The sequence below is a fragment of the Agelaius tricolor genome, unplaced genomic scaffold, assembly GCF_023055355.1.
Source record: "Agelaius tricolor isolate 1412-34295 unplaced genomic scaffold, bAgeTri1.0.p SCAF_27, whole genome shotgun sequence".
NCBI lineage: Eukaryota > Metazoa > Chordata > Aves > Passeriformes > Icteridae > Agelaius > Agelaius tricolor.
Genome location: NW_027269287.1, coordinates 5358023 through 5430111, shown reverse-complemented (window position 1 = coordinate 5430111; position 72089 = coordinate 5358023). Strand labels below are relative to the sequence as shown.

Genomic DNA, 72089 nt, shown 5'->3' with positions numbered 1-72089 from the left:
CTGTCCTGTATTACCTTAACATGCAGAGGCAGAGGCTGAGCCAAACACAGCCTCTTGCAATGACTTCTTCTCTATTTATAGCCCTTGAATATTAATTGAACAATTCTGTTTATCAAATTGTTCAGCTGTTGCAGAAAAACAGACTTTGTCCCAAGGTAGAAGACAGAAGGAGAGCTGGACAAATGACAAGCACACAAGAAAATAGCTTGCAAAAATCATTTCAGTGCCCTCTTTTTGAAATCTGTTTGGAATTTCAGCTGTCCTAAATTTGAATGATCAAGAAGAGAAGTTACTTTAAAATAGCGGTAAAATTAATCCTGATTGAATTTTTCATGTTGTTGTAGGTGTCCCTCACAAGTGTAAATATCAATTGGTTGGGAGTTTGCAGAACTGCAGATCAGCCTGCAGATAAACCATTGGCAGTTACCAGAGCAATGACTTCTAACCCTTTTAAAAGGTTAAAGTACCTTGAACAGAGGAAAAACAGTGGTCTAAGGTTTTCAGGTTTTCAGAACAAAAATGACTGATCGGCAAACTTATGAATGTAGCAAATTGCACACCCTACCTCCTGAAAACACAGTTAATTTCTCCAATCAAGTGTTTGGCGCTGATTCACTCTATATCTTCAGGAAAAAATGTGGATATACTTCAAGTGTAATATGATTTGGTACAATTTGCAGGTCTTTTCTTCTTTCAACATGCAACAGATACCTACCAATCACCTCCTGATATTTTCGTTAGAAATTTCTTTCTACTGCTGGGCTTTCTGAGCCTCACATCTATTAAATACCAGATGCACATTGCAATTCCTGAGTCAATGTATTAAACATCTAATATTTCCTCTCTTTAATTCTTTTTCTTTTAAAAATTTTTCAGGACACTGAAAAATACAGACATAACCCATCTTGTGTCAGTATGGCTCAGAGAAAATAAAATTATTTCTGATACATAAATGTGTGAGACAGACAGTAGCTTTTGAAACAACTGAGCTGTTGTTTTAGGGAAAAGTAATTACAGGAAAGCCATAGAAAAATAGGTGCTCCAGTAAGTGGTATGGTCAGTGAAGGCAATGCCATAACAAACATTCAGCTGTCCCTCTCTCCGTTTTTCTGATGGGAGAAAAGAAAAGAAATCTCTTCCTTCTCCCATCCCCATTTTGCTGTACTGTAGATATGCCTTGGCAGGAATCATTTAGGCTGGAAAAGCCCTCTAAGGTCATAAAATCCAACCCCTACCCCAGTATTGCCAAGTCCATGTCCCTAGGTGCCACATCCACACATATTTTAAAACCCTCCAGGGGTGGTGACTCCACTGCTGCCTGGAGCAGCAGTTAGAGACTGAAATAGTTCATTTCTCAAACACTGATAATAAAGTTTTGCTCATTATAACAAAAACTGTATAAAGAAGCTACAACCAAAGGAGACTCCCTGAAGATACCTGACTGGGACTTTGTGTTATGTCAGCTTGCGGGGGGGAGGGGGTTGGAGATAAAGATATCGCTCACCTCAATGTCCATGAGCAACAGAGAAAACTTATTCTCAACTTATTCTCCTTCCTTTTAAAGGGCATTTGAAAAACCCAGTATGGATATTTTCATTTGTCTGATCTCTATGCCCCTTCAGATTCTGTCCAGTGAAATGCCTGCAGCCTTAGGAGAGATGTGTGAAGCCCCTGTCAGTCAACCCAGGGGCTGGTTAATTCACACAGTACAAGCCAGCTTGTACTGTGATATGTGGCAACATTTTTACAATTTTAGACTGAAAGCTGCTGAGATTAGATAAAGGGAAAACCCATTTTTCAATCACTTGAAACGTGTAGGACATTCACGTGAGGGGCAGCTGAGGGGATGCCTTAATCCATCAAAGGTCCCCCTAAGTGCCCCCCAGAGTCATTCCAGAGGCTTGTACCATAGGACTGCATGTGATACAGCAAACGTGGAGACTGTTGTAAGAGACAATGGCAAACTCCCCCCACCCTGCAAGGAGGTGCCTGGATTTTCCTACCTGGCCAGAGCATACAATACATTACCATCCGATCCTGTGCTTTTCAGGAGGAACCTTCACCACCAAGGACAGGATCAATGGAACACTGTTGGCATCTACACAGTGGTGATATTTTCCTTATTTTGTCTCTGTCAACCCCTTTCTGTCCTATTTTCTATTTCTCTCTCTCCCCCCCCTCCCCTCCCCCCCCCCCTCCCCCCCATTATTTACTATCAAATAAAACCCATACTATTGACATTGGCATATGGTCTTGTTTGCACCTTAATTCAGGCAAGGGCATTCTTAAGAACCTTAGTATCCAGATCTTGACAGCAGCCTCTTCCAGGTCTTGACAATCCTTTTGGTGAGAAAAATTTTCCTAATATCCAATCAAAACCTCATCTGGCACAACTTGAGGCCATTTCCTCTTTTCCTATCACTGGTTTTCTGGGAGAAGAGACCAATACCCACCTGCTCCTTTAAGGCATGTGTAGAGTGGCAAGGTTACATCTGAGCCTCCTTTTCTCCAGGCTAAGTCCTCTGCACTCCCTCAGCTGCTTCTCATCAGACTTGTGTTCCAGACCCTTCCTCAATTTCATGGACCTTCTCTGGTCTCACTACAGCACCTCAATGTCTTTTGGCTCATGAGATGCCCAAAAGTGAATGCAGCACTCAAGATGTGGCCTTACCAGTGCCCAGTAGAGGGGAGCAATCTCTGTTCTGGTTTTGCTGGCCACACTCTTGCGGGCCCAAGCCAGGATCCCATTGGCTTTCTTGGCCACCTAGGCCCATGCTGGCTCATGTTCAGCCACTGTCAACCAGCAGCTCCAGGTCCTTTCCCACCATGAAAAGAGAAATCTCACCAGTTTCACCAAAGTGAAAGCTTTCCAGTCACTCTTTCCCCAGCCTATAGCACTGCAGGGGGTTATTGTGACCTGGCACTGAGCCTTGACTCTGAAACACATGGTTTTTATACTGGACCTCAGGAGTTCCTTACTGCCTTCTAACATGTTTTAAGATGGAGGACAGAAAAGATACAAGATTTAATGTAATAGCATTTTTGTCTGAATTTAATTTTTTAGAATATTTCCTCATGCAAAGTGATATCCCAAATTTCTTGTCATTTGTCTTTTTTTTTTTCATATACCAGATATACAAGATTCCAGTTTGCTCCTTTCTAATTTTTCCTGGTAATATTTTGTGACCATGGTCACAAGGGTTTTCAGGATGAAGAAGAGACGAGAATGTTGACTCCATGATCAGAAGGCTTGATTTATTATTTTATGATATATGTTACATTAAGACTATACTAAAAAGAAATAGAAAGGAAAAGGTTTCTTGAGAAGCTAGCTAAGCTAAGAATAGAAAAGAATGAATAACAAAGATCTGTGTCTCAGACAGAGAGCAAGAGCCAGCTCTGCCATGAGTGGTCAGGAAATCTAAACATCCAGGAGACCAATCACGGGTCTACCTGTTGCATTCCACAGCAGCAGATAACCATTTTTTAATTTTGGTTGCTGAAATTGCAGCTTCTCACAAGGAAAAATCCTAAGAAAGGATTTTTCATGAAAGATGTCTGTGACAATATTTCTATGTAACTTATCGGAGTTTAGGGAAGAATGCTTTTATCAAGAGAATTAGCCACATGTTTCTATAGAGAGATATAATTTTTAATGGAAAATTTTTGCTGAGAATTCATGGTCAGTCTACATGTGGCTGTTTGGTTATTGTAATATATGGTAGGGATAATTCATGCTATTAATGTATGGTATAAAATATTGTGAAATCTAAAAACTATGTCTCTGACCATCCAGGCCGGGAGCAGCTGTCTATTCAGATTCAACAAGTTCCCAGACACAAGTTAAGATAACGATCGATGCTTTAACATAAGAATAGAAGTTTCCAGGGCATGATCACTGGTATCCCAATTGCATCAATCAAGATAGCCCGCCAAACTTATACATCTGAATACACAGCTTCTCCAGAGCCGATTGACACTGACTACACACCTGGACCCAGCTTTTGTCCAGCTCTGCACATGGAAGGAAACAGCGATGAATGTGAAGAGTTACAAAGGAAATTTAGTCATCTTTGCCTCAGGCACAATAAACTGTATAAAACCTCACCACAAGAAGTGGCATTCGTGAACGTGAACGGGGAGACTCTGACACTCAAGGGGTCAGGTCCAGGTTCACCCAGCACCGATCCCGGGCTCAGTGCTGTCTCTTTGGCTGTGGTAGTCTCAGAGAAATTCAGTCTTGCAGACAAATTAATAAATCTTTGTTAAATTTTTGATAATTTTGGCTCATGATTTGATAATTTATAACAGTTATGTTGTTTGGATACGCTGTTTGAATATGTTGTTGTCTACTCCCAGGGTGAATAACATCTGAATGAAAGTATTGAAGGAAGAAAAATGGAAATTATAATCAACTGCTTACAATTCCAAGGCTTCTCAAGGGTTTTTTTCTAAATTATGAAGAAATTTTCCTTAGATAATTACTTTGACTGGGTTCTTCCTCTGCTACTGAATCACATACCCCAGAGGTTATACACCTTATGCAGCACTGAGATATTATCTGCTTGCAGGTTACTGTATGCTTTGTCTGAAGGACTGTGAAAAAACAACAGTTTGCTTTACCATGTCTCTTACTATTTTAGTGTGGTGGTTTTGCATGGGAGGCATTCACAGAAGTTATGCAAAGCTGCCAGCCAATGGAAAGCTGTACACACCTCTATGAAAAACACATGTTAAGACAAAAGAAACCAGGAAACTTCCTCTTTCTTTTCCGGCCGGCAAAGAGATAACAGGGATCCAGCCAGGCGGCCCCTGCCGCGGGCCCAGGCTCCCCTTCCTGGGGTGCCCCCTCTCGCCATCAGCGTATGGGCGGGGAGAGGGGAGGCCGCAGGGCTGAGGTGGGGCCAGGCCGGCTCAGCCAAGATCCTACCTACCACCACTGAGATTTTTCCACAGCCACCGGGCAGGCGGAGGAGAAGCTATCGGCCCCCCCAGCCCCAGCTCCGGCAGCAAGCTGCTGAGCGTGGCCAGAGCCAGGTGACCCCCTGCAGGCCGTGGGCGAGATATAAACTCTGTCAGTGATTCAATCCTCCCACGAGTGAGAGAAAAGAACAAAATGCAGGCAATGTAAAGGAACAACATGAAGACACCAAGGTCAGTGACGAAGAAGTCAAGTCCCATATGGGAGGGATGAGGAGATGCCTTTTGTTTTAGGCTGAAATCCTCTTAAGAAGATATAGAGAAGGACTTTTTTTCCCCTATAATGCATAAAGGTATGGGGAGATGAAAGTGTTCAAATTGTAGATATCGCGTCCATACTACAGTAAGCAGATGTTAAAGTAGCTGTGGTCCTATGAGAAGTTTGAACTGAGAAAGAGAAAAGAGTGATGAAGATTCTATGCCCCCAGGAAGAAGATGATTTCAGAAATAAATGATGATAACTTTTGCCTTTGAACATCTCATCTTTAAAACAGTATCCCATAAGCTGACATAGCCCATAAACACAGCTGTGGGAAAAGCTTGTGGAAAATGGGAGGGGTTTCACGATTGCAGATTTCCCCAGGCAGCTGCTATTTGTGGAGAGAGCCACAAGAGAACTGTTTTCTTGTAGAAAAGTCTCCATAACATTACAAGAAGGACTTCTCTCCCTAAGTGAACTGAAGAAAGACTATTTTGGAGGTGGTAAACTGACTAAAATTTTAAGTTTTGTTTATTTACATTGTCAGTGAGAAAGAAAAGGTTGTAGGGGGAGAAGTGTCCTGATTCTTACTACTCTTTCCTTAGTTACTGTTAATAAATTTTTCTTTATACCCTTTTAAAGTTCTGAGCCTGAACTTCTTAAAGTTTTTGCCTTTCTCCTAATCTTATGTCACAGCAGAAATTCTAGTGAGTGCACTAGTAATTAGCCAGCACTGAAACCACCACACTCATTAGTGCATTAGCTCAGAAATCTCAAATTAGCAAATAAAAACCACTACAGTCAAAGTCCTCTGGAAAAACAGGGAAACAGAGCCTCTCTGGGAGAAAAAGAGCAGAGTTTCTGGAGTCTAAGCAGGGGTGGGGTACTGATCATGTATCCACAAGAAATCACCCACTCAGAAAATACTAAAAAGAAGGAGGGAAGGAAAATTTCCTAAGAGACTGAGGGGAATTGTGTGAAGATTGTACAGTGTACATTGCTACTGGAATGGATCACAAGACCAGTAATGAAGATCACAATATTAGAAAGTACAGAAGGAAGAGGGAGTTCACCTATTCTCATTTAGTATCTCTTCCTGATATCTTGTGTTTTAAAATTGTCTTGTATTTAGAAATTAACTTTTGAAGAAAATCTTGCTTGAGTGATAGCACTAATAAGAATGTTCACAGTAAGACAAATTCAAACAGTGCTACCTGAAAGCTCAGCTAAGCCAAGGCTCTCATCATACACCTGTTTGAGGATATCAAGACTTAGCTTCTGGCTTACTGTGGCTATAACTTACTGTGAAAAATGCGTATTTTATGATTGGCTTTTTGCAAATATTTATATTATATGTGTTATGTTAGAAAATTATGCTATATTAATTCTCTTAAGTAGTGTGCTAAATATAGTTTCAAGTTATAACAAAATGTTAAAATAGAAACTATGCTATGTAAGATACTTTTTTAAAGAAGGGACTCACAGTGAGATAGCAGCCACAGGACACCGAAATCTTTCAGAGAAAAAGAATTTATTCCTTTCTTATCAGAGGAAACAAACTTCTTCCCACCTTGCTCAGGCTTGAAGGCACCATTCGGATTATGAGGAAGAAGCTGACAATGACCAGACAGAATCCTGTGTTTCAATGGAATTTATGCATCGTGTATAAAGTGTATGAATATGCAACAGGCTATTGTTTTTAAGGGCTAATCCTTTGTTAGCGGGTGTCCTTTTTAGGGCTCGTGCTGCCCAAGAAAAGATACCTGGAGTCCAAAACTCCTTTGTTTCTATTGTCTCATATTGTCCCAATTCAAATTGTCCAAATTATTATTACTCTAATTGTATTACTATTTTTATAACCATTTTATTACTATTAAACTTCTAAAATTTTAAAAACAAGTGATTGGCATTTTTCACACTTACTAACTGAAAAATTACTTTCCCCTAGTCAGAAGCTGGAAGAAAGAACACAATAAAATGAATAAAATGTATTTAGTCTATGAAGAGGCAGTTTACATCATATTTGTTCTGTTTGCCAAACATGGAAAGATAAGGCTATATAAAAGATAGTTTAGTATTTTAAGACTTAATCTAGGGGTAATTAGTTAACATACCTTAATCCAAGAGTAATTTTTCTGTAGGCACTATAACCCTTCAGATAATTTTCATCCATTATGGTCTCCTATTCTGAAAATTTTTATATCTGTGAGAGTCTTAGCTGCCCACTTGCCCTTATTTCTTCTAACAAAGCCAAACAGACCATCTGCTATTTCTGAGAAACCTGTATAGCCATGCTGGCAGGTAGTGAGGCTATGTAGCTGATCTTGGATAGTTCTTCAGCTAATGTTAACATCAGTCTTCCTTTAGATATTCACATCAATAGCTGTGGAAGAGACAGGCATCATCAAGACTTTTTCTCTTCCCACTTTCTGAAAGGCAACAGATTTCTCCAACCTACTGGATTACAAAGTGTTATACTAGATTATAGTTTTGCTAGCAAGGAGAAGTATCTGTCTCTCCTATCCAGTTCTCTATCCTGTCTTTTGGAGGATATTAGGCTTCAGGAATACCCTTCCTTTCCAACTCCCAGGCATTTGGATTTCCTCTGATCTTGCTCTTTGACAGTCAGTGATCCCAGACTGTTCTGCTTTTTTTTTTTTCCAATTAAAGAAAATAAGCCTCTTCTTATTGGATTACATCCAGTTACTTTAAAGGAACCTCATACTTCACCACTACCTCCCTGGAGTTCCTGATCTTTGGAAAACCATGCTCTCGATCAGTAAGTGGTCCCACTCTTTCGCTCACTATACTGGGTTTAGTCAATAAATGCAAATAGTCAGCCAGAGATGGACACACAGCCCTTGCACAGAAGCACCTTGACTCAGCCTCAGTCTTGGGTGACTTAATTTCCCTGAAGTTAATGCTATTTTATACCAGAGTACAGTTTCAGCAGGACTGAGTTTAATTTACAGTACAAAACTCTTTTCTGTGGCTAAAATATATGGAAAAATCTCATGCTGTCCTCACATTGCCCAAAGAAGAAAAAGCAACTTGCTTTGCTCTGTCGGGTACTCAGGTGATGGAGGCACAGGTAGCATTCTGATAATTCCAAAGTAACTCTTTATGAATACTAGGAAACTAAAATTATAGTTTTGATTGCGAAGTTAGTGAATAGACAAACAAGACAGAAATGGTTTTAAAAGTCGTTGTCAAAAGACTGTGAGTCTTCAAAGTCATGCCAGGCCACAGCTCATAGGTGTCACGCTGAAGTGAACGTTGCCCTGATACACCTAATCTCGCCTCTGTTGTGTAACATGTCTGATTTGGGCCTGTCCCTCTTCTGGGCATGTTGCAAAATATATCTATTAATTAAAATTTCTCTGGAGAGCAATGGGAAGATTCTTTCTGAAGTGATGTAGGACAGCAACAAATCTTTTGTAACTGAGAGTAAGATATTTTCAGATCAGAGGATTTGATATAATTATTAGTTGTATGTTAGATACCTAGAAACTTTTCTAGGCAATCTTTCCACCTTAATTACCTTTAAATTTAAAGGAGTACAAATTCTATAAATCTTGACAGGCAAGCAGTTCTTTCTTCATCTCAGTTTTCTTCTCAAAGATACTTCTAATCAATTCAAGGCCTTTTCAATGGCAAATGTGTAAGTAAACAAGGACAAATGGGGACATACAGACTATCTTCTTGGTGAGGGAGGAGGACAGGCTTGCATGGCTTGCATGCTGAAATAGAAAAACCTGTCTGTTGGTGGAATTTGTTCCATATCTGTGAAGAAGCACAGAAATTGATGACCTGACAGCACTTGTGTAGCTAACAATCCAGCTGTGTAGACAAAGAAAGGTGAAATTAAAGCCTAATCAAAGCATTTCATCAAGACACAGCACAGCTGTGTGCACAGCTTTATAACCAGTTTGATTGAACTGACTGGGCAGTGCATGTTTCGAGATGAACCCCATGGAAGGTGTTAGAAGGGCTCCATTTGTCTTCAGTGGGCTTTGGAGTAGGACCTTTATGTTCAAAGGTGCTTCCTTAAGGTATATCAATGACATCAGGAGCTGCCTGACCACTGCTGTGTGCAGAAAAAAATGTGCTTTGCCTAGCAGCACCTTAAGCATCTCCCTTATGCATCTGCCAGTTTTGTTTCACAGATCCTGTTAGTCCAAACTGTGCCCTGAATGCACAATCTGTCCTTTTGTATGTTAATCCCTGCTCCTGGTTCGTGGGTTTCACAAATTAAAAAAATGGCAAAGCAGTTAAAGAGTGATTTTTGACTCCTCCTCCTCCTGGGGGGAACTTAAACTTGCATCCCTCCTTAGTGCTCCCATTCCCAGCTCCCAGGTGAACAGCAGGAGCTCCTTCTACAGGATCAGGTACTTAACAAAGTTGGGAAGACAGGAACAAGTCTTATGACACAAATCCATTGCTTGTGTGATCAATCAAGCACTCTCTTCTCTGTGTGTGGTTGTGTTAGTAACTGTTTTGATAGACACGTGGCAGCAGCTCCCATCAGATAGAGTAGCTATAGAAATTCTAAGTGTTGCTTTGCTGGTCTCTGCTCACAAGGTTTTGGTAAAAATGCAGCTCACATTATCTTCCTTCTGCATCTTGGAAACAGACATTTGACTGTGTCATACAAATGGTTCTTTGTGACCTCAAATATCTGAATGCAGGGATGGAAAGTTTTGTTTTGATTTTTTTTATGAGTTGACATTATCTTCTCTCTTCAAAGTCTGTGGTGTATTTGAAGAAACTCTGAAGATCACTGATATTTATATGTGGGTTTGCAGTTAAACACTACACGGTCAATATTTTCCATAATTTACTAAGACTAAGTAAGGCAAATTAAGTGTGTAGTTTTGCTTAAGTACATAATTGTATTATAGTTAAGTGTATCATTTATGATACACAATAATGGAACTTTAATATAAACCTGTAGAACATTTTACTTGCCTAATAAAAAACCCATCTTTTGTGCAAAGTCAGTAGCATGTGACAGTTTATCATCACTGTCTGTTCTTTTACCTCCTCAGTGTTTGTGAGGGCATGTGTTTAAGATAAGTCACCAGACAATCCATATCAAAAAAAGCTGGCTACAGGGAAAAATGTGTTCAGAGATGTTCAGGATTTTCACCTGATTGAATTACTTTGAGTCATGAAATAGAATAATCAGCTAACAACCTGAATTACCATCTCTGTAAGCCAAACCTGAGAGCATATTGCTGCCTGCATTTCCTCAGGGCAAAGCTAAGATACAGCACAGAACTATTTTGAAGGCACTGCAGTGGTTTTTATCCCCTGTCCTTTGATATGCAGGGAGAGGTGACATGAAAAGTTTCTATACAAAAGAAATAGAGGTGACACTAAAAAATATGCCCAAGTTGGGAAGGCCATGTCATCAGAGAGATGTCAGTAAAAACAAAGAAAAGAGAGTGAAAGTCTAAAAGAAGATGACAAGACTCTCCTTTTCAAATATGTCCAATTTCAGAAAGCAGTAGCTTATATTGACAAGAAATCTTGAGAGAGGAGGTCTAGTGGAAATCCAAAGAGGTAACTCCTTTCTACTACCACCATCTTTTAACATCTTCAGGTAGAGTGGGATAGAAGCTGGTGTTCCCAGCTCACTTATTTACCATGTGGCTTATCAAGTGTAGCCATGGATAGTACTTCCACCAGGTCCTGCTGCTGGCATTGGAGGGGTCATCAGGCCACCCAAGGCCTGTTGAGAGCTCAATCCCAAACTGTAGACTGCCTGTAACATGGAAACACAGTAATGTATCCACATGTTGATTTTCTTTGCTGTATAGAGATGCACATGGTTTGGAAGCTGGAATTTTTGCTTCTTCAGAAACAGAGTTTTACTTGGTTTTTCATGCAGAGCAGTTGGATTCTTACTGTGCTACCAGCTTTTGTCCCCCTTTGTCTCCCTTTGCAGCAGAAAACCACTTCTCCCAAACAACACATACACATGAAACTGAATCTTCACAGCCTAGCTGTCTGACACCCATCTCAGAAATTGATGTTGTGGAGCTGGCATCAAACAATCAAGTATGCCACTTATCATGACACCTATTCCAGAGCAAAGTTGTCTTTCAGTTACATTGTCTTGCTTTGTTTCTGTGCAGACACTGCATCTGAAATGCCACCTGCTCCTGGTCCATCCTCTTCTGGGAGACTGCTTCCTGGGATACTTGGTACAGCACTTTTCAGATATTCTGTCCCACTCCCTGCCTGCATAAGCACTTTGAGGTGCTTCCAGCTGCCGAGCAGCAATGTACACACATCAGTACTGAGTCACTTCTGCCTTACTATCAGTATCAGGAAACAGTTCTCTTTCTGGACATGCTGTACAGCTGTAACAGAAAATACTCCTTCTGAAAACAGTTCTTAAATGTTCTCAGAGTGAACTTTGTCTCACTCCAATGATTATTGAGTACCTACAGGGAATAGCCTCCTAATTTTTTTAAAGAAAGATGGTTTAGGTGATCCACTTCAGATTAGAAAAACAGACCTAATCTGAGATCATCTCAACTGACTTTTTGGGTCTTGTGGGAAGTAGATTTTCAGATAACGCTGCACTGCCCTCACTCTTGTGCTAAAATACACCTTTGAGGCAGGATGACAAGGTTTAAGCACTTCAGTTCTCTTGTACTTGTGACATCCTCTATCCGTTAAAGATTTGTGCCTACTATTGAGAAATACAAGTACTTCCCTCAAGGAAGACCCCTTCAGTGCTCTGCAGCTGGTATTACGTAACAAAAGCTACTTTTGTCACATAGACAAGACTTCTTGTTGTTGTCGATGCTTTTTAATATACACTTGTATTAAAACCTGTATCTGCCTTAGGTTTTTGTTTTCCCTAGCATTCAAATAGCTTTTAGATGTGATCCACAATTTTTCTGCTTTTGTTTTTAAAAATGGATCTGAGAATATGTGAACATGAGGGAACATCTTCATGAGGGAATGTCCTCATTGTTGAAGATTGCGATGCAAGTTGTTTTCCATTACCATCTGTATGGCAGATTACCTTTGTCAAGTGGGCAGTTTGCTTTATCTCTCTCTTTGAGTGACCACATTCACACCTACCTCAGGAGGGGACATCTGCAGATAACAGGCTATTGAATGTCACTGCATGGCTGATAAGAACTATAACATCCCCTTGTGAGATGCTCCGCCCAGAGGGAGGAGCCAAGCATTACTACCCAGATATAATCCAGAAGTTTTTGACCCCAGCATGGCTTTCTCCATGGGATTCCCCAGAGAAACAGCAGCTGTCTTCTTCTTCCACTGGATCTTCAGAGGAGGAATACATCCTTCTCTACAGATCCCCCTTGCTCCAACAGAACCACACCTGATACTTAGGAGAACTGCAGCCACATTTTCAATCGGACTACCACCAACACCCTCACCCACAGGGTGTCAGGTTGGGTTCTGACTCTGCCAGTGTTGTTCTAGTGTACTCCATTGTTTATTTTATCCTTTTTTTTTTTTTTTCCCTATTAAAGAACTGTTATTTCCTGCTCCCATATTTTTGCCTGAGAGCCCCTTAATTTAAAATTTATAGCAATTCAGAGGGGTGGGGAGGGTTTACATTCTCCATTTCAGGGGAGGTTCCTGCCTTCCTTAGCAACTCCTGTCTTTCCAAATCAAGACACTCATGTGATGTACTGTTCCTGAGTTGTAAAAAAAAGGAAAATAATCTTTCTGCACATCACCTTTTGAGAACAAGGGGGTTTGGGTTTTTTTTTTCTGATAGCCTCAAGATGAGAAATACTGTAGATGCTCAACAAAATTATTGCTTTTCAAAAGAAGCTCCACTCTGCTGGTGGCTGCAATCATTGACCCATGACGCATGACTTTGCATTTGACTTGCATGTGCTAGAAAATGCTTTGACTGACACAAGTCACAGCTAGACTACACTCTGTGACTTCCATGTAACTAATGTTATTTCTCTCTTGTCCCTGCAGTTGCCAGTTGTAGGGTGTTTTGTTTAGTTTCAAATAGTTAATAAAATATTGGAAAAGACAGAGCCATCAATTGAGCAATAAGACTCTTGTCAGGAAAACACTTAATTTTTTCCTCTGACACCAACTTTTCAGGTCTACTGGTTGACCAGTTCCTATGTCATTACAGCATGTGGTGTATTGATAAACTGATAATCTTCAGTCAGACTGTCAGGCATTGCTAAATCAAACTACCCTGTGCAGAACTACAACTATTATCAGTAACTCTTATCAGTCAACCCAGATATCTTACCAAAAAATCCATATTTTTTATTAAACTAATTTTCCATAAAACCATTACTTGGCACCCCTTGTGCTGCCAATCCTGAAGTTTCTTCTTAAGTAATCATACACCAGTACTTCCTTGTGCTATGTCAGATTGCTCATTAATTATTTCGTTTTTCCAGTGTAACTTGACGTAATAAAAAAATTTAGGACTATGCACTGAGACAGAAACTTTATCATGAGTGATTCAGGACTGTTCTTGGTACTTTTGTTGAGTAGAAAAAGGGTTGTTACTGGCAGTAATATATGCCTTTTAAGAAATGTAAATTGTCATTTACAAACACTCAAGCCCTTGCTGACAAATGGTCCTGGCTAGCGTCAATAATGTATCTAATACAGTTTTAAAAATTATCATAGGAAAAGCACTGAGTTTTTCAACTCTCCTTCTATTTGCAGCCAGTGTCATCTTTGTTCTGAGACTGAAAAGACCCAAAAGTCTATATGCAAATTCAAATAGTTTTCCAAAAAACAGCATCAATTTTTGGTCATATAGAATATAACACTCTCCTAGAAAATTACTCATTTCAAAATGCATCATCAGTGAGATTTCTTGGTGTGTCTTTATTGACACAGTAGACAATAAATACGATCCCAAAAGCAGAGCAGACAAGATGAATGTAGGCTTAATTAGTTTGGATGGGTGAAAGTGAAGAGGGAGACAGTGAGCCGTTCACCGAAGAAACCCAGTACTTCCTGTAAGAGGACAGAAGCATGATCAAAGGACAGGTGCTTGTCATCTGTTTGAGACACTGCCTTCCAGACAAGCTGTGGGCAACAGGAAAGAAATCCGATGCTGAATGTTTAACATGTGATATATTTACCAAGCAGTAGAAAATGTGAGAATCAGTGTTTGGACAATTCAGCCGGGAGGGTTGCTGCTGTTGCTATCGTATGGCTACAGTATGGGGGGAAGTATTGAGAGGCTGCTTTTGTCACCAGCACAATAAACTGAGGGAAGAAAAGTTTTATAGGGAAATTTCAACAGTTAGTCTTGATCCGAAAACCCAATCAGCAGTACCATCTGAAAAGAATGGAAAATGCAAATGCACATTGGTGGGAAACAAGGGTTGTCATATACTGCATCCCTATTTTAGTAACACAGTGGAGGGGGTTTGCAAACAAACCAAGATGTCACATGAGGTTGCTTGTCACAAACAGCAGTAATGGTATTAGAGAAAATGTGTGATACATCTTCACTGAATCATTTCTTTCTATTGCTGAAGGGAATCAATGTCTCTACAGCTCAGTCTGTAGAGTCTCTGAACCACCCCTCGTAATTACCATCATTGCCAGAATCCCCAAAAATGTCAGGGACAAACGAGGCTCTGCCATTCTGTCCCTCCAAATCACACACACAAGCACATCATGTAATGATGCTAAATTTCAAAACTGAAGAGAGATCACTGCCCTGTTGTCAAGAATAAAAAACTCCTGTGGCCAAGAATGAAACTCTTCAAAGCAGAAAATAAGGACTGTTCAAGAAGAATTCCTGAACAACTCAGTCCTTCATGCTAGTCTCATTTTAAAACAGTGAGGTCAGGCCATAAGGACAATATGTGTAGCAGGAAATGTGTGTGATTGTGAAAAGATGCCTATTTGTACAAAGGGTAATTTTTCTTCATTTTTCCATTTATTAAATAGGTAATGAAACTACTTGTTTAATTCAGCACCGTCTTCCAGTAGTGCTGTCTGTACTGCAATACTTTAATTATTTCTTCAGGGGAAATTGCTAATGATATCATAACTATTTGACTATCTGGTCTTTCCCATTTGAGAGCACAGAATGTAAGCAGACTTCTCTTTTTGTCACTGTTGTTTCTTAATCACATTCTTTTCTTCCAGTTTTAAAAGGTGATTTGTTTTTAGGGGCAAGTAAGGGAGACAAGTAGTCACTTTTAGGAAATTAGAAGTATTTTCTGTTGTCAGAAATTGATTTTAAAAGAAAAAAACCCTTATATTTTCTAAAAGGCAGATGCTTGGTTTTGTAAATTTCTTCTGGAAAATGATAGATATTACTTTTTCCAATGCAGCCAAAAAAAATTTATTGAAATACTCAGTTATACTACAAAGAGGGAATACTTGCTGCTTTCTGGCCTACCCAAAATTTGTCAATATGAACTGTATCAAGCATCAGGAAGTAGAAAAAATAACATGATTTTACTTGTGTTTAAAATAGCTCCTTCTTCCACCTAAGCTAATTCCATCAAAAAAAGAATTCATCTCTTCACTTCTTAAATAAGGTTCTGAAATAATGACTGTCTGACAGATTCTCACTCTTTCTCACTGTGACCAACACAGAGATAAACTGTTGTTTTCATCCACTTCGCAAAATCACAAAATATATAGCCTGAATTTTAAGTGTGTGCTTAATTTTTTTAATCTCAACATTTATTTCTATTGCTCTGGACAGAAGAGGGGGAAAAAAAAGTACATGTTACTTCTATATATTTCAATCTTGTTCTTTTTAAACTGTCCAATTGAGAACAGATTTTGAATTCTGTTTTATTAATTGCCTCTTTTCTGTTTGCAAAAATTATATGAAAGGCATTTGGATGGAGTTGAAGAGAAGGAATTGAGCCTCTAACCATTGTATTAAACAACTTTATGTCAAACATAAAGTCACATATGAGGGCTGTTTTATGCATCTCTGTGAACAAATAAAAGCTTGGTCCAGAACCTAATCTTGATCCTTAGGCAAGAGAAAGATTATTTTATTTGCAACTAATTAGAGCTTTGTTTTCCATTGCACTTGCCTTTTAAATGTTGGTTGCTGAACACCAGCTAAAATGTTTTTCATGTCTATATGTTCATCTAAAAATCAATTCAAAACAAAACAAAGCCCCATAATATTTAAGGAAGAAAACCTATTTATTTCACATGTTTGAGAAGAGTAATCACAAGCAAAGCAAAAGGGTTGTTTAAGAATCAGAGTCTACCAGCAAAAATAAGACCCTAATTCTTCATCACAGTGAAAAGAGTTTTGAAATGGGTCAGTTGATACCTTCAATAGCAATTTTCTGCCAATCTCCCAAAGTTTTTGTTTTAGTCTCAGTAGCAGCAGAACTCTGTCACTGGGAGGGTTCTGTTAGGCACAAGAAAGCTAATGTTCATTAATAAACAGGCATTTCCCTCCAAGGGTTAATTCTGCTCGTGCTTTCTGATGCAAGTGAGAATTGGTGATCAGTGACTAAAGGGATGACTGGTAGGAACTTTCCGGTTGGGCTTCCCAAAGGGAAGATATTCAAACCTTCACCTCTTTCTCTGGATAGCAGTGGAACCTCCGTGGGGTTGTGCAGGTCGGGGTAGGGAGGACCCAGCTGACAGAACCACTGCAGATCCATAACAGAGGACAAAATGAAATTATTGAAATAAAATTTTAATACATAAATATATAAATAAAACAATAAAAAAACAAAACAAATAAACATAATGAAAACCCCACTAAACATATATATTACAAAAAATAAAAAGGAAAACAAATAAACAAACTAAACCCCACAACTCCTCTTTTCCATGCTGCAGGTGTTTTCAGGTCTCATCTTTTTTGTGTCACGTCTATTTCAGCAGTCCTCCTGTCTCCACACCTATTCTCAGTACAGTCCCCTTCCTTGGTCTCATTCCACTGAATTTTCTTCAAATTTGCTCCCCCCTTCCCTTGCAATTTCCCCTTAGCCTTTCCAAATTTTCACCTTTTTGCTCTATTTTTTCCTTTGGGCCTTGGCTGATCCAGAGTCACCCTCCACACACAGACACACCGCCACATTTCCCAATGATTTTCCAAAGTTTCGAGTATCTCTTAAAAAGAAGAAAGTCTCCTTTATTTTCAGACTTTACTCCGATTTTGATTTTTTTCCTTGCAAAGCACGGACATGGACAGTGGCAAGGCTGAACTTGCTCTCTCTCTCACGCGTCACTGCCGCGGGCCTAACTGTTCCTAACACTATTTTTCCTGCTTATTTGGATGTTGCCGCGTTTCTTTCCAGTCCCCGAGACAGCGGAGACGGTAGTGTGGGATCCCCGGGAACGCGCCAGGATGCGGGATGCGCGCTTGCCAGGTGAGGCGCTCCCGCGTGGCGCCGCCAGGGGGCGGCAGCGCCGCAGGGCATCCGCCGTTCCCCCCGTCCCGCCCGATCGCTCCGCGCCGCGCACGCCGCTCCCGAGGGACCGCTGCTGGCACCGCCCGGGGCCCAGCACCGCAGCGCGCACCTACCGGCGGCTAGGGGTGACTCTCACTGAGCGGAAAGGGTCTGCCACTCGCTCCCTCTCTGTCCGTCTTACCTTCTATCCTTCCGGTCCGGGGAGAGTGCACTGCTCTACCTCCGCAGGTTGGTTTCTTCGACATTTCTTTTAGTAACAATGCAAATGATTATTATTAATAATCATATTCATAATGGTAATAACACCAGATATACTGTAATATACCATTTGGAGGTTGGTTGTTTGGAGGGAGGTTATTGTATCTCTCCCCCCGCCCCCCCCCCCCCGCACCAGACGGGTAAGGTGCAGGCAGCACCTCAGGACAGCTTGAAAACCAGGCAGAAACAATTACATCGTGATGAAAGCACGATACTAACGCAGCCGGAGGGGGTGGGGCGGAGAAATATGGTTTTGGTAGTGATTTTCCCTAATGTTGCAGTTTTCACTTGGTGAAGTTCGCTGGTGGTGGCAGGGTGGACATGGGGTCCCAGTGACAGCTAGGAAGCAGGTGGGGTCTCCATCATCCTGCACGAAAGTCTGCTCTGGTTGGTGCTGCATCCTGGCAAACCATAGCAAAGAGAGTTTTCCCTGCTCTGGGAGGTGTGTCCCTGTGTTCTGCTCTCCTTCCCGTCCCTGCTTTGGACAATCTGTCCAAAAGGTTGTTTTTCTGGAAGTAGGAGCAAAGAAGCAACGTGCAGCTTGTGTCTGGAGGGAAGCTGTCCTCTCAAGACGAGAATGTTTCCTCATCCACCAGGGACTGTGACTGGAAACTCTTCCTCAAAGCCACTTTGCGTCTGGTGACCAAAGTCCTTCCTTCTCACTAGCATCTACCCTTAACACACAGACACAGAGGCTTGTGTGATGCAGGTTACGGGGGTGTCTGCCGACACATAGGGACACCTAATCCATGTGGTGGGGTGTGACACCTACATGAGGGTTTCAAATTTGCTTCTACACACAGTTGAATCCCAACTCCAGGTCACAGGTCCACGATCACTGTGAGTTGAACTACTTCTTAAGATAATTTTCAATCCCTTGGTCTTAGGTAGTTGGTAGTTGGTCATTTAGGCGTAAAAAAAAAAAAAAAAAAAAAAAAAAAAAAAAAAAAAAAAAAATTCATCCTGTTAATTCATCCTGTTGTTTCTACAGTTGTTTGGGAAAAACATCCCCTTTTATCATGTCTGGAAAACATACATGCACACCAAGAAAGAAAAGAAAGAAGAAAAGAAAGAAGAAAAGAAAAGAAAAGAAAAGAAAAGAAAGAAAAGAAAAGAAAAGAAAAGAAAAGAAAAGAAAAGAAAAGAAAAGAAAAGAAAAGAAAAGAAAAGAAAAGAAAAGAAAAGAAAAGAAAAGAAAAAGAAAAGGAGTAACTGAGGCAATTCATATCACTTTTCGTTTTCCTCTAATGGGAGTAATGATCCCAGCTGAAATAAGTCAGTGGAGCTCAGGGAAAAATTGCCTTATTCTTCACATAGCTGTTTGGGATGAGCCTATTTGTACCTTCCCAGCAGGGAGACTCCCACCCCATTTTTGAGGTCGGGCTGGCTCACTTCTCCTTCCCCACCCACACAGAAACCAGGAAGCTATCACTGTGTCCCTCCCGACGGGGCCGTCCCGTGTCCCAGTGGACAAGACGGACTTCCCGCCCGTAGAATCACAGAATCTCAGAATCACGGAATTACAGGATCATTGGATGGGCACTGCAGTGGGAGCTGGACCTTATCCTATTTTAAATACTTCAAGTAAAACATGCTAAGCCAAAGCATGTTCAGAACTTCTCATTTTATTACTTAAGCACATTTTTATAAAAACATTCTGCTCAGAGTTTGGGAAAAAAAAAAAAAAAAAGGATGCTATTTCCAAATAACATAGAAAACTTTCTATCTTCATTTTGAGACCTCGTTCCGTTCTCCACCAGAAAAAGTGTCCCCTCCCCATAACAGAAGTCTTGGCTGAGTAGCAGTTGCAGGACTGGAGTCTGGAGTCTACTTTAAGCTGTTCAAATTACTAAAGCAAAAATATTACATTTAATACTTACGATGCATTTGAAGCGACTATGTCTGGGGCAGAGGAGCACGAGTGTCCTGTTTAAAGTCAAAGTCTCTTCAGGAAGTGCTACAGACTGAGCATCCTGATTCCAGCTCTTGTTGCCCGCCCGGACAGTTTTCAGAAAGTCCTATTCTTATGGTTAGAAATCCAGGTGTGTTATTCTCAATGAGAATTTTGAGGAGAGAAAACCTTTAGAGGAAAGATGGAAATAGAACTAAGCATTTCCCTTGACCAGAATCATTAAGAAGGATTTTAAGTGCTTCATCTCCTATTGTATGGTTTCAGGCTCTTAACAAGACTTTTTAATCTGATAATTATGTTCCGTACAGCTGCATGGCTGGAACACTAATAAATTTGGAAATAAACTAGTTTAACTTCATCAGATTTCCTGCCCCTTTAAAATCCCTTGAAAAAGCTGAATATCTTGCCTTTACCTGCCATATATTTATACATAAGTTAACAAGAGATAAATTTGAGAGCTACGTTTTAAAACAAGCAGTCACACATCCTTGTAACTTAAACAACTGGGCCAAATTCCTACTCTTTAAAAATCCGGTGCACCCATTTCAATGGCTTAGAACCAATTTGATGATTTCCTATCTAAAAATCTGCTTTTTATCCCTCCTGAATTCTTACGAGTTCAACAGCTCATGCGTGGGGCTGACCTGCACAGAAAGAACTTAGGTGATTTCTGAAGTCAAAAGCAATTTTCATTAATCCCTACCCCACAAAAAAAAAAAAAAAAAAAAAAAAAAAAAAAAAAAAAAAAAAAAAACACCACCCACAAACAAACACAACCCCAACCCAAATAACTGCTGAAGAAGAAAACCTGGGCTTGAGTGTTTCCAAACACATGCAGAGAGACAAAGATAAATGGTCCATACAAGAAAGTGAGTACATGTAATTAACAGCAGTAACCATAAACTGGGTAAGGGAAAAAAAACCCCAAAACTTCCAACCACACAAATTCAGGAGTTTCCTTCTTTTTCATCAGCTTCGGTTAGTGGAACATTAAAACAAGGATAATGCCAACTCTTCTTATTTTGAAATGAAGTCAGCTCTAATATGTTTTAGGTTTTGTTTTAAAAAAAGAAAATGTTTCTGCATTCGTTGGAATGAAGAGCATCATTCAAGGATTTTATTGAGGTACTTTAAGTAATAGGAATTATAACATGGTTTGGCTTAGCTATTTTTGTTATAATAATAACTTGATATAAAACCATAATCGGTAGAAACTAAAGACAATTTGCAAACATTTTATATGATACTTAAAATACTTCTTTTCTGTTTATGCTATACTTATTTTCATATTAGTAGAATTTGAGTTTTAATATATTGTAATTCTTATTAGTTTAATTCGGTATCATTAACACAACTTCTCATTACGTTATTTGAGTTTTGAGGTATAGTATATATAAGGTATAAACAAAAACATGTTGACAAATATCACTGTTGGCCTATTTTTACTCTGTTTAACAAAACTTGCAAAACTCCACAGAAGCTGCAGTCTGGCTGATGCATTCTGCTCCAAATAGCTGTATGGCAAATAATATGTCTCGTCATTGGCATTACAGAGGGAAGAAGGCTTGGAATGATACCATCCTGGCATGCAAATGGCTCACAAATCGTGATGGATGTCTCAGTCAGAACCGTAGGGAGGTACCTGCCCGGTTGTGACTGAGATGCCAACAATTTTCGGTAAAGCTTAGGGAGAATATGGCCAGATAAAGGTCCGGCCAAGGAATTGCAAGGGCTATCGGTATATCTGCAGCAGTGAAAGTTTCGAGGGGGTCCGGATCCAGATACTCCGACCCAGGACCCTCGGACACCGATGTGGCAGAGAGGGGCAGCTGCCGCTCATTGGCTCCCTGTGCCCCGAAGTGCCGGGCACCGCCGGCTCTTCAGTGGGGACGCCCAGCAATGTTCTTCAGGGGGCCACTGCCCTCCTGGGGGGCTGGCCGCCAGCAGAGCCCACCTTCCCCAGAAGACTGTTCCCCATGGCCTCTGTCTCCTCTAGCCCTGCCGCCCGCCTCCGCTTGCAGAGGCCTCTTAAATTTACCATCGGCCTCAGTAGGAATAATACTGTTAATAACGACAGCTAGGGGCGGCGCGGGGGGCCATACCCACCCCAGCCGCCTACTACTCGAGCCCGACAGCCTCGGCGTGGGACGCGAGCAGCACCCGACACCCCTCTCCCTCTCTTGTCCCAGTCTCGAGTATCCCTGAGGCCCACAGGCTAAGCTCTGACTCCACACCATGCCTGGAGGGAATTCTCAAGGAACGCCCCCCAGAAAGACTTTTCCCCGCTGCTGATGGCTGTCTGTTTTGGGGGGGAAACGGGGGAGGTAAGTGAGTGGGAAATACCGGGGCAAAGGGGAGGAGTGAGGCACACCGCAGTCCGGTGTGGGCCAGCGTTCGTGGCCGCCTTCCCCTCTCCAAAAGCAACCTGGCCTCCTTCCCCATGTGGCTTTTTTCTTTCTTCCTGCCCATCCGAGAGGGACTGGTCTGGAGAAGCCTCTCCTGACGTCCCTGCGAATGATGGTGCTCGGCGGGCGGCTGCGGAACGGAGACCGCGCGGTCAGTACCGGAAAGGGGAGCCCCCGGTGAGGGATGAAAGGGGAGCTCGGAGCGGTCCGGCGGTGCCGTGTCACTACGAGGCGGGAAAAGTGTGTCCGGGGTTGAGGGCAAGGCGGGGAAACCCTACTGTTCCCCGTCCCCTCTCACATCTTCATGTCTCTGTCTGCCGAAATAACGCGTGGCGGGGAAAGTTGGGGTCCGGGCCGAAGGGAAAGAGAGGGGCGATCCAGGAAGGCATCCCTTCCGGACGGAGGAATTCCCTGCGCCGCAGCCCTTTTTTCCTTTTTTAACATCTTCCTGCCCCCTAATTTCTTGCCGTCAGTGACAAATCTTATTCACGTGAGGGGAAGCTATTGGATTTCAAACCTGATCAGCTGATGGGCCCATAGGCCTCGTTAAACACACGCGAGGGAGTCCGTGACATATCTACACCCTGAGTATCGCACCTCACAGGCATGGGGAGTTAGAGAACGGAGACAGGCCGTCGAGTGTCCCTCGGGATTAAATCAAAATCAGTGGTGTTGGAACGAGGTGGTGGGCTCATTCCAGTGATTTTTTGGGGTGTGCCGGTCTGTACCGGAAAAGGATGGGGCACAGCCTGCGCCAGGGGACAAGGTACAGGTTTGTGTACAGGTCTGTCTTCTCCCGCTCAGCGTCCTCGTGGGGGTTAAAAAGGGGATCTGATGTCCTATAAGGATCAGAGGGAGGTGTGGTGACAGGTCTGCATCTCGCTTTAGAACTGTTCTCCCGTCAGACCTCCATAGGTCCCACAACGTGGCAACAGAACAGCAGTCTGGCATCACCCTAGCTCTGTTTCTCGATTCCCCTGTTGCTACTGAAAAGATGGAGAAGAAAACAGGAGAAGTGGGCTATCATGGCAAGGGGCTCGCGTCTCTGTCCTGGTCGATGTCCCGGGTGTGGGATGGGCTGCCCGATAAGCTCTCCTCTCGATGCTCGGTTCGGGGGATGCGCTGGGAGAGCTCCGAAACGTTTTGTCAACAGGCGTATAAGCATCCAAACTGCGAGGTTTTCATGTGGATGCTGGTGTCCCGGCTAGGGGGATTGGTGCTCCGGCAGCGTTGGAATCGGTGCCAGCAGCGCTGTCCTGTTCGTGCATTCGTCTGCAAGGCGCGGCACAGCGTAGAGACGCGATGACGCCGGTAAGGATGGTGATATGTTGCAGAGAGCAAAAATGAGTGAGAACGTTTTGGTGTCAAAACAGTCATCGCAGTTTGAGGTGTTACCAGAACAGAGGGACAACACCCTTCCCAGAAGGACAAACGGGCAAAGGCCACCACCACTCTTCTTCCCTAGAACCTTTGCAGCCCGTCCGTTTTGTCGTTGCTTTTAATCTTTATTTTCCCACCGCCCGGAGTGAAGGAGGCGCTCAGATAATCTACTCGGTCCTTTGGCTGAGATGCCTATGCTAAGAAAAATAACTCGAAATTGTTATCCTATTGACGGGAGGAGAAATTTACACTCGGGTTTTACTATGTGGTAGATGTAGCCGAATTTTGTGTATTTCCCTCCGTCTGCATTGCTCGTACCCATCGGCACATGCAGCACGGCAGCTAAAACACGCGAAGGGAAGACATATCTCGCGTGATTTTGCAACAACATTAAGCAGCGACGCTGCTTTTAAATTTAAATATTTTATGGACATAAGCCTAAAGCCCCCACGGGGAAAAAAAAAAGAAAAAAAAAAAAGATAAAAGCACCCCAAACAACTAAAAAGAAACACCAATACACACAACACATCATGTTCTTATGTCCTTATAATTTTTCTGAAATCATTTCCTACAGGTGCAGAAGAATCGTCCTATGAGAGACAGACAGGTTACTCTTCTGTTTGTTCACAGCCTGTTAAGATATGAGAAAACCAAAAATTCCTAAGAGGAGATGTAAAAAAGTCAATCATAGAAACACATCGTCTTGGAGAAAGTTCCACTAATGAACTACGAAAATCGAAAAGAAACCGAAAAAAAAAAAAAAAAAAAAGAAGAAGACGCGGTTAATCCAATCAACCACGACCTCTAACTTGCCGGGAGTACACCTTTTTCCTAACAGCCTACTGCGTTTAGAGCTCTTCCCCGCCATTCCCTCGCTGAAGAATTGCATTTCTGTAACATCAAACCTTTCGTTTTCATTACTTTTTTTAAAAAGAAGGGAGAATCGAGGAAAGTTTAAAGCCTACTACGATCAGCTAACAAGAGCTTCCGAGAAAGAGGTCTTTCCACGCAACACCGGTACAAATTCAATAAAGAACGGAGGGCCGTTCTGCAGGGAGGAATACTAAAATATTGTTGTTCCCTGAGATATTGCAGCTCCTGCCCCCTGCGTTTCATAAGCTCAACTTCTCTTCAAACAGGCACCCACAGACGGACACCGTATTTTGATCGCGGCAAACAACATGCGAAGCGCGGTGTAAGGAGGGGAAGGAGGCGATAATTACCACACCCCACCCCCTCTGGGGACGAGGAGTAGAGACGGGGCGGAGAGCCGAGAATGCCTATCACCCGAGGGATGCTCTATCTGCGGAGCATGCTTCTTCCCGCTAGGTATCTCTCAATAAATAGTTCGGGTTTTTTACTACCACTTTAATTTTTTTTAATTACTATTTTAAATTTTTTTCTGGAGCAGAGTCCATACACGGCGGCCAGGGGTATCAGTGAGACAGCACTGGAAGGGCACGTCCTGTACAGTATCAGTGGAGTATCCGTAGGACAGCAGGGTATCAGAAGGAGAGCACTGGAGACGGACTGCAGGATCCGCTCTCGGCGCGGGTCCTGCCCACGGACAGGCACCGGGAGGTGGCGCTGTTCCCCCGCCGCCGGGGAGGATGAGGGGTGCGGGGCTCGGGGCAGCCGGGGCGGGCAGCCGCGGGCCTTGGGCGGGACCGACCCCACGGAGGAACTGAACGTCCTCCCGCCGCCTTCCCGCCTTTTCTCCCTTCTCAGAGGTGGAGTCTGGCCTACCCAGGCATTGTACACTGGGCGGGGAGGGAGAGGTAAATATGAACTTCGTACCTGCAGACTGAATTTAAAATCAAATCAAAATATAGCAAGGTCTGAAACAGAAAAGAAAAAAAAAAAAAAGGCAACCCATAAAAGCAGCAAAAAAATAAGAATCTAATTCACTCCCCGGCTAGGGACCACATTCGTGGGAAACAGAGAGATAGCAGTGCATTCAGTGCATTCCAAACCTTGTCTTTTCGCTCAGTTATTTTACACCTAGATAAAAACTGAATACTCAAATAAAAGAACAGAAACGACATCTAGGAAATTTGGTTCATTCCTCTTCAGCCCGTGCCGCAAGCCAAAACCATGCCTTGCACAGAGTCAGCTTCTCTGGCCAGTCATCCCGGGCTGGAGCTGAAGCTGGCATTCTGCATGCTCGCCAAAACACACCTAACAAAGGGTTTAGTACTTCAGCCTCTGAAGACCTTAACATTTAGTGATCACATGAATTCTGGATAAAAGCAACACAACTTCTATCCCCTCTTCTTCTTCTCTTGATTTCTGCCTTTGTACCTCTAATAAGGAGACATGTTCTGAATCACAAAAAAAATGGTCATTGGCTTTTTATTATTATTTCCAGAGGAGGTACACAGTGAGGGTGTATACTCACTGGAAGCTTGTGTGTAAAAAAATAGATTTTCGTGTTTGTGTGTGTGTGTGTGTGTGTGTGTGTGTGTGTGTGTATACACAGATAAAATTCTAAATTCTGGGGTTTTTTCTCTTACAGGAAAAAAATTGTCATGCCAAACTTTAATTATTTCACCAAATATTATCTGTTTGGCGTTCTACATTTTTTCATTTCAATATTTCAGTCCTGCAGGGGAAATAAAAAGTAAGAACAAAACGAAAAGTAAAGAGAAAATAAAGAGAAAATGAGAAAATACTTCTACTATACCCACAGTACTTGCACCTTCACTTTTCTAAAAATAAAGTTTATGTGTAGAACAATATACAGTTCGGATTATTTGCATATAGTATAAGACAGGGATGAAGAGAAGTGGGAGAAAATTTAAGTGTAAAATGCTGAATACTGGGTTTAGAGAAGGATAGGTATTAAAAGCATTGGTGGGAAGGAAAAAAAAAGGGGATGATGGAGGAAATGAATGAGAATATGGAGAAAAGGATTTATTTCAGACATTTATTATTTACAACCCAGCAATCTGTCTCATGCAGCGGCCACCCCAAATCAGAGCATTATTAGCACTGTTATATATTAATTTGTTTATCTATCCTTGGACGGGAATCCAAGAAATCGCCAACTTCGGTGGAATTTCAGTCACCTTGGATGATTCGTGCAGATGCGCAGCGGAACATAGGCACCACTGGTTTTAGCGGTAAATCCGGTATTAGGCCGATATTGGGCAATGTATATGCGGGATGGCTGAGGAGGGGGCGGGGGCTGTATTTATTGTTCGTACTCCACCCGCCATGTTTAAGTGTCTGGAATCTGAGGGGACACGTAGCTCTCCCTGTTCTGCCCGTGGCCCCGGCAGAGGCGCAGGCAGGGCGAGGAAGTGGTGCGCTGCCACCCCTCCAGCCCTAGGGCTGATACAAAAGAGACCGCTGTGATTCGCAGGGCCGCCATGCAGTAAAGCGGGGCAAGGAGGGGAAAGGAGGGGGAGGGAAGCTGCGAGGCGGACCACAGGCATCCTGGCGGGGGGTTGATCCGGGGGCGGAGGCGGGGGCTACCCCCGTGTCGTCAGGGCTGCAGCGAGGCGCGGGGTAAGCCACCATGGGGTGCGAGGGATGATGCGGGATGCGCTGCAGGGACGGAAAGACAGACAGACCCACGCTCACTTTTGACTGCCTCCCCGCACACGCAAATGCGGCTCCTCAAGGGAGCGACAGCTGCACGTGCGCTCACGTGCGCTCATTAAAAGAAGGAGATGGGCGGGGGATGGATTGCGTCCGCGGGCCGGGAATCCCCGGCACCCACTATTCGTAAAAATGTGTAGAAATGGTGCTTTCTTAATGGATTGCTGCTATATGTGGTAAGCTAATCTGATGGATGACCGTGTCGATTTCCGTTTTGGGAGAATATTATTTTTTCACACGTTTTACGTGTAGGCACATGACTGTTTTTTACTGGGTGACATGTGAGCGTAGGGCTTGTAAAACTGGAGCGAGGAGTAGCGCTGGAAATAACGTTAGAAATGGCAAATAATTAAAAGATACTTGTGATTAAATCGGCACAGAGTAAAAGACACTCTAATCTTTATTATAAAAATACATGCATAACAGTCTTTGGGGAAGGATAACTTTTGTCCGATATGTCCATTCAGGTAAGTTATTCATAATCTACGCATTTGAGCTTTCAAAAAAGAAAAAAATACTATGCATGGGCTTTAATTTTTTTTAAGTGGAATGACGTTGTTCGTTTAAAAACAACATTCCTGGACTATAAAAACAGAGTAATCTTCTGGTTTTACTATTTAAACTACTCTTCTTTATTTTCATTACACATTAAGGTAAACTGAAATGTCCTACCTGTGATTGTCATATAATTCAAGGCCTATGGATTTTCGGATAAAGCAGGTGTAAGGCTACAAGCAGTATTTTTTAAAAAAAATCTAAATGCTCTTTCTATAAAAATTAGGTGCTGGATTCAAACATGCTTATGTTAGAAACCGTATGTCACACATTTAATAATGCGGCACCTAAGACAGAAACTACAAAATGACTTCCTCAGAGAAAGGTCTCCATACCTGGCTCTGCATATTTTAAGAAAGAATTCTGAAATAAAGTATTTCTGAAATAAAGGCAGATACAAGTGCACTTAGAGGCTGCAAAACAGCAACGAAATTTTAAAATCCATTTAAATTGCCCCCACTACACCCCTTATCTATATTGCCTTATACCTTAAAATGGGACGGAAGAGGAGGGGTGTGTTGGTGATTTCTAAAACTTGCTTTTCTTAATATGAAGTTACTTAGATAATCAACTTCCCGTCTCCAGCTAGCGTTGTGATAACTGAGCAGGGTAGTAAGATCCTCAAGCCTTTTTAATGTCCAATAAACATCTTATGCACTTTGATTTGTAAAACTAGCATTGTTCATAATCTGTAATCTTATACAGAATAGAAGCATGGAAGAAACTGGATATAAGGACACATACACTTCAGTCTCAGCAAAACACGGGGAAATAGGAGGGAATGGGGGAAAGGAGAAGTATATTTGAAGAAATAGAAAGACAGGAGCAAAGGACAAGTGGTAGGCTGCAATATTAAGTAAATTAAAAATAATGCAAATATACCTTACATACGCATCAGTATTAAAAGTAACACACGCTGGAGCAAACAGGAGCAGGAGGAGGAGAAAAGAATGGCACAACAGGGGATTCCGGCTCACACACCGTAGCCGCCCGCTCCCATACGGGCTCTTCTACGCGCCGCCGCCCGGCCCCGATCGCTCGTTTCGGGGATGTTTGTTTTGTTGATAATGATGATGATATTTGGAAGAAAAGGGGAGGCCCCACTAATTCCCGCTAATTAGGATCTTCGCAAATAGGGACGATCGCTCCCAGGATCCGCGGTCTCTTCTCCGAACAGGGGGATTTGCATATTCTTTTCTTCTTTTTTTTTTTTTTATTGCCCTACTTTCGTTAATGTATGTAAGTGTAGACGGATGTACAGAATGCCTTCAGCTGACGTCAGTAGACGCGACCTCTCCGCTAAGTCTTGAACGTGAAGAGGGGATGGGGAGACTCGGGGCGAGGGCACAGCCGCGGAGATGCTCCGCGCTGTTCCGCGGGCGCGCAGGCTCCCGCCCGCACTCTACCCCATGAAATAAGCTCTAGCAGCAGGAGCAGTGCTCAGCCCAACGCTTGGCCCCAAAAGAATGCCGACCTCGCCGCAGCACTGCAGCAGAGTCCGTCCAGCCTTTTCTATCTTTTTTTCTTTCAATTTATATCTATATCTATATATATATATACATATATAGATAGATAGTAATTGTTGTAGTAGTAGTAGTAGTAGTAGTAGTAGTAGTAGTAGTAGTAGTAGTAGTGGTATTTGGACGTTATTTTCTGCTTCTTTTCATCAGGAAACGAGCGGTATATAGAAACTTTCAAGCAATTTTAAAAGATAAAAAGAAAATTCCCTCCTTCCCACCCAAAGCGTTGCATGACAGAGGAGCGTTGAGCCGGTGAGGGGGCAGCATTCATCCGGGCGCTGCTCTGTAGTGCGTCGCAGGTACTGGGCTTGGACAGAGGAAGTGGGGGAAGGTAGGCTGGCGGCCGGAGGGGTGGGGTAGCCTTCATCTCGGGTCGCAACCGCTGCCGTCTGATCTGCAAGTCCAAGGCGCTCTCACGGCTTTGCAGTGATGCTTTCTCACTCCACCGGGAGGAGACGCCGTGTAAGCGGGGATTCGGTGAACTACAGATACCGTACTGGCGGGGTGTAGATTAGAGCATTCTGTCCTCCTCTTCCCCTTCCCCTTTTGGAGACTCTAAGGTGTGTCATGATGTTTGGGAGAACTTCCCGGGAAACTTCAGACGAAGAGGCGGCAGGGTGAGATGTGGTGATAAGGTGGCTTAGAAACGAGTGATGTTCTCTGTTAGGACCAAAGTTTCTCTCCTTTTCTGCTGACATTATTTACACTTTTTCAACCTTCTATGAGCCGTTCCAGAGCATCTCTTTGGACCTCGACACAGCCGTTCCTAGGGCTGCACACCGCGTACTCACGCACTGCATCTCCCTTCAAGTATCTTAACTAAACTTAAATGCCCTCTCCAAGAAGCGGAAACATGTGTTTCTGACTGGGGGACCGCTGTCGACTCTTACTCTGGTTTTTTTCGTTCAGCCGGGCACTCGTGCTGAATTCCCTCGGTTCGCTCGGGGCTGGCGTGTGGATCCTCACAGAGCTCTCTTTGTCCGCCAGGTCTCCGAAGGCTGTGCCGGCAGGGAATGCCCGCCTGCCCAGGGCTTCTGCGGTGCTCTCCCCGTGGAAACATTCCGTAGAAGTCTGCAGCTGAGAACGGCAGAGCGCCTTCCCTCTCCCTGGAGCCAAGCGCCGGGGGGGACATAGGCTTGTTATCATATCTATAAATATTTATATGGATGGATGCATACATATGCATACACATGCATACACACATGTGTCTGTGTAAGGGCATCTGTAGGGTGTGTATATGTGTATGTATGTATTTAGTAATTATCTTCGCTCCTCCCACCGCCAACAGCAGCCCCCTCGCAGCCCCCCCCCTCCGAGGGACGCCGTGTATAACCGACCCAGAGTGAGGGGCCAGCACGACATCGGCCCCCCTCAGTCACACCCCACACGCCCCTAGACAGGTGCTAGAGCAAGGATGAGCAGCCCTGCCATCTCCTCACCCTGCATACCTCTCTCTATCCCTCTATTCCTCCTCCATCTCTCCTTCCACCCCTCCCTCACAGCACACCTCCCGTTCCGGCGCTAACCCAAACTTCTTCCCGTCGGACCCCGCACCCTAAAAGCTAGGTGGGGCTTTTACTGGTGTTTTCATGCTGTTCTCAAACCCGGAGAGATGGATGAGAGGGGGCAGAAGGAAATGGCAGTGCTTTAGGACATCCTCCTTCCAGTGACGAGAGATCACGCTACAAGTTTGCCTGACAACAGGAGTGGGAAGAGTGTTTTTTGTTAACACCATGATTTTTCCTGTTTGTTTTTTGGGGGGGTTGGTTTTGGTGGGGTTTTTTTGGTTGTTGTTTTTGTTGTTGCTGTTGCTATTGTTGTTGTTTTGCCTGCTGTTGACCGGCTGCTTGGTTTTGGCAAAAGTTGCACAAAATATCAGTGCCTCCCCGAAACAAGACTCAGATGAAACTGTTCTTCAGAAGTTAACTGGAGGAAAACACCTTAGGAAGCTCGACCATTTGCTTCTTCTTCTTCTTCTTTTTTTTTGTTTTTTGTTTTTTGTTTTTTTTTTTAATGTTTCCAAAGAAATGCAAGCTTCCCTTCTTCTCTAGGAAAAAAGTACTTATTGGTCTTCTCTGCACTAGAGATTTCTAATTTGTTCTGTCTGTCAGAACGGGACTATGAGAGGTTTTGGTGCAAATTCATTATCTCTGGCAATGCATAACGTATAGTAGGAACTGAAAAAGACGGCAATGGATGAAGAACAATAGAGCTTCAGTTCATCAGCAACAAAAGCGTTGGGTAAATTGGTTGAATTTCGGAGCACGTCCTCCTCAGCAGAGAGGCTGGACTAGACCTTGGCCAAACCCCCAAAATCTTACAGAACCTCACATACAACAGTTCACTTTCTACTCCAGGGCGTGGGAAAAAGTGTGTAAAAAGAAAAAAAAAAATAATGGCAAACCCAAGCCAACTTTCTCCATTTCTCCCCCGTTTTCATGGATGGAAGATTTTAAACTATTTTAGAGTCATTGGAGCAAGAACAACACCATGGATCCAAGGGACACTTTTAAATAGAGATGGAGAGGGGAAACACTTGAATTTCTGGAGACTTGAAAGAGGTTTTTCTGCTCCTAGGGGCCTTGGCTGTGGGAATCTTTGTTTGCCACCAGAGGCTCAACTCACCCCCCTACATGTGGGATAAAATCACTCCCTGATAAAGGCGAAGATATGTAAGTACTGCAGTGTTTATGTGTGTGTGTGTGTGTGTGTGTGTGTCCTGAATTCTCTGCAAAATTTGGATGCTGAATCCCCGACAGATGGAGATTTCCCGGGTAGCCTCCTCGGGTAGCTGGAGCAGGTTGATTGGCTGCCTTCTCTCACTCTCGGCAAGGGACTTTTGATTAACAAGGCAGGGTTTATGATTAGACACAGCGGCTTACACCGGTGAGCGGATTTTGTGTCTGTTGCTAAACCTGTTGGTCGTCGGGCTGTATTTAATTGTGGGAAATGTTAATTATCTAGCAGACTGCCAGCGGATGCTGAGCAGCTGTGGCTTCTCAGGGAGTTTTTTTGCAGTGCCTGGTTGCCCTCGGAAGATGTGCAGGCACAAAAGCAAACACAGAGTTGAAAAATAGCAGTTAACAGACCACAGGAACAAACAAACAAAAATGCCACAAAAGTGTGTGGGGTGGGAGGGGGGTGGAGGGCGGTAGGGGAAAGAAATGCAGAGGGAAAATAAAAAAGAAGGGGAGAGGAAAGATAAGTCGGAGACATATCTTGCAGCTGGTCAGGGTGCAAAGGATTGCTCGCAGTCCATCCGCTGCCTCCCAAGCAGTGGGTCACTCGGAGCAAGCAACCATCACTTCTTGGGTTTTCCAAAATCTATCCCTGCCAAAATGGCTCTGCTCAGCACAGGAACGCATCTGGCAAGGGAGTGTCGGGACAGGACAGTTCCAATGGAGTTGCAGGAGGGCCAGTGAAGAGCCGCGCGGCTACTCACCCTGGCCCGGGGATGCCCCTCTGCATCCCCCTATCCTTTCCAGCAAAACAATGTCATCTTTCAACAACCGCAGTCCACTCATGTCCGTTGGGTGAAACTGCCTCATCGCAACATCTAAGAACAGCGTTGCTGCCTGGGAAATAACAAGAGCAGCAGCAACAACATTAATAACAATAACAATAATGATTTTTTAGTTGAGGCTGTTGTGATCGATATAATACGATGAAAACCAGCAACTTACATTGTATTTATTTACCCCCGCGGCCCTTGATAAGCTTGCAGAGCTGTAAATAGAGACTATGCCTTCCTAGTAATTCTGATTTCAGGACATCATCAGTCAGGAAATGTGGGAAATCTGTGGGAAATCTGGCAGGAAAATGCTGGTATAATATATTTTGCCTGTTTTGAACTGAAGGCTAGGTGGAGCCTCCAACCTTTATTAAGTAACTGGCAGCTTACAGTACAAAAATTCTAGATCTGCCTCTACAATTCCATTTGAGATCTGCCTCTATAGTTTTCACCCCTCCTGTTCAGCAGCCCCAGATAATATTTTTAGCCTTTTATTTTTAAGTGCAATTCTTCAGAAATAAGAATGCAGTTTAAAATACACATATTATATTATATTATATTATATTATATTATATTATATTATATTATATTATATTATATATTTCTGGTAAGTATTGATTGCCGTCTTTAACCCTTTTTTATCATCTTTAGCAGACACAGGAGTATATCACTCATATCTGTTTTGTTTCATCTTAAATCATCTGCAGGAAATGTAACTAGTTTTTTCCACCTTTAATCTAGGGTCAAGTGTTTTAGCGATTTATCTAATAATCCCAAAAGTTAATATACTCAGTGCCTTCTAATCACATGGATTTATCCACTCGTATATATTTCTGGAACAAGATGTTTAAATTGTGATCCTTTGCTTTTTAGGGGGCTATTGTTCATGTTTAAACAATTCAGACCACAGATAATTACAGTTGCAACAAGAAATGGTAATCTTTGAGGTTTTTTTTAATAAAAGTCAGATGATATTGTATACATTACCGACAGAAAACATATCCTTTAACAGCACATGGTTTCCACGTGTAAACTGACTGTTTGGGGATTTGATTTTTTTTTCCTGTGATTTTGAATTCTTGATACTCTGTCTTTTCTTATGTCTGAATTTGGATTTGTACCTTTTTGCATACTCTATGTTTAATGTAAGAGAAGTATAATCTGTTGCTTGTAAAATGAAATTGTGGTCACAAAAGAAATTATAAGCCACTTTCATTTGAGGGTAAGGCAGTTCAATGACTTACCTGAATGGGAGAAAAGGGATGCTGCTCTGCAGAGAAAAATGGCTTGGACTGTACTGGCATGCCACAATGTTTACATGAATTTTGTCATAATTTAGTGCAAAAAGGGAATTTATGCAACACACTTCTTATGTATGTCACAGCTGCTTAAGTGGGGTTCCTGTGTGTCCTCCCAAAGAAGGTGGTGTTGCTGGAGATAGGATGGGGATCTGATTGCAATAATTAGAGAATCATAAGCATTCCTCTTTAAAGTCAATAGAGGTGGTTTACTCTTAAGAAATCCATACAGGATGTTTACATCACAGCCATCTGGAGACCTAAAAAAAGAGTATAAAACAAGTATGACAATCTACAAGCCATTAGCAGAAATTTGCTAGGGACCTAGAAGGAAAAGGTCAGTGTCTTGTATTCCATAACTTCCAATAAGCAGGTATTTCTACAGTGACTTTGAAAGTTTTACACAATTATGTAAACTGGAAGAGAGTGGGCAGTGTTAACAGCTGCTTTTGACAATCCAGGTGATGTTTTGGGCAGAATTTTCACAACTGTGCTTTTCTTAAACTTTCGACATGCTAGGCAACAGTCCAGTTTTAGAAAAGTGCTTTACAACTGCTGAATATATTTTCATATTCAGAATAATAAAAAAGTTAAACTCATTATGATTTTGAGGCTCTTGATGTCTCAGAGCTTGAAAATGTAATTGGTAATAAGACTAATGAACAGCTGGGTCATAACCACCACATTGCCTCTTTTGATGTGCTTAGGCTCCAATGATTAATCAACAAAATATGTCAGGTGTATTGCAGTTACTTCCCAAGTTAGTGTGTAAGTGAGGCAATGAAAAGAAAGCTTGGTGTTTTAGAGATATGCTTTGTCTCTTTGAAAAAACACCAATTTACATTAACATATCTTGCATTTAAATCTGGTGGTGTGACAGCTGGTGACATGGCTGCATTGAACATGTACATATGCATCTGTGTTAATATACACATATGTACATATACACTTCTATGTAAGCACAGATGCAGATACCCACACATACACAAGGATCACTTGTAATTTCATGCCTTTGACTGAAAGAATTTAATGCATAAGCTCACAAACTTGTCCTGTGCAACACATGCTTGATCACCAACAAAACTGCCTCTAGTTGTTGCCACAAAAAAAATCTTTTGCCTATCTGCCAACTCAGAAAAACTCGTATAAACTCATTAGAACTTTGTATATTAATCAAGGTGATCATGTGCCTCTGGTTGCTTCAGATATCTGATTCAGTTGACCCTGTTATGCCTGAACAATCCAAGAGATAGTGAAGCAGCTCAGTAAGACATAACACAGCATCATAAAAATTCTAACCATTTTTGTGCCAGGTTCTGAATTTTCATCAAAGAACACTGCCACAAGTAGGTCTTATGTATCCCAGGTAAAAAAAACACTGTTCTTTTTCCTGGTGGCAAAAAAACAGTCTATACCAGGATAGATAATACCTGTTTAAAACAGAAGTGCTTAGCTTCAAAGTCTTAGAATCTGAAAACACAATTAAATTGATAATGTCCCCGCAGAATTCAGATTCAGCAGTTAGTAGATTAGCAATGTGCTACTTCTTGGTGGCAGTATTAATTTTGGGCTGTGTCATACAAATGGGATTTTTTTCCCCCATTTTCATGTTTCAGTAATTGCAATAAAAATGGGCTTGTTGATACAGTTGTTGTTTTACAGCGTAACCACATACACCTGCATATATATTTTAATACAAACACAGACACATGCACCTAGACTGACACATGTACATATGGCTCCCCTGTGCACACACAAGGGAACATAAGCTTTATCATACAAGCAAGGTCTGTAGCCGACATAGAGCATCAGCAACTTCAGTTTAACCCCTTGAATTTAAAAAAATCGACCTAAAAATTAGCAATGTATGTAAGTGCAGGTTAATTTACAAACAAATGCATTTAAATGCTGTGTGACCTATAGACTGTGATTGTACTTGGACACATGTTTTATTTTGCAGCTTAGAAAAGTAGCAGCATGAATTTTAACTCGTATTCCTTTAAGAGTTCTGAGCAGTCTATAGTCTGTCTGTGATGAATTTTTTTATATGTATCTCACTGAACACAGCACACAAGAGCTGTTGAAGTGCATTTATTAATTTCAATAGTAAACATGGTAGATCACAGTGAGAAGGTTCATTTTATCACAAATACTCAAGAGACCTTTAATGTTTGCACTTGAAAAAATTCTATACAAATTATATTGTTAAATAATTCAAAGTACAATGTTCTTTTAGTGGGGGGCTGGGAGGGGAGGAGGAGGAGCTGAGAGACTTAAATTCTAAAACTCTACATCACTCATCAAGACTTTTCTCTGTCGGTTCCATGAGTAACACCAGCATGCAGTTCTTTTCTCTTAGTACGAGGTCAATAAAAAGAAACGATAAATCAGCTTTTTTATTAAGGCGTTTTGTCAGATGATGTATGGTCTTAGTAAATATTGCTGCAATGTTCACCTGTGTTGCATTCTAACACAGACACAGAAACACACACAGGCTGGGAGGGAGTGGGGGGTGGGAAGAAGGGCGGAGAGAGGTTATAGAAGCTACAGAATACGCTGAGCCTGCTGCTTACAGCTTCCTGCACAGACAGGCAGAGGAGAACGCCTCGCACAACAGTCCTGCTGTAAATACCTGAACCACGATGGGCGCCAAGCACGACAGATATGCGGAGTAAAAATAAATGCACACCTCTTCTCTCCCCAAAGAAACTAACCAACCAACCAAAAAAAAAAAAAAATCCCTCATAGACACACAAGGACAGGGCAAATTGTCAGTGTAATTACACATCGACTCGTTGCGTAGCACAGCCCCCCCTCACGGCTTTCAAGCGCAGGGCCCCGCTCCCCGCCGCGGCATCCCTCCTCACTAGCGGGGGCTGCCCTAAGAGAAGCGCAGCAGCGCTCCCTGGGGTCGGACAGGCTGCTTACCGTCCTCGGGGAGAGTCCTGTCGCCCGGCCTCTGGATTTTAGAGCGGTCTGTGCTGCAGAGGAGGAGAAAGGTAACGGCGGCGGGCGGATCCCCCGCACCGGGGCGGCGGAGGCGGCGACGCTGGAGGCCAGACCAGACTCCGTCCCGGCGCCGGCCGCTGGTGGCTCATGCATATCAATAGCCGTGTGTACTCGTAGTTTCTCATGACATCATCATTATCTTGTTCTCCCGCGGTCCAGGACCTCTGACCTTGCCGGGCTGGCCCGCATTTTGGCACTGAAAGCCCTCCAATGATGGCCCTTTCTCCTTCTTTCAGACCGGGAGCGGCAGCAGCCGGCAAGACCGCCGTCTACTTCTCCCTGGTTTTAGGAGCTCCGAGAAAGGGCGAATCTCCCCCTTCTAAAATACACACGCAGGCAAGGTATTTGCAATCAAGCTGCCACCATTTGGCAAAGAGCTCTATGCCGTGTACAATGTAAGGGGATCAGGAGCCGCATCCTCGGATCATCTTTTTACTTTCTATTGAAGTGGATTTTCCCCACCTTCTTGTTCCTCCTTACACTGCGCTGGAAATTGCCGAAGGCTTTTCATCTTTATAGAGGCTAAGGTGTCTTTCTTGGAAAGGAAGCGATTCACAATGCAAATTAGGGGCCTGTAAAGGAATGGATGCTCCTTTCTCTTAATGCAGCTTGACGCAACTTAATAGCTGGTTTTATTTTCTAGTATTAAGAGACGAATTGATGTCTACCCTTGCCGGAAATTACTGGCTGAAACAAAAAGTTAGGAATAAACTTTGAAGGCAAGGGGTCATTCTGTAGCTGCACATACATACAGAAATACTTACATAAAAGGATGACATTTTAAAGCAGCGCTAGTGCTCATGGAGGGAACAATACTTTTGCCAGAAAGAATCTGGACTGTAGCAAGGACAAAAAAAAAAAATGTTCTGAGGGAAGCGAGTTGTTATCTTTGGTTATCTAGCTGTATGAGTGTTTCGGTCTTCATAAAGCTAGATAACCGAAAGTAAAAACTCCTTCAAGGTCATCGTACAGCATGTGAAAATGAAAGATTGCTGCAAGAGAGTAAAAATCGAAAAGGGTCAGAAATGCTTACTGAATCTAACATTTTTGGAGCTAAAGATGAGACTGGAGAAAGTTAAATGGCATACTTATTCCAAAATACGAAGTTGATGGCGCACTTATTCCAAAATATGAAGTTGTCGCATGGCACAGAATGGATATTCACCCGCTGCAGAGAGAACATGGTACTGATGGTAAACAACGTATGCGCAACTATTGCTGTTGAATAAATAAATAAAGAGAAACTAAGAACAGTCAGCATTAAACCAGACTAAGAGGATATTTTTTTTTTTCTATTAGAAACCTAATGATGAGTTTCATTTTGCAAAGTAATTCATTGCAATGAAATGGCCTTGAAAAATAAAGATGATAGTTGGTGATGAAGATGGTGGTGCTGGTGATACAGAGCTGACTACTGAACTGAGGAAAACTAAAACCCAAATACAACAACAAAAAACAACAATCCAACCCAAAACCTGTCTGTGTGCATCTGAGACAAAGCATTGAGGTTAATTTCAAATCATGTGAAAGCAAGCTTTCAGAAAAAGTTTACACCGAAGTGCAGGCAAGCTTAATTAGAACTCGGCGGAGTTGCGCAAAAATGGAGAAAAAAGTAATGGCCGATTTTTATTCCACTATTCGAAACGCGAGCATAGATGCTTCTCTTTTTCGAGAGGGTTTCCTTGAGGAAGCTACTGAAGCAGAAAGACATGATGGAGACGAGACCGCCCTCCCCCCGTCAATGTGTGGAAAAATGTTCTACGCCTTGCTCTGCACCTAGCTTGGAAATGAAAGTGACATTTACTCCAAAACCCACGTGTGCGCCTCCTCTCTTTTTGTTTAAGGATGATCAGGTCTATCCTGGAAACAGCTCTGGCATCCTACACCGAAATAATTAGGACGTATACAGACCTGACAAAAACACGGAGAGGAGAGGAGGGGAGGAGGTGGAGAAGCGGAGGGTCTGTCTTGCCTAATTGATTCCGTTAAACGATGTGCAGGAGATGTGAACGGCTGGGTGCTCCCATTCCCACGCTCGGGGCAAATGGCAGCGCCGTGCCCCGGCGGTCGGTGACAGACAGCCCGGCGGGGGCCGGGGCCGGGGGAGCCCACCGCCGACACCCGCGAGAGTATTTCCCACCCACTGCCATCCCAGAAATGCTGGACGAAGGGACGGGGCTGCAGAACACGCCCGCTTCCCCTGCGCCGCACCCCGCCGTGCCCTCCGAGGGAGAAGGGTGGAACTTGCGCCCGGGCGGAACTTGCGCCCTTCTCCAGTGGAGGTCGCGAGGGGACGCGGGTTTTGGTCCCGATGGAGGAAGGGAAGGTCAGGGCAGATGTGTCGGGATGCAAACAGTCCTGTGTTTTTAACAAATATTATCTTCATAATTACGGCTGTTTAGGCGCCTCTTGCAGTGAAACTGAGGGGGATTCATTGCTTAGGGTAACATATTTTCTTTGGACTTGACCTAAAGGTTTGTCCAGAGGCACGCTCGAATGTGATACTGAGTTAGTAACCGAACGTTCTCCACTGCAGATTAAAATAAGATCAGCAATAAGGGAAGGTGGGTCAGCGGTCTCCATCCGTCTGGGGCAAAACTTTTGCTCGCCGCTCTTTATAATTATTTAATTTTATTTTGTTTTTTCGCTTCGTTGTTGAACTGCTTATAAAAAACTTTGGTTTGGGGCTTATACTGGGAATATTTACCTTCCCGCCACACATTGCACTGTGAGAATGATGGAACAAGGATCCAGCTAGCGTGTTCTGGAAGCAGCAGGAGCACTGAGTAGCTAAACCAAAGAATTTTGCCTCAAAATTTAGACCATCCTCTCTGTAGCTGTTAAAATAGCCTTAGTTTCGGACGGAGGGTGCTCCTCGTGGCCGTCGGCAGTGCCGGCTGGGACCCCGGCTAGGCTCTTTTCAGGATAAACCTTTGTTTTGTCTGCGCTACGTATGCTCAAAGTTTTACTGCTGCAGCGCCCGGTGAGGGGAGCTGTGTTTATTTACATCAGAACTGTGTTTGAACAGCCGGGCTTTCAAAGCAGAGTGCCCGCCTCTCATTTAACTGCATGTCTAGGGGTGCTATTTACCTCGAGCCATTGTCTACTACAATTAACATTTACACGACAAAGTGCGGGGCCTTGTTTCTTAACGAGCTTCAATTAAGGCGATAAGCTGTTTTCTGGGGAAACCCCTTGTTTACTTAGGCATGAATGGGGTTAATTTACTTAATTTACTTAAGATGTTGCTTGCGTCTAGGTCTTCGTTGTAAATTTGTGAAAGAAAACATCAGAGAAAAACAGCAGCATTATAATCGCGTGTTTGCCATTGTCATCTTAAATTGTTTTGTATCTTAATAATGTCACGTGATTATGAATCAATAAAATATTATTGGCTATTATTACTTCTACTGCTCTTACTCCTTCTCTTCTTCAGGAGCAGAGACCCATTTCTCTGCACCTTTTTTTCTACACAGTAAACTTCTGACTTGGGGAAAGAGAGCATGTGGAAATGTGGTAATGCGGTAGCAGGCCCTCAGTTTTATGCTTTAACAGGCTCACGCAGCAAGTAACTAGGAAAGGTAATCCTTCCCTAGAATTAAGTGTTGTTCCCTCAAAGCTTGTGTGGAAAAAAAAAGTCACTCTATCAACCAAAGAAAAAGTTTTATGTTACGGGAAATGAAACCAAACCCAAACCCAAAAAGATGAACTATAAGTGGGCATTTCTCTCCAAGCCAGTTCTAGCTCTGAAGGAGACCGGATCAAGTTTATTTAGCATACCAGTGCACTGTAGAATAGTTGGAAGGTAGTTGCAGGTTGTGTGAGTATGCATGTTAACTAGCAGGGATTGGGGCTTATTCTTTGTGAAAACAGAACAGCAGATTGCTGTGCAAGGCCAATGTTAAAAAGGCAGCTGAATTTAACACCATCTGGAAGAAAAGATCCCTTGATGACTTTCTCACACCGTCAGACAAAACTGGTGTCTCTTGTTCTGTGGCCTTGTCTATGCAACCACACAATACTGAGTCATTATACTTTTGCTGAGAGAAAATTTGAGAACACATTATGGGTAACTGGTGAATGACCAAGTTTCATTATACCCGCTTAAGTCGATTGAAATCTACGTCTAGAGCTATGAATGGCAGCATTGTTTTCCTCAACAGGGCTGTACTAAATGTCAGCACGGTGTAAAGAAAAACTTGAAGTCTGCAAATAACTTACCAGATCTCAATTATAATATTTTCCCACGCTAGAACTAATATCATTGCTAGTGCCTACAATGCATGAAATACAACAAAGGTGGCAGAGGAAAAAATGAGTTCATTTACAAGTTATTTCAGCCAGACAAACACTTTAACTTTCTTACAATGGCTTCGGCACAAAGAGCTGCATAATAATTTTCTGAAAATTTCAAGCAACTAAACTGCTTCTTACGAAATTTGAAAAATAAATTGTGCAAACTAATGTATTTATTTTAACCCTCCAGTTTAAGACTGATAAAATATTAGTAGATGCACTTTACAGTACACAGATCACTTTGTGTGAGTCTAGCAGATGATTCCTCCTTTAATGTTAAGCAGAAATGGCACAAGCAAAGCAATGAGAAATGTATTTCTTCAGGTGCTGGAGGAAATCCACCAGGGCATCTCAGTGTTTGCACAGGTACCAGAAGGACAGTTTTCACTTCTCTCATTTTTTAACTACTACTTTTTTACCTCACTTTATAGTGGTTTCTGTTATGAGTGCTGTTCAGGTCAGTCCTCTGCTTATGATTCATGCACAGTGAAGACTATGAAACAGCTCAAAGGCATGGTGAAGAGTTAGTTGTGTGTGCTTTGTTAGAATGTGTTTTAAACCTAGGTGACCATGATTCTGTCTGCATTTCATAAAGCACAATACAGTCCCTGGCATAAAAACTTGAAATGATGAGCAACTACCCTTGTGCTGAGTAACACATCTCTTCAGCAGCTCCACTTGCTGCATTTCTCAGCAGTTCCATCGCTGCAGCCCTGGATACTGGGGATGCTGGTGCATGGGGCAGGCAGAGGACTGGTGGGGTAACTGGGCAGGTGTTGGTGCTAGATAAATTATTTATTTAATTGCTCATGCAACCACTCATGAATGAGAGGCAGCTGGGGACATCTGGATCGGGAGCAGAAGCAGGGCAACGCAGGCAGGTGATGGGGAGGTTTAAAGAGAAGCCAGTCCTTCACTAGTGCCCTACCTACTTAACAAAAGCTGGCACCTGTTGGAGGAGGGAGTTCCTTTCACCAACCAAAGATGTGTTGTTTGTATGAATGGATCTATTCATGACCACACCTCTACTTTCCTGAACTTTCCATTAATACGCAATAGCATAGGGTAGATTCATTATTTTTGTTTCAAATAAATTGTGAAATATTTTGTTTTGTAGAGAAGCCAAGGACACATTGCCTGTTAGTCAGATCCCTCCCTTCCCAGCTGAATTAAAAACAGTTTTCTGACTTCTTTTGGCTAGAAGGAGAGGTATATGTGTATAGCTGTCCCACAGGGACACTATTTAAAAAGGTCACTAAAATTTTTAAAACATGCCCCACTTCCAGAGATTGCTCACCCTGTAGTAAGCATATTTATTACCCCTTACATCCTCTATTATTTTAACTTAGAAGAAAGAAAATGTCAGACTTTGATGATTCGATTTTCTATTAAACAGCAAGTGCATGAGGTAAATATTAGGGCATTTCTTATCGCCTTTTCTGGGAGTGGGAAAAGAGGAGAAAGGAGCCCTTTGATTGTGCTGTTGCTTGTCAATAGTGCCTGTTTTGTTCTTCCTGAAGCTCTCATTGGTGTATAAACATATAATTATAGACATACATTTGTGTATGTATACATATACATCCATAGTTTATGGTGTAAAGCTGGTGTGACCCTGTCAATGTCAGAGTCTGACACGGATGAAGTTGTGTCATCCACTTTGTGGAGATCAGGCTGACACCAAGCTGTACAGACTTATTTTAGGGATGTATGCAGTAATGCAGTGGAAAGGGAATGTTCAGTCTGTGTCTTTAAATCTAATGCTCAAAAAACTATTTTCCCCATAATTCCGTGCAAACAATGCTAATCCATGCTTGCGGAGGTGGGGAAGGGATAGGAGGGGACGGAAATTCCCCTGGCAAACGAAGAGGTTGCGCTCGGCCCGCGGATTCCCTGCCAGGCCGCACGTCCCTCCAGGGCCCCCCAAGCTGATCCTGCTGGTTCGAAGCGCAAGCCACCAACCCAGATCCGCGGCGGCGCCGCCGAAGAGCATCCCCAGCGTCCGCAGTCTCAGCCCAGCTGAGGGGATGCCGCAGTCCAGTCGCCGGGCTCCGTTCCCGCTCGACAACCGCTCTGATTGGAGTTTTCCAGGAGACCGGTGGCAGCGCGCATGGGATGGGGTGGGAAGCGGCGGGTTGCGCCGATGCGTGCTCCGTGCCTCTCCTCTTCCCGCTCGTACCGAGCCGGTACCCCCTCGCCCGGCCTCATTGCTCCTGCCCTCTCTCCGACCGCAGGCCTGCATTACCGCCATTAATTGCTGTAAGTGACCACCTCTAATTAGCGCTGCCCGCCGAGGAGCCGCCGCTGGAGGCAGTCAGAGCTCTCTTCCCTCCCCCGTTGCCGAGTAACTGAAGTATTATCGCGACTGATCCGCCGCGCCGGTGTGCTCCTCCGACAAAGGAGATTCGGAAAAAAAAAACCAAAACAACGAAGTCCAAGTATTAAGTAGTTACTAAAGCCAGTTAATGACATCGTGCATGGATATTTTAACTTGTTGTAAGTCACAGAAAAGATTAAGGAGAAATCATGCTACACATGCTACACATGCTAATGATACCATGTTGGCTCCACAGCACTGTCGGGTGCGGCTTAACCCACCTGCTCTGCATACGCCACTAAAAGGTTCCTTGGAGGCCCAAGGTGCTTTGCTGTTCGTTTAAAAATCCATAACTGCCTCTGAAATTTCTGTGCCTGACCTACACCATAAAAACACATTTTAAAGGTGGTTTGTGCTAGAATGGTAAACACTTATATTTAATGTATGGGATGCACTGAGTTAAGGGCAAAACTGATCTTTCTCCTTCAGGTGTAGATGCTTTGTTGCCATATTTCTCAGTTCCTTCAGCTATTACTAAAATCTGAAGCACAGAATCATAGAATGTCCTAAATTGGAAGGGACCCACAAAGATCATTTAAGTCCAGCTTTTGGAACTGGCCAGGACAGGCCCAAGATTAATAGTGGTTGGGTATTCACTCCTCCTCAACGCTGATTATTCAAATATCTGTGCCAAAGTGTAGTGTGTAATAAGAACCCAGATATTTTTGCTTAATTACTATTATGGTTTTGATGGTACTGTGAGGTGGGTGAGTAGGGTTGCAGAAGGGAGCAAGGTCAGTACACCAACATAATAAATAAAGTAAGGAAACTGCCAGTGCACAGGGAATTGTGATAAGGAATCCCCTTCTGCTTAACCTTTTGACCTCTTGTTTGTACCTCAGCATGGGGAAAGTAGTAGCCAGGTCAAAATGAACTTTATAAGTAAATGAGTATGTGAGAGAGTCAGCAGTTTGTCTTCTTTAAAGTCTTAGAATAGTTTGTTGGGAAAAACTAATATTTTGTGTTTTGGGTCAAAACCTGGTAAATCTGTCTGTGATTCAAAAGCAGCATTTCACCTTTTGAAAAAGAACCTGTATAGTCTGAATGGGATAATTTTTCCTTCAGAATAAGCTCTCAAGTGTCAATTAAAAGGGGCATATAATAGTTATTTAACAATGATTTTAAAAAAATATGTCTCTTAATAATATCAGTTGGCTGAAAAGGACGTTAACATAAAAAATACTCCAGCATCATTGTCATGTAGAATACTATCTTTAAGAAACAAGATTTTAGGGTGTAATAAAATAATATAATTATCATCAGAATAACAGTACTGATTTAATGTAATTGGAATCTAACCTACAGTAACCTTGTATGGGAGAGCTGGAGTCAGTAACAGAAAACCTGCACAGAAAGGATGGTATTGCACATATACAGTTTCCTGTCATCTAATTCAGCAGCAGTTGTGGTAGACCAGAAAAGGTAAAATTAGCTTTCTTTTTTAAATTAGTGCACTCTCTCTCTTTCTCTCTCTTTATATATACATATATACATATATATGTGTATATATATATATGAATTACTCTCTTTTGCTATTTTCTATCACAGAAAGCAATTGCTGCTGTATCATGTCAGAATTCACTCTAGGTGTGTTGGAAGGTAAAGGCTGGTGGTAGTACAGGCTGAAACAGAGCAAGAGATAATTCTTATTTTTCACTTTGGAAAATTGTTTCAAAATAGACAACCTCTCTATGGCTGTAACTAGTGTAAGCATACATTGTAGAGATTCCTCTTCAGCTGAGTACTCGGGATTTTATGTGTTACCAATATCTTACCTGGATATAAATATATTGGATATAAATATGGATATAAATATATTGCAGGAAATTTATGAATATTGAATTTATGTCTTCCTCTAAATTCCCATAATTCTTATGTGGCTGGGCTCATATGACAGCTAAGCAGATCCTTTTTTATTTACATGGACATTTGGCATATACAAACTCATAACTTTGAATCTGGAAACCTACAATCTGTATCAGCATTTGCACTGTCATTAAGTGAGTTTACTATGTTCTATCATATCCATATGCTCTACCTCATTTGTCTCCAAAAGGTCTTTTCCAGCTTAGTTAGTTTAGCGATTCTCTGATTCTGTGACTTCATGTGCTGAGGCAATATTCATAGTTAACACAATTCCATAACACAGATCCATAACACAGTTACCAGAAGTAAGTCACCTCTGTCCCTGGACTGTGAGTATTGACAGTATCAAAAACTTCCATTTTTCCCTGCATTGTTCTTAACCCCTGATGATTAATGAGATAGACTAAACTACAAAAAATCAAGCAACCATTTAATGATACTACAATTAAATTGACATTTCCCACAATAGTTGGAGAGAGACTCTAGGATGATATTATAAATTATATTTTAGTTTGTTTTCTTCCAGTTTTGTAGGAAGTATTTCCTATAGAATAGTTTAATTCCTAGTCTGTGTGCAAATATTGTCTTTTGCTTAAAATAAAACTGAAAAGACAAAGTGATTATTTGCTTTCATATTTTAAAAATTATTCATCATATACAGCTATGTAATATATTATAACATTTTGCACAGCACTATATTATTAAGTTAATCTAATGCCCAGAGTCATTATGCACATTCCTGGATGTCCTTCTGATGTCTCTTCAGTCTGCTGGATTTGGAAGTGTGATTATGTAAATTTTTTACTGATAAATAAATTATTATAATTGTAGTTGAAATACCTCTGGAATTCATAAAACCATTGCATCTAAATAATATATTATTAATTACTTAATTATTTATCAAGACTAATTCAAAATAAGTGTAGGGAAAAAGCATACATTTATTTTTAAATAGCACTTTTTTTTTGCACCAGGTCAAAAAATGTTCCAGATATCAAAAATAAAAAAGAGTGAGAGAACCAAGTTTCCTTCATTAGCTGTAAGGAGTTTGTTTTGGGTTAATAATATTACAATAATGGTGCCATTCTTACTGTAAACTTGTTATCAATTATAATATATTTCGGCTAATATATGGAATTTCTATTAGAAAGAGGACAAGAAGGGAAGAGTTAATATGGGTGAAAGGTGAGTGTATGTTATAGTAAGAGAAGAACAGCAGTTTTAAATTACACTGAGGAGCAGAGAGGAGATGGCAAGATTTCAGCGGCTGTAGATTTAAGAGGAGTGTCAGAGATACATCAGTAATTGCAAAATTAAAACAATGGGTTATGTGTGTTTTCAAGTCAGTATTCAGTACTAAATGTGGAAAGCCTCAATAAGCAGCCTGGTGGTTATTAGAAGCATTAGGCTGTCCATTTAGCTATATCTGCAAAAGAACTTTATTTTCAGTCTCATGCAAATTTTAATTCCAGACTGGGTTCTAATCACCCTGTAGCATCATCAGATCTCAGGGTACGCACAATAGCTTTTATTTTCCCTTTTCAGAAAAGACCTTTGTCTGGCTGCTGATGAAATACCGGAAATTGATTGCAGAAAACCTGCAGAGGCATACTTACTGTACCAGATATAGTAAGCCCCACTTGGTGCATTGGCATTTAGCCATTTTATGTAAATTTAGTGAGAAAACGACTCCTGTATATGATCTAATATGCATCAGTAATAACTCATAATGTCCTCATGTGAGGAAAGAAATTAAAAATTTGTTAGAAAACTAGACTACTAGTGACACTACATGGTTAAAACATTACTAAAGCATATTTCAGTGTTTTGCTTACACTAGTGTTCTTATCATGGTGCCTCCATTTCATGGCAAAGAAGATAGAGGAGAAAACATTCAACTTAAAATGTCTGCTGGCACACATCACTGGATTTGTATGTCACTAAACAATGAAGGAGCATAGCCTTGAATACCAACTATTTAATTAGCACTTTTGCCAGCCATGCATAGAAAATAGCTCATTTACATGTGTCATGCTTACTGATTATTCCCATAAAAATCTACTGGTTTTTTTAAGTGTATGTCACATTCTAGTGTGACAACAAAAGAAAATCAAAACATCTGTTATTATTTTGAAAAACCTTGAAATTCAGAAATTGAATTAAAATTTATAAAGTCTTTCTTTCTCTCGTAGGTATAATTTAGTTATTTAATTTAACCTTAAGTGTGGCATAAAAGACTGGATACAACTAATCATTAAGAACTTCAAAGGATAACAGAAAACCTCTAACAGTCTGCAGTTTATTTAAAGGCTATTATTACAAGCCTCTTGAACATATAGCTACATGTAATGACAAGTGGTGAATTCTAAATGCTGCATTTGAAAGGTACCACTCCTGCTCTAAATGCTGTTAATAGACAATGCTGAAACATGTAAATTCTCCCAGGGAAAGTCTCAATTTTGAGCATAAATGTGGTACATTTTTGAAATATTTCTTCAAAAGTATACAATTTTGAAGCATTTTGCTTAGAAATATTTGCTTGTTTTGCTCTTGTCTCTCAACACCTGCAAAATGGATAGAGTATCATTGAGGATATATGCCAGTTCATAGAAATGAAAGTCAGCCATTTCATCACATTTTTCCTAGAAACATATAATATACAGAAACATTCCTTGGCTATACACACAAGAAACATAAGATACTATATATAACATAAAGGTTTAATTTCTCAGTGAAATTAAAAATGTCAATCCACTTGCAATTATAAAAAAATAAGCTTGTATATATTTTTATAAGTGTTTAATAAGCAGTGTATATTCAAGTATCTGTAGGAATGTAGTCTATCAAATACAGGCCTATCAAATAAAAAATATGCTGTACTGACTCCCAGTCATTGAGCCCAATCCTGTAAGGTCCCTGCTTTCCAGGCAGTCTTTATTTTCTTATGGTGTCTTTTAAATTCAGCATCTCCTATAATTAGGAGCTGCTAAAACAGATTCTTAGGTTCATGCTATCATACATAAAATTGGTATTTCTCATGAATGGTTACAATCTTCTGTATTTTCAGTTTTAAACTGTTTGGTTTTTAATGTTTCATCCCTGTAGCTTAGCTCCCTCAAGTGAATCCCAATTCTGTGTCTAACTTGCCACCAGTTACATAGTGTTAAAGACCACAGAACATTTGAATTCTTAAGTACAAAAAGATGAGTTAACCCAAAAATAAGCTAAAGAACATGCAATTTTAATGTTCTAATAATTAAAAAATATTAATAATATTCCCCCTCTCAAAAAAAAAACCTTAAATAATTACAGACACTTTAGTATTTTTAAGAAAGTTTGTTATCTAGGTCTAAGAATACTGAATTTAAATCTGAACATATTTATTAATTAATAATTTGGAGAGTGCTAAGGAAACAACTCAGGTTACTATATTTTGAGATGCTATGAAAACTTGTAGGAAAAGTAAAAGAATTATCATAATCAAGACAGGCTATCAGTATTTTCTGGAAACCTAGATGTAAGATTTAACAAGTAAAAAAATGGCAATAAGTATGTGAGTGGAAAAAAAATCTGAAACAGAAATAAATATTCAATAGATACAGATACTGAGTAATTGAAAGAGACCAAAGGGTGAAGAGAACAAGTTACAAGGATAAAATGTGATTTAAAAAAATACAAACAAAAAAAGAAATAGCTGCAATCCCTCATATGCAGTGTATTTTAAAACATCCTGTTGGGACCCTATACTTTTGGCATAGGAATATTAGACGATCTAGAATACAACTTGCCGTTGTATTCAAATGGAGAAGATGCAGAGAAAAAAACAGAAAAAGCTATAAAAATAACAGAATGGAGGCATTGCTTCAAAAGAAAAGATTATGAGAAGTGACTAACTGATGATCAAGGGAAATATGTGTGGGTGTTTGGATAAGGAATAATTTCAGCAGCCAAAAGCCATTGTGTTGGTAATTTTTTTGTATACACCCAGAGTTTTCTTTAAGGTTAACCAAAAGTTGGCCAATAAAACACAAAACACCATGTAACATTAGGGCCATGCTGATGTGATCAACTATGTACCTAGGAAAGATAATTAAGAATGTAAGCACAGGAGATCGTTGTCTGAGTATCTAAAAAACTCCTAGTGAGGAGGTGGATGGTGGGTTAGATTGAAAGAAAATAATGTTGACTCTATAGACTGATCCATTTAAATCTAGAGTAAAGAATACTCCAGAGAACTTATTGTATGTTACAATTGAGAGGATTGACTAGATCAGCTCTTCGATCTTATTTTCATCTCTAAAGTTTTATATTAGATAGTTTTGATTTAGATTTGATTCCAGGTGATGTTTTCACCTCAGGCTAATCTTCAAATAAAATGTTTTCTAAAGATAAATGTGGATAGCTTGTCTGCATGCTCATTTTGAGAAGTGCATATAATAGAGACTTACTTTGATAGTGTTTGCTGCCCGGACACCATCACTGGAGTAATAGGAATACAAATATTATCTTGAAATATAAATTTTAAAAATCAGAAATTAAAAGGTGTTGATCTCAAAGGTCTAATTATATTAGATATTGACACATTACTCCCATTTATTTGACATTCTATAGATATCTATTGCCTTTGTCTTTTTTTTCACAGTTTTTGGTAACACAGTGTATGAATTAGTCCTTTCTGTGAGTGCATGAAGTACAAATACAACATATTGTGTGTCATTATATTGTGGGCTATAGCAACATGATTACAAATACAATGGTCAAAAAAGGTATCTTTAAATTTTTGTGGTTTGGCAGTTTGCACTGTCTTTTAAAGATGCTTGCATCTTTCTACTGAAGTCAATGAATGATGTTGGTACTATTGCAAAATCAAGATCTCTTTATGAATGTCTGTACAATGTTAAAATTACTGAGTGTCAAATATTTATTGTATTTGAGTAGACATTGACAGAATACCAGGCCAGGTTACTTTCAGAGAGATCTGTCTTGGTTTCATCCTTAACTTTCAGTTTTAGCAAAGCAGGAATGTTCATCTGCCTTGTTCAATAAGAAGAGTATAATCCAGCCCACCAAATTCAAGCACTTTGACAGTATCCTATGAGAGCTGATTTGGTGTCTCTGAGTTGTTCTCTATGTCTTACTGGCACCATCACCGCTGTGCATCATTTATAATTATATACATATATCTATCTGTCTATAATTATACACACATGTACATAGACTATATGCAAGATAGATTATATTTTATGTACAATATAGAATGAACTACCTAGAGAGAATTTATTCCAGTGCAGAACTTCTTTGGTCATTGCTTGCCAAATTAGAGAGAAAAAAAAGACCTTTCAAAAATTGTAGCAGGCACAGGGCCTGCAAGGCCTCCCTGGCGGTCAGCACCCTAAGATAGGAAATGCCTAGTCATGATGACTGGACCTTAGAAGCTCCTTTTTCTGACATTGGAAAGGGCTTAGGTCACCTTCCTTTTGATCCCTACTATTGGACAATTTCTAAAACTCCTGTATCCTTTAAAAACCCCTACTTTTGCCCAGTTGGGCAGAAGAGCTGTCCCTGAGAACCTTCGCAGAAGATTCAATAAAGACACCCCTGTGGAACCTCACATAGCATTTCTCCTCTCTCTCCCTGCATCTGCCTAAGGCACTTAGCAAGCTAAAGAGCTGAAGTCGCAAAATGAGCTGATAATCACGAAAGAGCTGATATCACCTAAGCTTGCTAAGGTAGCCTGTGCCTGGGAGCTGCTTGGGAACTTGGACAGTTTCTGCTGAACAGGACTGCACTATCTGGGACCCTGTGGCAGCCCACTGGGGATACCCCAAAACCTGGCTGAGGCCACATTAAAAAATAATAAAAAATTATATGTTTTTTAAAAAGGAAATAGAAGTGGGAAAAAAGAGCTATCAACACTAAATCACAGAATCACAGTTTATCAGAGAATATTCTGAATTGTAAGGGAATCTATTTTAACTTTTTTTTTCCTTATAATTTCCAATAGTAACTAGGCATGACAAAATCAGTGGGTTGTCTTACACATTTTCTCATACGGTCTTTTTTGCTCAAATACTGCCTTGACATTTCATGATGCCTATATCAACTATATCTTGGTGTGTATTAGATGTCACAAAAGGTTGGTGAAAGTGTGGGCATAGCCTTCACACGATCTGTCTCTTGCAGTTTCTCCACATTTCATTTCTTGTTCCCCCTCAGATATTCTGTGCTTGCTATTTTTTCCTCCATACCAGTGCAGAGGATGATTTTGCTGTCAGAATTAAACACAGAGAGCATAGCTGCTGGTCTTGGGATGAGAGCTTTGCTGTCCTTTAGGGTAACTAAGTGAGAAGATGATCTTTTTGTAGTGAGGGCATCAGTGTTAGAAAAAAAAAAACAGGGCATTTTCTGACCTATTGACTTTAGCTGTCCCTAGTGACAGTTAATAGAATTAATTTGTATTTGCTGTGATTTAAAAATGGGAAGAGAATCAAATTATTTATTTTCTCCCCTCAGGTTTGCCAGCCCTGTTTTGCCAATAACACTAACAATAACAAAACAACAACACAACAATAACAACAACAAAAATTTTTTAAAAAAAATTTTTTTTTAAATTTTTTAATGCATTTTTCAGTATTTAAATGAGGATTAAAGTTGGAAAGTTTGTTTTCTAAGGCCAATCTAACTAATATGGTAGGGATTGTGGACGTAAGATTGCCAAAAAATAGCCCCACATATATTATGTACATCCAGTTTCTCTGGTTGGGTCACTCTACCAAACAGCAGAAAAGGCTATAAAGGGTATGTACTTAAAGAGGAAAAAAATGTGCAGTGATGGGTAAAATGAGAGGCTCTTCAGTAAGTCAGAATGTAAAGCATTGCAAAGCTAAGAATAAACTTTATACAGCAATTGAGTGAATCTGCACAGTAATTTACAATAAGAAGTTTTATTATAATCTCGCCATGAAGACTCATTCTACAATGCATTTGTGAAATTTATTTTTTACAATCTAGGTTAAAGTTCCAGATAAATTTATACTTAATATATAATGGATTTGGATAGAAATGGATTATTACAACAAAATGTAGAGTTTTGGAACTGCTGTTCCAAAATGCTAAGGTCTGAAACTTACTAAGTAAAGAAAAAGTTTACTTTGAGTAAATTTAACAAAATAACACGATTTGTGGTTTTGCTACATGATTTCTCTTCTAGCTAGGTATAAAATGTGTGTATAGCTTAGTTATAAGCTTTTCTGTACAGAAAATTTGGGGCAGATTATAGATGGGTAAACTACATTTTAGTCAATATTTCACAAAACAAACAAGTCTTCCTCACAAAGGCAAAAAACCTATTGAAGGAAATAACATCAAATTTCCTTTAATCAGTTAAGAATACTGGAAGAATTCTAACATCTTTTTCAACTTGTCTTTGTATGTTAATTGCCATTTAAAATATTCCATAAAATGTAAATTTCAAGTAGTAATGAAATAAAATATAACATTATGGAGATTCTACAATATCAAAATGTGATCTGTTGATCTTAACTTATAAATCAGGATCAAAAAAAACCCTTTTCCTATTTTTATTTGTGAAGATATTGAAAGTAATACAGCATCCTTACAAAATGCTTACCATGTATATATGTGTATGTCAGGAATTATATGTGTAGTCTCAAATGTTTACATTAATGTATAAAATGTATAGGTATACATAGATGGAGAGAAGGCACTTCATTTGTAAAATTCTTCATAAATGTTTATTAATAATAATATAAGGTACACTTCATTGTGAAGCTCACTATTTGGAGGCTTTTATTATTTTTTTAAGCAGGGTAATCTCTCAACTCTGTAACTGTCTTTCAGAAGACCTTGAGAGATAACCTTCCTCCAAAATTATATGTCTTTTCAAAAGTAACTTTATATATATTAAGAAAGCTTGAGGGAATTATTGTTTTTTCAAAATATTTTTCTTTTTAATTTGAAATTCTTCATGAAAGACCTAAATGTACATATTTTCACTGGGAAATTCCTAATGTGCCATCATCTTGAGTCAATAATGGGCACAGCTGAGTTGCTACTGCAGTTATCTAACTTGGAGTTTATTTATACATGTATAATTAAGGAATATTCAGCATTGTTTACGAATAACTGGTAAACATCTGCTATATTATTTTGCCAAAATGAGTCTTCTGTTCAGACATGGCCTCAAATAACATGTATGCTCAAGAGCATATTCAGCACTGCTTGGGAGCCAGTTTGGATCTTGGTCTGATTTTATGTTTCATCATTCTGAGTACTGGTAACTGCATTTTTTCCCATGTTAGCTGCACATTTAGGTGACAACTCTCTTTTCAGTGAAGATAGGTTAGGTAGATCAACTGAAGTTCTCAAAACTTTCATGCTTTGGCCAGGTTAATTCCTGCCCTACCCTTCTCTCCTCAGGACCAAGCAAAGATACAATCCTGCAAAAAGCGAAGAGCCTTCTGTGATATGCTGATTTTAATTTTAATAGAAGCTGAGAATGTTCAGCATCTTGTAATAGACACTCAGCAGCTGAAAGACCATAATTTCCCTTCTCAAATGCAGAGGAAAGAACAATAAAATCAAATCTCAAGACAGAGTCAATGTGCCCTCAAGGAAATTTCTTTTCTGACCCAAATCTAGCAATCAGTGAAATGTCATGTAGGATATCAGGAATTTCTGACAGAATAGCCCACTGATAAAACTTGACTGTTCCTTTCTGAGCTTTAATACCAGTCTCCATAAAACCAGAGCAGATCGGGAAAACAGGTAAGTGAGAGCTCTTTAGTTGACTGCCATTAGTTGAGCTGGGGTATGCTTCCACTTTCCATCCACAATCCACAATTAAATACTGGGCAATCAGTCAGCTCTGTTACTGGGTGGTCAAATCTCCCATCAGTCTGGGAGAGCTTAGATGGTGCATTCCTTATGTAGACAGAAAGTAGGGATTATTTTACAACTGAGTTAAGTTTAAAATTCCTTATTTTTTCTTGGTGCTGAAGCCTTTATCCTAAACACTGCACAGAGATAAAAACTATTTTTGTATACTGAACTATACCCTTTCCCTAGTAAGAAGGACATACTCTTAAGTTTTAGTTTACTAGATGCAATATTAAAATAACCAAAGAATTCTACTTTGCATTTGTGATTATTATTATTATACACAAATCCAGCATGTCAAAAAAATGTTCCTGGACATATATTAAAAGTCAAGGTTTGTATTGATTTGCTCTTTGTAAATATTGTTGTAGTTTACTAGTGAGCAATGAAGTGGCTTTTCTTTCTCCTACCTGTGAAATGTACTGTGTGAATATCCAAACTTTTGCAATATTGATGATAAAACAGTCAAGCACAGAACCTAAATGCTGAGCTGCAGGATATCAGATCAGATACCCTGGATATGTGCTGTACATGATTCTATCCTGCCTTTTACTGAAGAATTCTTCCTTTCACTGGGGACAAACACTGTGTTTTTGTTGAATGAGGTCAGAAGAGAAGAACATAAGAATGGAAGTGCTTGAGAACACATCTGGAGAGGGAAAAAAAACTACTATTGAAAATTTTCATGTTTGCTGAAGTTGTTTCCACTTCAGGGAAAAAAAAAAGGAAAGAAACGAAAATATTTGGTCTTACTCTTATTAAAACATATCTCTCTGCATTCTAATATTCTTTCACGGCATCAAAGGTGAGATTAGTTCTCTCCTGTCTAATCAAGTTCTAGACGTGTTGTTGTAGTTGCATGGCTGAAAGTGCCTGTACACTTAACAATCTTTTATACAAAGGAAAATAACAGCACTGCAAGACTTTTAAGGAAACATGGTGCAATATTTGCATATGGGAATACCTGATATTACAATCGATTTTAAAATGCCAAAATAAGAAATAATAGGGAAATTACTTTTATTATCAAATTAAATTTATTATTTAATTTATTATTACTTTTATAAATTTATAAATTTATTATTACTTTTATTAATTCTAGAATGTAGATAATTTTACTGTTGCATTTGTGTTCTAGAAACACAAACACTTATTTCTCACAAAGAAAAGAATGAGAAATAGATTTAAATGAAAGAAAGAAATCAGAAATAATTTAAAATTACAAAAATTACAATTATAATTGAGCATGCTAGTTAACATAACTAGTTTAAATTAGGTATAATATAATAAATACTAAATCCAAGTAAAAATATCTTTGTTGAGTTAATACATGGCATGTGACTTTAAATTTAATTTCTTTGTGTAGATGTATTCTTGCCTAAGTTAATTGGAAAACTAAGCATCAATTTCCCTTTTTTTACAGTTCCTCACTTATATTTCTACTTCAAACATCACTTTTATTAGTTTGGAAAATAGAATTAAGTCAAGACTGGTGACTAGGTGACTAAAAAATAAAATGTAGCTGAGTAATAAAGAGCAAGATTCTATTATGACAACGAGCAATTTAAGCAAACCTATTGATTCCCCTGCTCAGAAATCTGGCAGATTCTCAGCCTATACAAATGAAGAGCTAAGAAAGATTGCATCTTTCTTTAAAAAGTGATTTTAATAATGGCAGTCACCACAAAGCTTGGCAATATTTTCTGGTAATTCATGTGAGTAAAAATTGAGCTAAAGCCCAGATTTCTAGATTCCCACCTATTATTCTATACAGATAGTAGTGCAGACACAAATTTCTTCATTAGTTCTAATGAATTAGTTTTACATCCCTCTATTGACAATGTTTGATTCTCCCTGCACAGCACTTTGGTTCAATGAGCAGAGTCCCTACATTTTTTGATTGCAAGTCTGAAATTGTTGTGGCTATTAAATGTGGCCATTTTAATTCATTGAAAAAGCTTGTTCTGAACTTGAGCCTAAATTATAAAACATAAAACAACCATCTTTAAGAAAACAAAAGCAAGCAAACTAACAAAAAAAATGCCCCCTCACCAAACCCAAATACCAAACACCATGACCACAAAATAAATCCTGCTTACTTGCTTGATGCTTATTAACTTAATAAAGTGAAAAATATTGTCAGGAACATGCTCATGTAAGAGTGTCTAAAGTAAGGAGGGAAATTATTTTTCCACTTGAAGTGCAACATTTTGCAAAGTTTTTTTCCATGTTTGGCATAAAGGCAATTTAAAATCATAGATGTTCCAGTTCAGGAGTAAACAAAAAGGTTTAAAAATTTGTTGCTGCTGAATGTATTTTGTGTCAAAGATTAATTTCCAAATTAATCTTTCAAACTAGTGGTTTAGGTATTCTAATATTACTTCCACACTTAATTCAATAGGTGGAAAATAAAAGGTTCATTGTTACACAACAGTGATTTTTCTAATTTTCACAAGTATCAATAGATTTTACAATTTAAAAATTAATCTCAAAAATGAAGCTACAAGGTACCAAAATCAGCATATATATATATATATATAATTTACTAATTTTAAACAAAATCAAAATAGTGTTTTAAAAAAGGTGGTATTTTTGAATAGTTAACAGAAAAATATTTCAACATACAATATGAAAATAGATGCCAGTGAATATGATATTGTCAATGTGTCAGTGGTGAAACAGTTGTTTGAAATGAAAAGTATGTAGGGATATTTTAAGAATGTAAACTATACCTCTAAAATAATAACAATCGAAATTAAATACTTGATAATTGCATTTCTTTTTTTTTACAAAGCATGAAATGTGTGGAAGAAAATAGGGCAAAAATCTCCACACAGATAATTGATATGAATTTCTTTTTTCTGCTTCTCAATCCACTTATAATCTGATTGTTCTTCCCTATGTACCTGGAAAGTAGTCAAAAGCCAAACACGATGCATACTCTTCAGTGTACACTTCTAGGAGCTCATCCAAAGCCTCCAATTTTGAATTAAAATGTCATTTATTTTTTGACTTTCACAAAGAATTTTTCACTCATTTTGGGTGAGATTGTGACATGGATTTTTAATTAGAATTTCCCACTGACACTAATAGTAGTTTCTGCTAAAAATATCAGTTGCCTGGTGGGCATCACTGTGAGATTCCTACAGAAGAAAGAACCTGATGTCTCACAAAAATTGGATACTGATAGAGAGGTAGCTATATGAAAGTTGGAAAATTAAAGAAGAATTGACACCAAATAGAAATGATACTCAGAAATAGAAGTTAAAGGTGATATTTTGGCTGTTGGGTCTTCTTTAGGCCATAAGTGAAAAAGTAGTATTTTTTTAATTCTTCAGCCAGACAAAGGCCTCGAAGACAACATTGCCCCTAATGTCATTCTTTACTTTAGCATATGTTCTAAGTAACTTTTTCTTAAGTAAACTGGCTCTGGGAACTATACACCCAGAGTTGCTCTAAATTCAGCATTCTGCCCAGGGACACTGCTGATGAATATGTAAGACTGCCACTGACTTTACTAAGGCAATCTTAGTCCTAAATATTCTAAAAATCACTGTCTAAACATTTTCCTACTGATAGTGTTTCATGCAGATGACCTGTTTCAGCTATCCTGACTTTCATGGTATGATATTATGTGTGCATGGAGCTTAATTGAGGTTAAAAGGCCAAATTCTAATCTCATCTGTACAAGGGGTACATCTTCAGTAAAGCTATTAAGGTCAGAGGAGTTATGTTAGATTTACAACAGCATAAGTAAAACCTTATAGGATATATTCACATAAGAATTTTTATGCCTGTAAAGGTTACATGCTTGAGCACCTAAGTTTTCTCTTAAAGATAAAAATTTGGGGTTTTATGTCTAATATTAGATGCCTATTTAATTTACATATTCCTGTAAGTTAGTGGTTTATAATTCATATGTAAATGAAAACACTTTAAAATAATCTGTCTTTGAATTTGAGGAGATAGTGTATGCATAGATAGAGGAATAAAAATATTAGCTTTTTTCACCAGGTTAGGAATGACAGTCCATTTCTTCTCATGGAGGTCTTATATAGACTCAGTCCTGTAGTATATTTGATAGCATCCTTTGCTAAAAATGGTTTTACTTTTGTGGCCCTAAGTGTGTGGAGGCTGTGACATTCATGGCATAATGTATGACAGCCTAGAAAACAGAGGATGCATCTTTCCGATTCCCTCAAAATAAAGTGAGGGAATCACACTGACTTCCTAAGGATAAGCGCCTCCTGCAGAAGAATTCAAAAGACTTTTGATCAGTGTTTTAACATGATTTTTTTCCACTTAGTTTAGCTATGTCTTTAGGGAAAAACAAATAATGTATAAAAAAAAAACTGGATTAGAGAGCTAAACACAGCTATGAGTGCTTCCATGACAAAAAATATACAGTGGCTTAGGACTATTCTATTTTTTCTTAGGTCTAATTTGTTTCAGTTTGGTTGACTGAAAATAATTTTGTTGCTGTGCTAAAAGGAGACAAATTTTTTAACTGAGCATAACATTTTACAGAAAAAAAACACTAAACAAAAAACCCACCAACACTTACGGAAAGTACAGAAGTGACAAATTTGAAAGCAGGAGGGAAAATATTTTGATACATAAAGAAATCCAGGGAAAAATAAGAAGGAGGTTTAAAATACTCAAATATCACTGTATTATAAATTTTGAGATAACCAAAAATCTTGCATAGGGGAGAGTGTTACTGGCAGGGGTGTGAGGCTTATAGTGGGTTTACATAGCAAACATAAGGGAAGAACCCAGAAAATGCTCTGGTAGGTAAAAGCGGAAACAAACCCAATTAGCAATGGACTGGGGTTACAGAATGACAATGTAAATGTAGCTGAGATTCAGAGCTGTTTTTCAAGGACGGTTATTAGGATTTCAGGTTTTGTAATTAATAATCTTGAACAAAAGAAACTGAGAAAAACAATACTTATTAAATATCAATACACCAAGGACTAAAATTACTGGTGTTTGCTGAAATGCATATGGCCACTTTAAGAAATTTCTTAAACAGTAACTAAGCTAGATTTAAGTATTGTCTACTATGAAAATACATTTTGCATTGATTTTTTTAGTATTTACTTATGAAAAAAAACAGCAATTTTTTCATATAATCACTCCCATTTAAAGTTTGAGATGCTTCTGTATTTTTTTCTGACATTAAAATTTTACACATAGATAATATTTGCTTTGGAATAAAATGTAAATCATACTCTTTATAATTCAGTGCTTCCATAGTATTTCTGGTTTCATTAGTATAGTCCCTTACATGTAAAACCTGTCAATTCTGCCTATCCATTAATATTTTAAAGTAACCTGCTAGCACATAAACTCTAAAGCAGTGTTATATTCATTTCTCTATACAATATATATATATTGTGTATATATATATATTGTATAGAGAAATATATATATTTCTCTATACATATATCAATATATATGCATAGAGAAATATATATATATATCTATATTGTATAGAGAAATATATATTTCTCTATATATTGGGGTTTTAACTGCTCCTTTAAGTAATCTTGATCAAATACCTGTGAATAGTTGCAAAAGTAAAATCATGGGTGCTATACAATAAATCCTGCCGTAGAAAGCAAGGCAGACTGCATTTAATAAATGGGTTAATTCTCAAAACCTGAAAGGAATATTTTAAACCAGATGAGAGGAAGTGGTGTTTCTTAAGGGAAGCTACATAACTGATATATAGAAGTCACTTCCAAAAGCGATAACCAGGATGTTATCCTAATTCCAGCAGAGTGTTAGGAATTTTATGACAACTCAATTAGCCACAGTTATGTTATATGAGAAGTAAACTGCATACAGATAAACAATCAACAAGTCAAATAGCAAAACTTTTCCTCTGGGCTGGTAACTTCATCATGGGCCTTTGCTATTTGTAAATTATTTTTCTTCAATTTAGATAATGCTGGGCAGCTGGAGAGTCAAGTCAATCTGATCAAGGATTTAAATTCCAATTATTTTTTCTACTGGATACCTAATTCCCACAGAACTAAGGGAAATTACACGTGGCACAACAGTGATTACAAATTCATTAAGATTGTGATTAAAGGTTTTGTATAAAAAATGCCCAACAAAAAAATCCTCAGAGAAATTGTATTCTTATATAGAACATAAACCAAGATGATCTTTCAGATCTATAAACTGGAGATATCTTAAATTTGATATTTTATACATCAATAATTTTATAAGTTTAGCGCTATGGTTTGTTAAATCTCAGAAAATATGATTTATACAAGGTTCCTTAAGGTACTTTCAAGCTATTCTTTCTTTGATAAGGCTATTTATTAGATCAAATACTCTATTGGAATTTAAAAATTAAGCTTTCTTTTTATCTGTAAGACTACTGTAAAAGCATAAAGCCCCTTCTTCTGTAAAATCTGATGTAAGCTCTGCATTTGTAGCCCTTTTCTGCAAAATTTTATCAACCCTCTTTTGAGACAGAGGAAGACTCCTGCAAGTCTTTTGCATGCTTTTTCTTTTATTATTCTGGTTTCTTTTCTGTCGGATTTTCATATAGTTTTTCTTTATGATTTCCAATATGCATTTTTTTTCCTCTTCCCAAGTCTCAGAGACCTCTTCTTCCTCTTTTTTCCTACACCCTTTGACATTCCTACACTTATCATTCAAGTATGATGAATGATCTTTCTCCTAAGTCAGTGAAGTAACTCTGTGCTGTGTGGTTATATGGTTATCTGTCACTCCAGCCAACTCTTCTAAATTGGTTTAGTACCTTAAAAAACAAATTGGCATAAATAGGAGAAAAACCTGCTCTTTTTTTTTATGTGAGTGGGAAATGGATATTGCTGGAATCATTATTTAAAGACTTTTATCAATTGTGACAAGAATCACAGGACCAAAATTACACTGCATCTTATGTATGCTTAACCATCATAGAAGCAGTAAAAGGCAAGGTGAATTTAAATACTGCAGAGTATAAACTATCTCAAGAATCACATTGATGTGTGCATATGCATACTGAAACACAGAATAGTAGTTTTAATGGGAGATTTTAAAGATGGATTAAATAATTTCAGCTCTACTCAGTCCAGTTTCCACAAAAAGATATGTATACTTAAGTTTTCTTAATCAAGTCTGTTTATGTACAAATATACACATAAATAAGACATTATTGTCATGTGAGCGCTGTTTTTAGGATGTCATTTATTGATCTTTCTTAATTAAATTTAAATTATGAAGTCATGTCTCAGAATAAACTGGGTCCTTTTAAGACCCAGGAAGCATTTTTCTTGTTACTATATGTTTCCCCTTGATTAAGAAGTAATATTTTTTTGAAATTTGGGTTATCTGCATTGTGTGCTAAATAAAAAAAATTAAAATTAATGAAAGTGTCTGTTGAGGATCTCAGACTACTGACACAACACACAGTCAAATACAAAGTGTCCATAAACAGAAATCACAGCCATTAGATGAACTAAATCCTTGTCTAGCTGTCCCAAGGTCCTGCTCAGGTTTGGTGTCACACCAATGGTTTGCTGAGATGCTAAGTATTTAATTTTCTACCTTTTCCCTTTTTCACAGAATAGAGGGGAAAAAAAGTGAAATTAAAAGTACTTAAAATTTAAAAGGAAAAAAAATCTGTTAACCTTGTATTACCCACATTCATACTACCCTTTCTTGACCAAAATGCCAAATTCCATTTTGTTTAGAATGTTGAGAAACAGTGTTTGGTCAGTGTCAAAAGGCTCAGGAAGAGTTTCTGAAATGTGTTTATCCACAAAGGCCAAGTCAGCCTCAGTATCACTCAAAAACCTTTTAGGTTGCTATATAATTTTTCTTTAAGGCGAGATGTTACTGTGAAGCATTATAACTCACATGGTAAGAGATGGAGAGAGACAAATAATGTTGCTCTAGAATATATAATTTACCATCTTTCCACTGCTCTTGTTCAGGTTTTGGCCTTTATTTTTGCTATAGGCATAGGGATTAGGCATTTCTTCTTAAAAATGCATTTTAAAGACTTAGTTACACATTCTGAAATAAAAATATCAGATTCTAACAATAAAGGAATGCAGAAACAGCATGTTTCTGTAATAATTTTGCAATTAATTTTGCAATTAATTTTGCAATACAGAGACTATTATTATAGAGATGTACTGGAAGCATGAATAATATCTTCAGTGAAGATAATAGCAATAAGAAAATCACTATGTTAGAAACAAACATGTAATCTAGACCTCTGTTTTAAGTGACTGTATCTCCAACTCCTATAGTACTATGAGGTACATAAACATATGATGAATGAGGGGAAAAAATTAATGCATGCAAAATCAAATATAGCAAATCAGGTGTGTGTTGAAATGTTATCTGCAAACATCTAATTAAGGGAAGGAGTTGAAAATGGAATGCAGTGATTATGGAAAAGACCTAAACTTGTCCCATTAAATACAGATTTTCAGATACTGTTTTCAGATACATAGAAAGAACAGTGTTACATTGGGAAGGCAGCTGCACCCACTTTCAAGGAAGACCCCTGAAAATTTCTTTGTGGTATTTTTTGAAATAGATGTGTAAGCAACATTACGAAAGTGCAGAGCAGGATGAATAGTACATGTGATGTGCCATTGTGAGGGTTTCTGGCCATAATTACAATCAGGCTCTTGCACTGTTTCCAATCTTTAGCCCTCAATATTGTTAAAAACCCTTCTCTACTTCTACCCTTGTCACCTTAAGAGCATGCATGGGGCCAAAAGAGCTTTGACATTTCTTACAATTGACATTTCTTACAATATTCTTAGGTAGAATGTTATCAAAATAAAAACCTAACACTGAAGAACAGGGTGATAATTGTTCTATGTAACCACTTTGCTCCTACAGTACTGTAGGGTTTTACTTTTGGAAGGTGGAAGGAAGAGTGCAACCTCCTTTTCATAGATCAGAACAATGACCGTAATGAAATGCAGCACAGCAGTATTGCTTGTTGCACTTTTCACTTTTCTCTTTGAGGATTCTGGTTGTAAACCTACAGATCCAGGGATGATATTAACTTAGTTGGCTGGATTTCACACCAAGATTTCTTTGTTGCTTCATATTGTATCACAGGAATGACTATTCTAATTGGGGTTTTTAGCATAATGATGTTTTAAAAATATTTTTTCATAGTATTCTGTGATAAACTAATTGTCAAAATTATACAGAAAGTAGTCAAAATGAAAAAAAAATCAGTAATGAATAGATAAGTTTCCATTGTGGCTCCTTCACAGCAATTTTCTGTAAAACAGTACTATGCCCAGATAAAGTTAGTGCAGTGGATAATTCTCAGGCATTTGACTGTACTTTCACATGGATGCTTCATATTCTAATTCAACATTTGTGTTGTATAGCAGGTGGTATTGCCTTACTTTCTTGTTATGTTACCTAAATTATTTAATGAAATTTCATGCTTCTTATTTCATGAAAGTAGGAGTCTTTAAAACAGATGTATAGTTTGCTCTGCACTAGGACATCTGCATTAACACATATTTGTAAAAGCACCAACATTAGCATTTTTGCTAATGGTACAGAAATGGTACTTCCATTTCTGTCATGGTAGCAAAGACTTACCTACCTGCATTTTCACAGATCACACAAACATTGATGGAATAAGGTTTTTGCCCTAAACTAGGATTTGTGACTTCTTAATGCTTTGAATCTATTGCTTTGAATCGGTTCAGTTCCACAGAAATAAAACATAGCGAAGACCTAATAGGTCACCTTTCTATGCCACTGAGGGATTGTTCCTTAAAATGTTTTATCTTGAAAAGAACAGGAGCCCACTACTGCCCCAGGAAACTTTTCAACAGTATAAGAGAATTCACTTTGTTTATCTTACATTTGATTTTTCTTCATTTCAGTCAACTTCTATTTAATGAAAATAATCTGACAAGTAGTAAAACAGTTGTAGTATTGGATCCTGAAATTCCAGTAGAGAAAAAAATCTGCAATTTTCCATAGGCTTCATACTCCAACATCAAATATAGCTTGGGCTTCATTAAATTAAGAAATAATTTAAAAACTAAGAGGAGTCCTTTGCTCCTTTTTGTTCTACAGTCTTTATTTGTACAACAGAATTCTCCTGTGTCCTTACCTTTGAAATAAATATGAAAAAATATACAACTCTGTAATTTATTTGAAATGAAATTAAAGTATTCTTTAACATATTTATTTTAAAAAACTTGTGATTTGACATCTGCCCACTCATAAATCAGCCTCCAACAAAATTATGATTACATGAAAGTGACCTTGGTAAAATCATGATCATGCAACTTAATGCCTTTATTACTTATCTTTCTCTATTCTTGGAGATACAGAAAATTTATATCAAAACTTTCTTCTCTGAACTTCTTTTTAGGTGCAATGATATCCTTGTGTATGCAGCAGAGTAACTTTCTTGCTGTCATTCTTAGTTACCTCACTGTATTTCTACAAACTCTTAATTGAGGTGAAGTTTTATCCCTTTATTTATTGACACTATTTATTTGAAAAGTGAGAATCATAACCACAAAGAGAGAAGAACCTGTGTGTACACTTCGTCCCACACATCTACCAACTGCCAGATAACAATCATATATTCAGATTTTCTTCATATGCATTCTTGATTGTGTTTCTTCACCTACTGATCCTTCTGCTCGGCTATATCCAATCACTGCTTTCTTGTGGAAACGGCTCAATCCAGAATTCTAACCCTTCACATATGATTTCATTGTTTAATGCTGCTCTGCTCCAGACTATTGCATTGCACCACAGAAAGAGCCAGTCTTCCACTTTATCTAAACATTGATTTTTTTGTTGTTGTTGTAGTTTTTTTTGTTTTGCTTTGAGTCCAGACAACAAATCAGAATAGGGCCTGATTTGTCATGTGAGGGATCCTGTGAACAATTGCAAAATGCATGCCTACACTTCAGTGGACCCTGTCCTGGGAAAATCTGACTTAGAATATATTGCCATGAAATTAAAATTTTAATTTTAAGCTTAGAATTCATTAAGTACCAGATGACTAGGAAAAACTCTGAATAATATGGGTGTTCATACATGATGGTGACTTTCATACAATTCATTATTATGTTTGGAGGTTTTTAACCAGCTGAGTGCTAGGATTTGGATTTTGTTCTGAACAAAGACATTTGCTCTGAACAATTTCTATCAAAGTTGTGCAACTGGCTACTCACCTAAATGTTTAATTTAATGCCCACTTATTCAGCCAGCTGCTGATGCATAAAAACTACCACTGGTATCACCTATCTCTTATCATAGTCACTGACATGGCCCAGCTTCACTGAGTTTGTGAAATATGAGTACTCTGCTTGACTGCAGATAAGTACACATTGTCGTATCACTAAACAGCACTTTTCCCAGCCTAGTCCTTACAACTTTTTATTCTGATTTCCTTGGTACAATCTGTGCTTTTACACAACCTTCTGCGTATATTATAAACATTTCCCACAGAGTCTTTCATTTTACTGTTATTTGCAACTTTGCAATATTTTGCTACAGCTGCCATGCAGTAGCAGACACACAATTAATGAGAATTTTGGTATCTTTCATTCTACACAGAAGAGATGTAGTACTTCTAAAGCCTGGGATTTAATGATGTTCTGTGGGAAAACAAAGATAGCAGAGCTTGGGTTTGGGGTTTTTTCACCCTGCCAAATTTCATGGAAAATCTTGCTTTAGAGTTCTTGTCCAATGTGACCCATTTTTCCAGAGATGATAAGCACTTATTTCTGCTGCTGAAATAAATGGAAAAACATAGAGCTTGTAGAAATCTGATTTTCAAGTATTAATATATGAATGCTTGGGTTCTTTTCATTTTAGAAATTATCTATGCCTAGTGTCATTTTGCTGTTTATGTTACAATTGAGATTATAGCAAAAAAAGTAAAATCAGTCATCTTACCAGGAGTTTATTTTCAGGTGTTTTTTCGTCTTGTGTTTTCAGAATAAGCAGGCAAGTGAAGCCTCAGAAAATGGCACAGGTGATTGAGGGGATTGCTTACAGGAGTTTTTGCAGTGTCATCTTGAAAACACATTTTGGAAAGATGGAATGAAAAAGAGGGATGTTTTGATGCAGAATTTGGGAGGAAGAACAAAAATATTTAAAACAAGAGTCAGCATCAATAACTCAATTAAATTGCTGGAAGGCATTCTTTTGCTTGTAAAAGTCTAGTGCTTTTAAGCCAGGAAGCCATTTCCTCACACAGAAGCTGCCACACCATGATAGTGGTGGTGGACTAATTGCTGCATCACTAACACCTGTCAGCATCACCTGGAAATGGTGAGCTCAGCAGAGTGCCTGAAATCACACCTGGGGAGAGGGGGGTAAGGGAGGGAGGGTATAATTAATAAGCTTGTGAGAGGATTAAGTGGTGCTTCAGCACAAAAGGAGGAGAAATCAAGGATACACCAATCCATGGAGTTCAAGGAGAGCTGTTCTGACTTGGAGTGATAGAAGATGTGTGGTGATAGCCAGATCTCCTGGGTAACAGGGCTTACTGGGAGCTGGGCTGTTGCAAGGCAGTTAGGATGTGAGCAGGAGAAGGGGTGCTCAGCAAGGGCCTGAGGCTGCTGTCAGAGCAAGAATAACCTCTGAAGGAGGCTCAGGGTCTGCAGCAGCAGCAGGGTGCTGACATACTGGAGGATATGGGGCCTTTGCCCAGGAGATGAGGATATGAGTAATTTAACTCTTCAACCTGCTGGTAAAGGAATGACGATTGTTAAGCAGCCTGGTGAGGGCACATTTGATGCCTCCACTGAAATGGGAAAGTTGTTTCCTTTGGACTGGAAAATATTACCTTTATTGATTTTTTTAAAAAATCAGTCTTAAAAATTACAATCTAGCATTTTGAATAGTTGCTGTTCAAGCTTGTTTATAATTTCTGTCTCACCAAGCTCTGTAAGGTGGCACTTGCAGCTAAAATTGTTAATGAAAGAAAGCCTTTTTTGTGTGACCTTTATCAATTTCTAAAAATTGTTCTCATATTTAGTCAAGGAGTTTTAGAAACACTTAGTTTATAAAGCCTGACTGTGTGTGGGAAAATACTGACTTGACCACTGTGTTTTCAGAAGTTTGAAGTTGTAACAAGAGCTTAACTTTTCAATAAATTCTCATACTATATGGAAAAATCTCTAGAAACTTAACTTTCCTTATTCAGTTCATATAGCAGGAGAATAACATATGCATGGTATAAAAATTAGCAATTCCTTAAATGCTGTTAGTAAGTGAAATAAGTCTTTGTGTTTCTCCTTCATGAGAGAGAAATTGTAGTGTTTTGGAACCTAGCATATACCAAATTAATGTGTGTGTATATATATATGTAGGAAGAAACCTACAACAGCAATAACATTGAAAAAAATAAAATTCTGTTTTTCTTGTGCATCAAGAAAAGGTCACTTCCAATTTTTCAAGTTTTTATGCACTCAAGGGTCCCCTGTAGGGTATTTAGATGGCTCATATGCATAACACTAAATGCCATATTGCAGTACTGAGGTCTTGCTTGTTACATTCTTCTTGGAAGGTTTTTCCTGCACATAGAAAATTTCTTCACTATAGACAGCCCTTACTCAAGTGTAACCCTATTGCCACTCTTGCTGAAGAAGCAGTTACTCCAATGAGATAGTAACTTATTTTCAGGAGTAAGCTACTGGAACATGTTTGTGAGGACTGCAGTCCTCACAAAAGGAAAGTGCTTTATGTAGAATGACACAGTTGTAGAAATCATCTGAGGATAAACACAACAAAGAGAATACCATATTAGCGATTTATCCTGTATTTCTTTTTTTAAAAAGTGAGTTAGACATAATTCTTTTGAATGGTCCTTCTTTTTCTCAACATAGTCTTTTGATGCTATTTGAAATTACATTACTAGGAAATGAAGTAAACAGGTTTTTTGTGTGTATGTTTAATGGGTTGTTATGAAAGCAGAGTTGAACTGCTTTATGTTTTAATTTATTTCAAAGGTTCCTGTCCTGTAAACACCTTGTTTCCAACTGTGGCAGGTTTCTGTATCCCCATACTGAATACAGGGGACTTCTGCATAGATTCACTTCCCTGCCACTGTGCTAATATTTGCTGGCTCAGGGCTGAATGCACATGCCTAACTCTACATGCATTAGTCATACCAATGAACCTAAATGAGGAAGTTGACCGTATGAAACAGCTACATCAGAGATGTACAATACATTATTCTTAAGGTTGTTCTGCAAGCACATCTTGCATTGCAACCTGACACAACCTGAAAGACAGCTAAATGATAAGAACCTTTAATTTGACATAGTCAAATTGATAAGGTGAATGATTAGCAGCACCTAACTACATAATGCGGCCTTTGGATATGATTAACTTTTTAAAGAAAAGAAACAAAAGCCAGCAACTAGTATGTTTCTAACATGATTAGCAAAGCACTTTTGGGAAATATTTTCTGAAAAAATGTGCTGTTGTATTTCATGTCATTACATATTTTAAAATGCACAATGTATTCACTTCAGAGAATGACAGTATCTGGAGGATACAGGCAGTGAATGTCCTTGCCTATAATATGTTTACGTATCTTTGAAATTTGAAAAAAGATGTTTTTCACAGTTTCATTTAATATCTTGAGGTTATGAATGGCACTGCATTTAAATTATAAATTATGTCTTTCCATTTCTCTTTTGACTGTCTGAACTTTGTTGCAGCTTCAGAATAACAACTTGTGCTAATCACAGGCATAAAATAATTCAGCACTCCTTCTATCAGAAGTTTATTTTTTACCCAGACATGCAAAGCACACAATTATTATGTTAAGGCAATATTCGTATGTAATATTAATGTTCTTATAATTTTACCTAATAAATTATGGAAAATATGTGCTCTCTCATATCATTTAGGTTAGTGTGCACTCTAAAAATAGTACTTCATAACCCTAAATTTCCTTGTATGCTTACATCTCTGTGGTATGCTTTCCAATATTCAACACTTAGCCACAGCATGCAGCTAACATTCCAGTAGTCTTCTTTCTTCTTTTATTTATCTCATCTGCTTTGGAGTATGTCTTGAAGCACTGCTGTTTTATGTGCATGGGATGCACACAGCTAACTCGGGAGTTTTGGTGCCATCAGATAGACTTGCTACTGGAAGTTGTGTTCCCACACTCCTTAATCAAAGCCTCCATCTCTTTTCCGCAGTTCCTCAAGGGCTGCTTGCAAGATTGCTGATATATTTGGCCTAGTGCTAAAGACAGGTAAGACTTGTGTAGATCTTTAGCTCCATCCTCACTAAGTATCTAAATACTGTGTGGCACAACCTGCTCTGTCCTGGCTGCCAGAAAGTGAGAGTCAGCCATCAACCTATATGTGATGCTTTCTGGTGAGGAGGCAATGAGACAAGATACTGGCCTGAAACAGTCTGCAACCTATCACCTATTCTTGGGCTATGGAAACAACAAAGGAAAGCCAAGCTCAAGTTGTATTTGAGACAAAATGGGACAGGTTCAGTCCAGGTTGCTTGTATTTTTGCCCTTGAAAAAGAGTTTAGTTCTGGTCTTTTTGGTTAGATTCAAATAGTTTGGAACTTCAGCTGGTAAAATGGTAGCAAGCTAAGTACAGAAAATACCCCACTAAGTTAAACAGATACTGCTCACTCCTGCAAAATTATCTTATGTATTGCTCATTCTCTAGGCTGATATTTTTGTCTAGCAAATATTTTTCTAAAAGAGATTTACTGCATGAACCTCCACTAATAGTGATACCTATCATGTAATGCCTTAAAGCAGAATAGCTGCTTTGGGTAAAAATCCTCACAGTCACCTTGGCAAACTGCAAATTATGTTTTTATTCCCCTTTCACATCAATAGAGGTATACACAGAGGTAGAGTTTATTTATAGGTAAAGTACAAGATATTATCAGAATTCGGGTTAAAACTAGGAGGTTTCAAGTGCTTTTCATTTTCTTAGGGACTGCATATTTCTATTTCATTTGCCCTTTTACTCTAGTACAAATAAATTTATTAAGACAAGAATGTCAAAGCAAAATATCAGAAACACCTCTGTGTAAGCATTTGTGTGTCATTCTACCTCTAAAATTCGTGATTCATCTCTTGGTAGAGGAGCACCACATCTGCATCAGTGTATTGCACATAGAATCAAAGAAAGGAGCTTTTGTCATTTAAAGTTTGATTTAAATTTTAAAAAATGACTAAGCATCATAGCAAACATTTTTCTAATGTTCTTAAAAATTCTGCGTTTCAGAGCATGGCTATTGACCCATCTTTTTGAGGAGAATGGCTGAGATGTCTTTGAAATTATTCCTGGAATGAGACCAGCATGAGATCTCCTCTACCAAACTGAGGTAATACTGTTGAAAGGCAAGAAATCTGAAGTGATGTATGTCCGTCTGTGCATTGACAATGTCAACTGCTGACAAGGTTCCCCATGCCTGGAGCCAAAGGAAACAGTCGGAATGGGTAAACCTGAGGACATCAGTCTCTTCTGAGGTATATTTGGTTGGTGAAGCCAAAAGCTTTTCTAGGTAATTTCTAGGTCCAGGTTTTATTAACAATGATAGCCCAGACTTCTGCCATAATGAAGTACCTTCTTGGAGGTTAACTAACTAGTTATTTACCTAACAATACTCAGCATAATGGCAAACACAGGAGTGGTGTCGCTTTTGGTTAATTTGTAGAGCCTTTAAAACCCCAGAAATTTCACTATGAGAAAATCAGACAATTTAAAATGATAGTGTGGGCAGTAAAATTATGTAGCATATTACTACTAAGCCTTCTGCTAGAAAATTCACAAATTCTGCTTTCTTTAACTCTTCACCAGAACAAGTTTTGGTAACAATTCTTTTCTGTCAGGGTGGACCTGACATAAAATTATGTCAAAAATCAGCCACATTAGGATTACACACATAAATAAGACAAGACAAGTACAATTTGCCAAGTGATATGCATGAAAATGAATTTTTTTCCTATGGAATGATTTTTTAAAAATGTTTTCTTTAAATGGTATTAGCTAGAAAGCAGCAGAAAATATGCCCTGGTCTATACCTGGAGGTACATCTGTCTCATTCTGTTTCATCAAGGTTACATAAGTTATGTATGGCATTTTCATTATGGATAGTAGTCTGGCCTTAGAAAGATATCAGTTATTATGAAATGTCTTTCATTAATTGTTTCTCTCTTGTGAGGATTTAAAAAATTTTTTGTGTTGAAAAAAGTAAATGATCAACACTGTTTGTCAAGATCTCTGTAGTGTAAAATAAAATACTGCCTCTCCTAATAATTTCAGCAAGACAAAATTGGTACCATTTTAATTATGTTTAATTATTGTTTAATTATGTTCAATTATTTAATTATGCTATACGTATATTGTGCTTCTGCCACCTTTGCTGGGAGGAGGAATAACTTGCCAACATTACTGGCATTATGCAACCTGAAAAACCTTCACCCCCCAAAAAATCAGGGTGTCCAAGTTACTATCAGAAAACAAATTAAAATGCTAAACCCATTGCAAACAATATGCTTCATGTTCAGAAATTCCATTTACTCCAAAGGTGTGACCTGATTTCAATGAGAAGTCTGTAAACAGGGGGTTGAAAAT

General features: G+C 39.3%; 4 long non-coding RNA genes across 12 annotated transcripts; 3 read left to right on the top strand and 1 right to left on the bottom strand.

Annotated features, from left to right (window-relative positions):
• Window positions 1-16798: 16798 nt before the first annotated feature.
• Window positions 16799-26273, top strand: LOC139600424 (uncharacterized). 6 transcript variants are annotated; one of them, XR_011682522.1, is made up of 4 exons: window positions 16799-17808; window positions 18830-23475; window positions 24119-24864; window positions 24947-26273. It is a non-coding gene; the product is annotated as an uncharacterized lncRNA (long non-coding RNA). The 6 variants fall into 6 exon arrangements; XR_011682524.1 differs by lacking the exon at window positions 24947-26273 and having other exon boundaries at window positions 18830-22306; window positions 23309-23475; window positions 24119-24907; XR_011682523.1 differs by lacking the exon at window positions 24947-26273 and having other exon boundaries at window positions 18830-22306; window positions 23071-23475; window positions 24119-24907.
• A 740-nt stretch (window positions 26274-27013) lies between these two features.
• LOC139600427 (uncharacterized) lies at window positions 27014-31227 on the top strand. 2 transcript variants are annotated; one of them, XR_011682530.1, is made up of 2 exons: window positions 27014-27045; window positions 29364-31227. It is a non-coding gene; the product is annotated as an uncharacterized lncRNA (long non-coding RNA). The 2 variants fall into 2 exon arrangements; XR_011682529.1 differs by having other exon boundaries at window positions 27017-29189.
• On the bottom strand, window positions 30181-39083 carry LOC139600426 (uncharacterized). Of its 3 annotated transcripts, none has more exons than XR_011682528.1 (5): window positions 38943-39083; window positions 36951-38199; window positions 33969-34282; window positions 30662-32788; window positions 30181-30319 (listed from the first exon to the last, which is right to left on the bottom strand). It is a non-coding gene; the product is annotated as an uncharacterized lncRNA (long non-coding RNA). The 3 variants fall into 3 exon arrangements; XR_011682527.1 differs by lacking the exon at window positions 30181-30319 and having other exon boundaries at window positions 31709-32788; window positions 36951-38023; window positions 38120-38199; XR_011682526.1 differs by lacking the exon at window positions 30181-30319 and having other exon boundaries at window positions 31709-32788; window positions 36951-38249; window positions 38943-39082.
• A 4055-nt stretch (window positions 39084-43138) lies between these two features.
• On the top strand, window positions 43139-70981 carry LOC139600429 (uncharacterized). Its single transcript, XR_011682534.1, has 3 exons — window positions 43139-43820; window positions 69675-69730; window positions 70737-70981. It is a non-coding gene; the product is annotated as an uncharacterized lncRNA (long non-coding RNA).
• The last annotated feature ends 1108 nt before the right edge of the window (window positions 70982-72089 follow it).